The sequence below is a fragment of the Malus domestica genome, chromosome 08 (genome assembly GCF_042453785.1).
Source record: "Malus domestica chromosome 08, GDT2T_hap1".
Classification (NCBI taxonomy): Eukaryota; Viridiplantae; Streptophyta; class Magnoliopsida; order Rosales; family Rosaceae; genus Malus; species Malus domestica.
In genome coordinates, this window is record NC_091668.1 from 20,122,230 (window position 1) to 20,194,318 (window position 72,089).

General features: G+C 36.7%; 2 protein-coding genes and 1 long non-coding RNA gene across 10 annotated transcripts; 2 read left to right on the forward strand and 1 right to left on the reverse strand.

Annotated features, from left to right (window-relative positions):
• Nucleotides 1-15,911: 15,911 nt before the first annotated feature.
• Nucleotides 15,912-22,156, forward strand: LOC103421290 (biotin--protein ligase 2-like). Of its 2 annotated transcripts, XR_011583910.1 has the most exons (11): nucleotides 15,935-16,143; nucleotides 16,230-16,497; nucleotides 16,599-16,660; nucleotides 16,752-16,900; nucleotides 17,347-17,467; nucleotides 17,685-17,840; nucleotides 18,313-18,358; nucleotides 19,378-19,516; nucleotides 19,606-19,672; nucleotides 20,498-20,574; nucleotides 21,803-22,156. XR_011583910.1 is itself a non-coding variant. In XM_008359316.4 (10 exons), the coding sequence occupies exons 1-10, from the start codon at nucleotides 16,026-16,028 to the stop codon at nucleotides 21,843-21,845; spliced, it is 1,107 nt and encodes a 368-aa protein (XP_008357538.3). In that variant the 5' UTR covers nucleotides 15,912-16,025; the 3' UTR covers nucleotides 21,846-22,156. The 2 variants fall into 2 exon arrangements, 1 of the variants encoding a protein (XP_008357538.3); XM_008359316.4 differs by lacking the exon at nucleotides 19,378-19,516 and having other exon boundaries at nucleotides 15,912-16,143.
• A 9,386-nt stretch (nucleotides 22,157-31,542) lies between these two features.
• Nucleotides 31,543-38,885, forward strand: LOC103441593 (oxysterol-binding protein-related protein 1C-like). Of its 7 annotated transcripts, none has more exons than XR_011583907.1 (11): nucleotides 31,550-32,653; nucleotides 32,895-33,251; nucleotides 35,039-35,135; nucleotides 35,238-35,692; nucleotides 35,805-35,960; nucleotides 36,529-36,696; nucleotides 36,772-36,912; nucleotides 37,575-37,805; nucleotides 37,931-38,044; nucleotides 38,225-38,633; nucleotides 38,676-38,885. XR_011583907.1 is itself a non-coding variant. In XM_008380275.4 (10 exons), exons 1-10 carry the CDS (start codon nucleotides 32,117-32,119, stop codon nucleotides 38,390-38,392), a joined length of 2,424 nt encoding a protein of 807 aa, XP_008378497.1. In that variant the 5' UTR covers nucleotides 31,543-32,116; the 3' UTR covers nucleotides 38,393-38,885. The 7 variants fall into 7 exon arrangements, 4 of the variants coding, with proteins under 4 accessions (XP_008378497.1, XP_008378498.1, XP_070683294.1 ...); XR_011583908.1 differs by having other exon boundaries at nucleotides 38,225-38,606; nucleotides 38,686-38,885; XR_011583909.1 differs by having other exon boundaries at nucleotides 35,253-35,692; nucleotides 38,225-38,606; nucleotides 38,686-38,885.
• A 28,281-nt stretch (nucleotides 38,886-67,166) lies between these two features.
• LOC114826362 (uncharacterized) lies at nucleotides 67,167-67,728 on the reverse strand. The gene is made up of 2 exons (XR_003775174.2): nucleotides 67,504-67,728; nucleotides 67,167-67,398 (listed from the first exon to the last, which is right to left on the reverse strand). It is a non-coding gene; the product is annotated as an uncharacterized lncRNA (long non-coding RNA).
• Between the last annotated feature and the right edge of the window lie 4,361 nt (nucleotides 67,729-72,089).

Consider the following 72,089-nt stretch of genomic DNA (forward strand, 5'->3'; position numbering starts at 1 on the left):
TGATGTGCCCTATACTGATGGTCCATCGATGGGACTCAGTGATCAATTTTCTGGGGGTTTTTCCTTCTTCGCTGATATAACAAATAGTGACGAACCTAAAACATTTAAGAGTGCATCCACCAAACCAGAATGGCAGTGTGCAATGCAAAAGGAGTTTGATGCGTTGAAAACTCAGGGTACTTGGTTGTTGGTTTCCCCACCATCAAATCGATCTGTGATTGGTAGTAAATGGGTGTATAAGGTGAAGAAGAATCCCGATGGTACTGTCTCAAGATACAAAGCTCGGTTGGTTGCCCAAGGTTACACTCAAGAGCACGGTTTAGATTATTCCGAAACGTTTAGTCCTGTAGTAAGACATACTACAGTAAGGATAATCTTGGCTTTGGCTGCTACTTTTGGTTGGCAATTAAGGCAACTTGACATTAAGAATGCCTTTCTTCATGGAGAGTTGGAAGAAGAAGTATATATGAAACAGCCACAAGGCTTTGTGGATCCTACTTGTCCAAATCATGTGTGCAGATTAGTCAAATCGCTCTACGGCCTCAAACAGGCTCCTAGAGCTTGGAATTCCAAATTCACAAGCTATCTTCCAGCTATTGGTTTCAAATCCTCTCTTTCCGACACTAGTCTATTTGTTAAAGTGGATGGTGGTGATCTTGTGATTCTATTGCTTTACGTTGATGATATAATTCTTACTGGTTCAAATCCAGTAAAAATCCAAGCTGTGATTGATGATCTTGCTGGTGTGTTTGATCTAAAAGACATGGGAAAGTTATCATATTTTTTGGGGTTGCATATACAATATAAAGATGATGGATCTTTGTTTATAACTCAGACCAAGTATGCTAAAGATCTATTGAGGAAAGCAGGTATGGACAATTGTAAACCTACTTCAACACCATCAAAGCCTTATACTCAGATTCTTGCAGGCGAAGGGAGGTTGTTATCTGACCCTAGTCAGTATAGAAGCTTAGTTGGGGCTCTACAATATCTCACTTTTACTCGTCCTGATATTGCTCATTCAGTGAACTTGGTTTGTCAATTCATGACACAACCAACTGATTTGCATATGTTGTTGGTCAAAAGAATTTTGAGGTATATACAAGGGACTGTCGATTATGGTCTTCATTATACGCAAACCAATCATTTTGATATCACTGCCTTTTCAGACTCGGATTGGGCGGCAGATATTACAACCAGACGATCGATTACAGGTTTTGTTGTATATCTTGGTGACAATCCGATCTCATGGCAGTCTAAGAAGCAGTCTACTGTGTCTCGAAGTTCTACAGAAGCTGAGTATAAAGCATTGGCTCATTGTGCAGCTGACATCTTCTGGATTCGATCAGTATTCAAGGATTTGCATCAGTATATTTCCGATCCACCTTCCTTATACTATGACAACTTATCCACTTTGGCATTAAGTTCAAATCCTGTTTTCCACTCCAAAATCAAACATTTGGATACTGATTATCATTTCGTCCAGGAAAAAGTTCAGAAAGGTGATCTTACAGTTCATTACATTCCTACTGATGACCAAGTAGCCGATGTTTTCACTAAAGGCCTACATAGTCCGATCTTTCTCAAGCATTGTCGACGACTTGGATTAGGAATTTTGACTGCACCAAACTCAGCTTCAGCAGCTCAGCTTCGTTTGAGGGGGAAGTAATAACTGTAATAACCATATGATGACCATGTGGCAGAGTATCATTGGTTAGGAGGTTGGATAAGATTGAGTTAGTTAGCATGAAGTTGTTAGTAAGGGTATTTCAGTCTTTTGTAATAGATAGTTGTAACTATAAAAAGGGGATTGTACAATCAGTCTTCTAGTGTGGTTGTATTAGTTTTCTTCAGAAATATAAACAAAAGCTTTTCCTCTATTCTCTTCATCTTCTTTGTCGATTCATCTTTTCTGCCATTGTTCATCTCTTCAATTCTTCATAAACACATATGTTAATAGGTGAGCTATCAGATGTTCAAGATGTGGAAAACTGACAAATAATTTGTGTAATCGTAAACAGTAAAATTGGAAGTTAAACATTTGGTTGCCCACTTGATTGTAGAAGTTGAAGTGGGATTATGTCTTTCTTCATTGTGAGAATTGCTAGGTTGTCATACATTGTTGATCAATACTTACTAGCTTAAGTTTTTTGGATTGAAAGATTATGTAACTTGGTATCAAAATTTAATTCAAGGAAGTTGTGGAATCAAGCTTATAATATCCAGTTTTAACAAAAATATTATCATCACATTGGGAAACTAGTTTTTCTACCAAGACTTTTGCTCAGTAAATAGGAATTTAATTACTTAAGGTACAAGTAAAAGTTACATTATATAAGTACATAATCATATATTACATAATTAATGAAATAGGGTTTAGGGTTGGTTTCTAATTAGTTTCTTTCACTACTCTCTCTCTCCAACTAAACCATGGTTTCTACTTTAAAGTCCAAGCGTAGCAGGTCCATCTGATGCAGCAGTTGCCCCAGCAACTCTATCCCTTAAGCTGTGTCCTGATCATCTCACCAGCCTCGCACAGATGGCTGATGTATAGGCCGGAGAGGCTACAGTCCACAGAAGCATATTTCACGCTCGGAAACTTCGACTTTGCAATCATGCAAGCAAGGGCAACCAAAAAGTTTGATTCAGATCAGCATGGTATGGACAACTACATGATTGCTTACCAAATTCATGCTACCGTGTTACACAAAAAAAAACTTGATGGAATAGGGTAGTTCAGCATCTGGAAACCGATATCGCTTAGATTATCAATCGCAATATGGTGTAAAAGATATGAATTACAGAGGGAGAATGAAATTGAATAATCTGACAGCAAGGGATTTAATAAATATATAGAGATGGAATAACCTTTCTGGAGAAGTTGTATTCTTCAAGTTACAACTTTTCCCATTGAATACAAGTGTTCATATCATTTATAATTAATTAATTAACTTATTTCACTACAATCATATGTATATATTATTACACCAATGTTATGGTGTACCTTCACACATGATTACACATATTGTGAAAATCATGTTATCAAAATCATATTCCAACATATCCCACTTGATTATGATGACATAAATGGTGTCCTATTCTGATTTATTTCTCCTGAGTATTACTCATAAACAAATTCAATGTAACATCATATATGTGGCTTCCTTACCTGTGCGCACCATTCCACTTTATCTAATAACATTTTACTCTTTAGTAAAATGGCATCATATCCAAGTAACTAGGAAAAAAATCCATACCCGGTTACAAATGATGACTTAGTCCTGCACAAATTATTTCTTGAAGCTTATAACGGATTTTACTTTTTTTTATAACCTGGTTACCTTGCTAGTGTCCTCTATTTTTAACCAACCAAGTACTAAAGAACCAGATAGAGTTGCATCAACTTGTCCATATTTCAGGCGTCCCTAAAACCATACAATAATGTCCACTACACGTCTCACTCTACAACTCATCTAGATATTTTACAAACCCATTGTAGTCACATGCGCTCTGAATTTTTCTAGAGGCAATCCCTTAGTCATCATATCGGCCACCATCTTTTCGGAGGGTATGTAGTCGATTTTTACCTCTCTTCTCTCCACTATATCTTGTATATAGTGATATTTAATATCAATGTGTTTTTTTGTGGAACTATTTGCTCCACTCTTTATCAAAAAGATGGCGGACTTATTATCACAAAACACATTGACGGGCTCTTTAACACCTATGTTTAAACTGTCGATAAAGCATTTAGCCTATAATGCAGTACTTACCGTCGATATATATTCTGCTTCCATGGTAGACTTTGCAACACAACCCTGTTTCTTACTTAACCAAGAAACAACCGTTCCACCAAACAAGACAATGTTACCACTTGCTAACTTTTTGTCATCCAAGTCGCCTATGAAATCTGCATCGCAATAATTAACAAACTAAATCCAGATCATTTAATTCGAACCAAAGTTTCATACCTTGGGTGCCTTTTAGATAAGTAATAATTCTCTTTACTACCATCCAATGTTGCTTTCCAGGGATTGGATTGATATCTTACCAATCCAATTGGTCTTGTGCTGATCATAACATACATCAAACTTCCAACTGCTTGGGCAAATGGAACATTTTGCATATCAATGATGTCTTGCTTTTGTACCGGACACATTTTTTGGAAAGCATCATTCCTTTACAAATAGGTGTACTAACTGGCTTGCAATCTTGCATATTAAATCTTTTCAATATTTTATCCAGATAATTTTGTTGAACCAAACATAGCATTTTGGCATCTCTATCCCTAGTAATTTTAATTCCTAGAACATAAGGTGCTTCTCCCATATCTTTCATCTCAAATTTGGATCCCAATTATGACTTAGTCTTTTCAACTATATCTATGGAGTTACCTGCAAGTAAGATGTCATATACATATAGTGACAACATACAGAAATTATCTAGGCACTTCCAAGAGTAAACACAATGATCTAATGGATTTATGTTATAGCTCATTTCCATAATGGCTTGGTGGAACTTTAAATATCATTGTCTTGATGATTGTTTAAGGCCATACAATGACTTTCTTAACTTATAGACTTTGTTTTCATGTCCTTTGACATGATATCCTTCAGGTTGAATCATATAGATGTCTTCCTTCAAATCTCCATTTAAGAATGTTGTTTTGACTTCTAACTGATGAAGTTCTAAATCCATTCTAGGAACAATTGTCATAAGAATCCGAATGGATGTAAATTTCGCAACTGGAGAGTAAGTGTCCACAAAATCTATACCGGATTTCTGAGTATAACCCTTAGCCACAAGTCGAGCCTTAAACTTATCCAAGGTACTATCTGATTTGTACTTCTTATGAAGTACCCACTTACAACTGATGGGCTCTCTTCCATCAGGTAGATTAACCAATTCAAAGCACAAGGTCATGGCTTGTTGCCATTGGTTAGACTCAAAATATCCATTGCTTCTTTATAATTCTTTGGGTTTGGATCTCCTACTGAATAATCTACCTCCTCAAGATTGAAAACAAACTGATTTTTCAATCTTCTAAATGGTACCCTTTTTCTTTAACTCCCACTAATTTGATCATTTTTCCCACTATTTATATATTCCATGATAATACCACGATCATCCTCTATGTGTCTGTCATGATTGACATTGTCCTGATCATCCATGTCTATGTCTCCTACTTGGTCATTGTCAATGTCATGATCATGAGACAAGTGTAAATCAAGATGGAAATCTTGATCATCCGAGGATAATTTTCTTCTTCCAAAGATTCCAATTCTTGTATGGGATGAACCAAATCAGTAGTTTCAATAAAGTAACATCTCTATTTTCGATCGATCATTTCTCAAGATGATAAAACTTATGTCTAACACTATTATCAAGATATCCTATGAATTTACATTTCAATATCTTTGCTTGTAATTTATCTCTTAATCGCTTTAGAATAAGGACATGCATCTTACAACCCAAAACTTTTAAGTTTGATAAATTAGGTTTTCGCGCATGCCATAATTCATATGGAGTCAATGGCTTTGACTTTGTATGAACTCTCTTCAATATATATGTTGCAGTATACAAAGTTTTACCCTAAAAATGTAAAGGTAAATCAACATAAGACATCATAGATCGCATCATATCCATAAGAGTATAATTATGCTTTACAGCATTCTCTTTGCAAAAATCAACAAGGGCTTCAAATTCACCACCTTTATCACTATTAAGGGTCTTTTTGGATCTTCCCAATTGAATCTCTAGTTCTACCTTGAACTCTTTAAATTTTTCTAATGCATGATTTTATGCTTCAAGAAGTAGACATGTCCATAACGGGAATAGTCATCGATGAAAGTCACAAAATATTTAATTCCTCTTTATGTTTTAGTCTGCATAGGTCCACATAAATCTCTATGCACTATTTCAAGTAAATTTGTAGAAGTCCAATGCTGAGAAAATGATTTTTTAGTCATTTTTCCTTTAATACATGATTCACATGTATCAAAGTCATGTGCATTTACTTGAGGCAACATTTTATTTTTACTTATGCGTATAATTTTACTTTTATTTATGTGACTTAAACATAAATGTCATAAATATGATAAATTTTAAACAGTAGAGACAAAGGCATACCAGGAAGAAATACTTTTATTAATACAAACTGAATACATATCATCAACTCTTATTCTCCTACCGTAAATATAACATTTTTTCCCATAGTGACAGCACCATTCATGAACCTTAGCTCAAAACCTTTCTTTTCTAGGATAGAGATAGGATTTCTCCTAATATTTGGTGCAAACAAAACATTTTTAAGCACAATGGTAGATTTACTATTGTTGATCTTGCAATCTCCTTCACCCAAAACATTGACATAAGTATTATTGCCCATGTGGAGATGATGTTCTCCTAGTGTTTTGTCCTTGTAGTTGATGAAGCAACTTTTGTCCTTGCATACATGTCGAGTTGCTCCTGAGTCTATCTACCTTTGTCCTTGATCTTTAACAATGAGTGCTTCGGAGACACTCAAAATCGGTTCTTTAAGATTTTTGTTGTTCTTGCATCGTTTAGGACACAGTTGAAACATGCATTCATGTTCTGCTTGCAGTTTCCAAACTTTTTGAAGTTCCAGCGCTTGTTACTACTATGTGGCTTGTGCATGTGTTGCTTGTTTTTCTAAGAATTTTATGCTATAAAGAGGTTGGCTCTGCCTTGTCCAATTTCCTTTTTCCTATAATTTTCAAGAACTTCTTCCATTGCCAACATTGCAAGCAATGTATCCATCCTTAATTCCATTTAACCATACGTTATAGAAGTAACTACATTTTCCCAAGAATTTGGAAAGCTACCAAGAAGAACACTAACTTGCATTTATCGGAAACCGGATGGCCTACATTGGCTAAGTCTTTTTCCATTACCTCCATTTTAGTAATATGATCAACCATAGAATCAGTTTCCTCCATTTTTGTCCCATTGTATTTCTTAAACAATAACTGAATGTATGTTTGAGTTTGGGGCCATACTTCTTTTCAAGTACATCCATGATTTCTTTGGCCGAATCATATTCTTCATAGAGAGGTATTAATTATCTTCAATGTAATTAAGAATTGTGGCCTTAGCCAACTCATTACTTTCCACCCATTTATTATAAACTTGAGAGGGCCCAAGGGGTTTATCGTTCTTGATAGTGTACAAAGTTTTGTCATGGGTTAAAAGATAAGTGATACTTCTTTTCCATATTTGATAATTAACATTGTTCAACCTCTCTACGTTAAAAACTTCAGATTTGGAAGATTTAGTTGCAATAGCTCAGAAAATTACAAAACAAACACAATACTTAATACAAACTTAAGTTCAAATACAAATACAAATACTAATGTACTTTTAATTATTACAAGCCAATACTACATGTTCTTAGTAAATTAAGATTAAAAAATAAACTAAAAGATTAAAATTTATTTATTTTTAGTAGCAGATATCGCACGCACTCACATATGCTTTGTCTAATCAGTGAAAAACAAGTACTTGTTCAGGCAATCACGTCAATAAAAGGCTTGTGGAATTCTTGCTTGTCTACTTGGCCAGGCGTAATCAATTCTTCCTTTATTATCTTGCACAAAAGCAGTATTTTCTCATCTAGTGGATTCTCTTTCAATGCCATTAATGGAAATTTTTTGATGTAGTGAGTAATAGCTATGGATGTTCACTGTTCAAGAATTCTTGTTTAGGCAATTCATGCCATCCATACATAATGTTTTGATCTAAGATTTCAATTCTTCCATGTTTCAGTAGTAGTTAGTATATTGTTCCATGGAGCTAAGGTCCAAAATATGGAAGAAACAAGTGTTTCCACAACTCTACCGCCCAGTCAATTCTATTCCACTTAATCCTTGTTTCATGGCCACATATCTTTCCGGCTAAGGAATGAGAAACAATATATCGCTCCGACCTGAGTTATGCAACAATGAGATCCCCTTTGACATCTTTCTTTTTGAATGAGATCTCGATTCCAGCGACGGTTTCATTAGATATCTTATATCTAGATGCTTCTTTTTTTCAATCCAGTCCCTTTACCACTGCGAACCCCAGTTAGATATTCATGCATGATACACTTTTTAGTTATTGGGAAAACCCAAGACCTCATGATAGTCAATATGAGCCCCCACCACCCATCAATACATGGTATTCTTCGACTCATCATTACTCTAGATGGTGAAGATTTTATTGAATGTGAACCAATATAGGGTTATTTACACTAAGGAATGAAAAAAATTGTGGAAAATCAAACAATTATATAATATTTGCCTTATGTAACACGGCGATAATTGGTATCTTTATTACATTAGCTAAAACTTATTTGGTCTTGTTCATTCCTATCACAACAAGATGGACTTTACCGAGGCTAAGAATGGACCAACTATTGAATCTTGGATGGAAATTTCTTGAAGGGGCGTGGAAATGCATAAGAACTCTTGAATGGAAATGGAAAAGAGATGTAACTCCAGTTTCTTTGAAAATAATTCTTGTGGTCTAGAATAAAAATAAAAAGAGTTTGGGGCAATAAGAAGCTTGTATCCATAGAACATCTAGTGTAACATAGATAATGAATAAATAAGAGTTAATATCATTCCAATTGCCATTACAAAAGTAATTAATATTTTTGTCATTAAAAGATATTTTTGACACCCTCTGCAAAACCAAAATATCCATTGCTCTCCAGTCCTGGGATGAGGAATGGAATGTATGTTGCTACCTTTTTAGCATCCTCTCGAAAGGTAGGTTGAAAATTATCATGTCCATTTCTTTCGGGGGATGGATCTAGAATAATTCACCTATCCTAATAACAAAAAAACGTATTAAATGATCCTATGTTAAGAGCTAAATTGGTTCAGTAGTCTTGGTCCCTTTAAATTTCTTACAGTTGAAATTTATCTTTGTGCTAAATCAGGACATATAAAATCTTAACGGGTATTATATTGATCCAAATGATTGAGCACTATTACTCTCGGATTTCTAAAATTAAACCCTTGCCTCCACTTTTGATTTTTGTGACTATTTTTCAAAGTATTCCACAAATCAACCTTATGAGTGAAATTATTGGGGTAAACGTAATTAATATAACCTAAGGTTGAATTGAAGGGAGCAACCAAGGTTACATGGAAAGGTTGCAGGGTGTTTCTCGGATTGGGCCTGCTGGAGAAGAAGCCTACCTCAAAAGATTGGACTTGCTGCGCTTCTTGCAATGTAGGTCTTTTTGTCTATTCTTTGTTCACATGCACAGCTCCTTAAAAATCTTTGCTCACTGTCTCTAAAATAAAAAAACTTTTCTTCTTATTTCCTGGGAAACGATGAATGCTAGAGAACCTCACAAAACTGAGTTAGTGTATCACTTTTGTCCCTCTGAAAACAATTTGGTCCGCAACCCAGTGGACAATTACTAATGGCTGAAACAATTCTTTTTGGAGAGAATCGATGATGTCGACGTTGTGTATTTGATTTTTGCAGTGTTGGATATTTCCACAAGATCATGAGACCAAGCCTTGAGGACGAGACCACGGTGGAAGGCGAGACCACAGCAAGGTGTAGGGTGTGAATTATGGGTTCAGTCTCGAATTGGCAGCAATCAGAAAGGAACTTCGAATTAATCTCAATTGTGCAGGTAAATTTGTTAGACTTAGTGACCAAATCTCTTCAACATGGGTTAGGTTCAATAGGATGTTTTTGTGGGTTTGTATTTGCTTGTGCATAGTTGGTTTTTGCAGCCAGTAATGCCGACTACAATAGATTTTCTGAGGTTCCAATATGATGATTAAACCCTCTGGATATAATTCTTTCAAATTCTGATAATGGTAATATTTGGGTAATGAACTTAGTGAATTTGAATGATGAAATGGTTCAATGGCAGATTGAATTTTGTTCTTTGCCGAATGAAACAGTGTGGGGGATTTCAAAATTTGTTCAAATTGTTGGGTTAATACAGGCCTGGGTTCAAACGGGTTATCGGATGAGATTTCAAATAGGTTGTAGTGTTTGAATGATTCGATGCTGAATTGTTTACTTGACAAAGAGGAAATCTCAAATGCAGTTTGAGACAAAATTGGGCAAATTGTTTTTATTCATGAAAAACCTAGCACTGAGGCCAGTGATCGAATAAGGTAGTTCACAGGATTTGAAAACCGATGTCGCTTAGACTATTGATCACAATATGGTGCGAATGATATGAATTAGAGAGGGAGAATAAAATTAAATAATCTTTTTTTTTTGTCAAGAAATTAAATAATCTGACAAAAAGGGATTTGATAAATATATAGAGATGGAGGAGTTGTATTCTTCAAGGAAGTTACAACTTTACCCATTGAATACAACTATTCATATCCTTCATAATTCATTAATTAATTATATTAGTTTTTTTATTAATTAATTAACTTATTTCACTATATCATATGTATATTAGTACACCAATGTTATGGTGTACCTTTACACATGATTACACATATTGTGGAAACCATGTTATCATAATCATAATCCAACAAAACTGGTATCATGTTCTTAGCATCTAAAACCCTAGTGTTGTTGACTAAGAAATAGAAACAATACAAGAGACTGGCACTAGCCTTGCACCTCGACAAGAATGGATCAATCACTGTTGAGGGTGCTTTCAAGCATGCTAAAGAGGCCTGGGACGTTCTCTTTGATGCTGCTGAGAAAGAGGCTTACGACAAGTCTTTAAGTTGACGATTTCAAAGGGCTCATGGTTCTGATGGTGCAGAGGTAGTGGATACAAACTAGCGCAGCCGCTGAGGTCTAGTGCAAAGGTAATGGATGCAAACCAGCCCAAGGCTTCAACGAACGAGAAATACAAGAACCCCCATTAATGCAATGCAATCCCTAATTCGAAAACCCTATGACTTACCTAGCACGAGCTGCAACAATAGTATACAACTTGACAAGTCTAGCATTTTTTGAGATTACTCGATTTGAAGTAAGGGTCGCACCTAGATTCCGCCGGAGAGTTGCTCGGCAAGCATGCGTACGCTCTTGGCAAATTATCACTTCCCCTACAGTTAAAAACCTCCATCGTTGATTTTATGAAGTAGCAAAGCTAAAGAGAGGAAAGGATAGAGAGAGGACCTGGAGAGAAGTCTTTGGTGGTAAAGAGGGAACATCCTTTTTCCGGAAGGTTGCAAACCATTAAGCCACGGATTTCAAGAGCTCTATGTAGTTCTTTCATGAGTGGCCGTTCTATGTTCACTTGCTCTACACCAAATGGCAAACGTCGTCACTGGCTATGAAGTTTGATAAAGCAAATGATTATATTTTCAGGTAATTCGGATTCGCCTCTGAAACTTTTGGGGTTTTACACTTTGATGTTTGATCAACTTTTTTCCACATCAGATTTTAAGGAAAACTAATGAAAATGGCTTCAAAACTTTGAGTTTTAATAAAAAAAAACCATCATATAACTTTATTTAATGATACGGACAAGAGAAAGAAAACAAAAAACAAAAAACAAAAAAACAAAAAAACAAAAAAAAAATTAAAAAATTAAAAAAAACTAAAGGCGCATGCAAAGAGCACCCAACCAATCATTTAGTTGCATAACCCTTAAACATAATCCAAGCATATTTTATTCCTCTAAAATTAAAATTTCAAATTGAAGTGGGTTCCGTTCAATTCAGAACCACATCTAGGGTGGTATGGTTGGGAGGGAGTCGATCAGGTGTGGGTTCAAAAGGTTGGGGGTAAAGGCGGGGCAACATCATTGACAACATCGTTGGACTCATCACCCATTTTTTTAGTAATGGTATTGAGCTATTAGCCATGCATAACTTTAATGGCGTGGACGTTGATCTCTATCATATCTTTTTTTATCTTTTTATTGCATTATGGTGAAAGAACTTGAAAATCTAGGACGAGCATTTATTGTTAAGTTTCATAAACAGTGTAGTACCGTTTCATAAATAGTGTAGTAAGTTTTATAAACAGTTTGTGTGAGAGGTGAAGGAATTATTTTGAGAAACATGTTCATTTGAGCAACATCATATAGCATGCAATTAACAATTAAAGGCGGAATCATGCTTGTATGCACCCAAAAACAAAACATTACCATGAAATTCAAAGCCTAGTAGATTGGTGAACCAATAATCAACTCAAAACAAAGTGAGTTGAAATTAATACCTTTGTAGATTCCTCTTTGCATAAGCAAAGGCTAATCACCCAAAGAGATAGGGCCTTCATTCCTTGCTTCTTAGATCCATGGATTTGGATGGAAGAATAGGTTCTCCAAGTTCCCAAAATTGAGAACCTCTAAGTCTCTTCACCAAGGTTAGATTGTAGAAGAAATGAGTGACCTTGGAGTAGTAGGATTGCTAGATGTACCCTCCAAGGTGTTGGCCTCTTTAGAGAGAAAATGGAGAGACAATTCTCACCAATTTTCCCCAAAAATAAACCCTTTTAATCCTTAATTAATATTTGGCTATAAAATCATTTATATAGTCACTTCTTTAAGTGACCTAAACAACCAAAACCCTAATTCATTTCATCATGGCCGGCCATTTAGGGGATTTTGGGCTTTTGGGCTTTAATGAATCTTTATTCATTAAATTGTCATACAACTTAAGTTAATGGGCTTGACGTTCGAAGCCCATTGGGCCTTAAGGTCCAAAACTATCCCGGAGGTCTTTAACGAACTTATTCGTTTGATTAATTAACATATTAATTAATCTTTGCCATAAATAAATGATTAAACCATTTAATCATTCTTACTCATTTCCGTTTAATCTTCAATCTCTACCTTTTATGGTGTGCGATCCATTAGGTTCCTTTTAGCGAGATAGTGGGCGATTAAAACCATTTTACATCGATTGTGAATTGAAACTATTTTCAATTCTCCCTTTAGTGATTACACACGTTTAGGGCTTCCACAAACCATGGTTGATGCCTAGCAGCATGTCATGGTTACCCAAGCTAATCAGAAGAGGTTAGAGAACCTATTCAGTTCGGGATTACAAATGCAATACGGTCTTTCTCTAATCTAATACTCTTGACCACATTGTTTGGTTTGATAGTTTATTTGTTCATGTCTACTATCCAATGTGAATCTTGTGCTTATATGATTTACTTGAATGTGATTTGGAACGCATTCCCTAATCTCATTCATACTCTGACCAGAGATTCTAAATCATATCATAGAGTATTCTCCCTCAACTGTTTGAAGGTTAGAGATCCCTTGTTGCGCATTCACTTGTCTCCATAGCTAAGTCACTTGACCCCAACGATGCCGTGGACGCCCCGAGGGGGTGACTTTGACATAATCAAAGATCAAGGACTTAACCACAAGACAACTGTGATGCCTCAGGTCAAAGGACTACTTTGCATTATCCCAACCATGAGTTCTTATGTGACATGGAATATGAGAACTCTTCGTTGATCACGTTCAGTGTACTCATTCTCTATTGAGCACCTACGTACTTGTCTTGATGTCACACACACCAATGACTCGAGACTAATCACTCTCCCTAAGAGAAGACATAGTACGTACCGATCTTAACGGACTGTCAATGCCCAATTGACAATCCTATGATCAGGAACATTTAGGATGTGTCTACGAAAGAATGGTCTCATGAATCTAACTTCATTAGATTACATTCTCCCAATCACATATTCCTTGGACTTTATCGTTTAAGCATATAACATTTATATGAGACGGCTCAAACAATAATCTTTGCCCTTTATATGTAAAACTAGATTAGTTTAACATGTGAAATGTCCGTAAAGTATCATCACATGATTGGCTTTAGGGCACATTTCCAACAAGAGGCGCACAGGTTTGCGCTTCAGTTTTTTTTTAAATATTAAAATTATGTCTTTTTCATTAAAATTTAAGTTTTGTTGTTCTTTTTATTAAAATTTAAGAGTTTTTCATTAAAATTTAAGTATTTTTATTAAATAAAGTTATAACATGATTTTTTTTATTAAGATAAACTTAGTTCAAGCCCTTTTCATGAAAGCAGATTTTAGGGGTGTGATATCTACACACCCTATTTTACTTCTCACACACCCTTCTAATTTTTGGCCGTCGGATCGGATGAATTAAAGAAGATCAACGGACAGAAATTAACAAGGGGTGTGTGAGAAGTAATTTAGGGTGTGTGGATAGCACACCCCAGATTTTAAACCCAAAAGTGACTTCACGGATTGTCACGCTGCTTTAGACCTTCTGTTTCCCTTCATGCTGTGTATATTTTTACAACTTAATACAACCATGTATGTGTGTGTGTGTGTGTGTGTGTGTGATGGGCACTTCACTCTGTATATTATGATACAAAGACTCCTCAAGTTATCTTTCACTTTTTGTTAAATGAGGACAATTGTTTTTAATATAGGAGGTGTCACATCCTGGCCCGGATCCACCACATCCTGGGACTGTTCCACCACCGTAGCACGATATTGTTCGCTTTGGGCTTACCATTCCCTCACGGTTTTGTTTTGGGGAATTCACGAGCAACTTCCCAGTGGATCACCCATCATGGGAGTGCTCTGGCCTCCTTCTCGCTTAACTTCGGAGTTCCTACAAAACCCAAAACCAGTAAGCTCCCAAAAGGCCTTGTGCTAGGTAGAGATGAGAATATATATTTAAGGATCACTCCCTTGTACGATGTGAGATGTTACATGAGGGGTATCATTATACCACACTTAAGTGACAAATTAATTTCTCTTTTCTTACAATCTTGGTACCGTGGTAACATACTTTTGACTATGAATAAAATAATTTGCCAAAACAGAATCGACACCTCAAAATTTTACATTCATTAAAGTTCACAGTGGTTTTTGTTCGCTTTAAATTGCACAAACTCCTTGGGTTTTATTTTGAGGGTAAACGATAATTTCATTCATAAAACACCAACTAGAACAAACATAAACATACATGTGGACAAAATGATGGCCTTTGAAAAAAGTTTAGTGGGAAAAAGTCAGACCAAGGAAAAAAGCAAGACGAAATTTACCATTTACAGACTAGGCATGGATGGGCCCCATATCCACCCAAAACAATAGTCTTGATCATGGTCTAAAATATCCATAATATCCCGATATTTTTATTGAAAATTTCGGTGTTTTTGGACTACCGATATTTTTTTGGACTACCGATATTTCCGATATCATCGATATTTTAAACCTTGCTAAATCACTCATGTATCTTACCATGCAATGTATAAAGTGTAAAATATTGTACTAATTCATTATATATAAATTATTATGGTGTGTTTAAACTTCTTTAATTAATTACTACATATTTTCTATACTCACAATGTTTGACAGCTCGCTATATAATCAACTTAAATCAGTTATATCTATCATGCAATGCATTTCCTTCCAATTTTTTGTGATAAACTAATAGATAATTGACTAAATAAACATCCTGCAAAGTTTCAATAAAAATTTCCAAGTTTTTCTTACAATTTCTGTGGTTTTTATTTAATTTTTACCGATATCGATAATATCACGATATTTCCATCGAAATTTCCGTGTTTTTGGACTACTGATATTTCCGATATCATCGATATTTTATACCTTGGTCCTGACATTACAAACTATATCGAGCTAAACGATGAGCAATGCTATTAGCTTTCCTTGGAATGATTCACCACCACCTGATTAGTTTATAATAATGCATGTATACCATCCACAGACTCCTTCAGCATCCAAGCAGACCTCGTCCTGGTTAAGAAGTTGAAGCAGCCTAATGAGGACAGCTTAATCGTTAGTGACCAAAGTAATAGAATTACTGCTTGCTAGGTACAATTCACTTCAATGGTAAAGGATGATCAATCTGGAGCAAAAACCAAAGAAATGGTTGAGGACCAAATTGAAAACCACTAAAACTTTGGGGGGCAAACATGCAGTTAACTCATTTCATTTTTATTCCGTTAAGGTGGCGGGTTCGCAGTGACTACGTGGCATCTCCATTCTCCGTCCCAAAAGCCCAAACGTTTCACTTCCCACTGAAACTTCTGGTTCCTCCGAGTTGAATGCCCTTCGCATCCACCTCCTCGCTAGGGTTTTCCACCATAAGAAGCTCGCTGAAGAAGGCCATTTTCTCGAAGAAAGCGACTTGCAGTCTCTCTCTACCCGCCGCCTTTGCATCAGGTTTGTTCTGCTCTCTAGTCTGTTCCCTGCCTACTGTTTGGCTACCTAGAAAATCCAGGAAACTAATTTCATTTTTGAAGTTTCAGCCATGGATGGCAATTCGAACTGTAAGCTGGTTTTGTGCGGGAAATCGCCGCCGGATAATGAAATTGCTATAGCATTGAAGAGCAGCAACGCTCTGAAGCTCCCTGAGAGCACCGAGATTTCAATTTTGTTACAGTCGGAATTCGAAAAGCCGGTCAAGGAGGATGCTTTCGGAGTCGACTCGTTCATGACCTCGCTCTCTACCAGTCGGTTCGGCAGGTTCCTCCTCTGGTCTCCACGCTTGCCTTCCACACACGACGTCGTTTCCAAGTAAGTTTCGCAAAAGATTGGATTTTTAGTTTCCTGAACTCTGAAGTTAAGTGAATGATTATTTTTCGGATAGTGAATTCGAGTTTTTAGCTTGTTCTCAGCAATTTTTGTGAGCTGCCGGTGGGTGCGGTTTGTGTAGCTGATGTTCAGTACAAAGGGAGAGGTTTGAAATGCTAATTAGTGGTTGAGTTTGATTGATTGATTGTTGTATTTCAATTTTTGGAATTCAATTTGTTAGTTAATTTTTGTGGCAGGGCGGTCGAAGAATGTGTGGGAGTCTCCTCAGGGTTGCCTTCTGTTTTCCTTTACTTTGCAGATGGAGGATGGCCAAGTCGTGCCTCTCATACAGTACGTGGTTTCTCTTGCCGTCACGGAGGCAATAAAATATGTTTGTGATAAAAATGTGAGTGAATTGTTCGTAACGAGTTTGATATGGAAAGAATTAAAAAGTTAACTTTGTCAAATTTATATATATGAGTTTTGTATATGATAGCCATTAATGGTAACTGTAGCAAAGAAGCAAGCTTCATTCAAAATTCGAATTTGTTAAGCAATAAATAAGTGTTCTATTTGTTTCTAATTCAATATGTTGCCTGAGGCGTTCATCTTGACCTCAAGTAATACATAGAAGTTCGCTAGTACTTTAACTGTAGAAAGATTACGTCACTCATATTTACTATCCAACCTGTAATAGATTGCACGGAGATAACTTTTTTCGGGCTTATATTTGGCTACTTGGACCATGCACATTGCATCTGATTGTTATATTTACTAATTTGCAGTTAATTGGTTGATGCTATAGTGCAGACTTTGATACACTTTGTGTTGGGTACATCTTCTGCATTTCAGGGCTTACCATATATTGATGTTAAAATAAAATGGCCAAATGATCTTTATTTAAATGGCCTCAAAGTGGGAGGTATTTTATGCACCTCAACGTATAAGTCAAAGCAGTTCAATGTCTCTGCTGGTAATTAGTCTTATCCTCTGGTTGCTGATTAGCAGGTCTGATTGCAAATAAGCATGCTTTGAAATACCTAACTTCTTACATTCGGTGGACTCTGTTCCTTTCAAGTACTATATGAATGCCACCATCAACAACACGCACATGTGCATGATTGGATAATGGATATTCAACAATAACTTTTATGTTGATGACAGAGATACTCCTGTTTTTGTGTTTGCAGGTGTAGGTTTGAACATTGATAATGAGAAACCAACCACATGTTTGAATGCATTTCTTAGAGAATTGTGTGTTACAACATACCGATTTAGAAGAGAAGATGTTCTTGCCACCTTCTTTAACAAATTTGAGATGTTATATGAAGTTTTTATAAATCAAGGTAAAAACTCATCATGTCAATTATCGAAAATGTCATCTGATATATCAATTATACCATTCCTTCATTTTGATTTTAGTGCTTAATCTTACAGTTTTACCTCAACTATGCATGTTGGTGCCGTTCTTTCTAAACTTTTTCATTTATGTTTCAAGCCAGCTTGAATATTCTGTGAATCAACATTTAATTTCTGCTTGATACCAAAAGTTGAATCCCTTGGTTGTACTGTCTCAGTTATGAGATAGCTGTTTTTCCCCGCTGTCTAACAACCTAGTTTCCTTGCCGCAAAGAAATATGGATAAGTAGTGGGCGGATACAATTATTTCATGTTCTGCACAATTATCTAATTGATCTTGTTTCTGCAGTTTCTATTTCAGCTGTAAAATTCTACTTTGATCAGTAAGAATGATAGAATATCCATCAAGTACGTAGGTTATGAAAATTAACGCTGGCTCTTTTGGTTCATGTCATGCAGGATTCCAATCTCTTGAGGAGCTATACTATAGGACATGGTTACACAGGTAACACACTAACATGTAGATTAGATTCTCTTGTGGATCGTTATGGTTGAACTCAAGTTAGTAATTTTTCAGATGGTCTTTTCTAGATATAAAAAGCAAAGAAGCCTTGTGAAATGTCACACCAAATATTCTGTGAATTTTGTCTTGGTACAAAATAACAATTCTACTCGATCTGCAGAAGCTGTTTTCCAACCATTAATCTGGCCTCCTGATTTTCTTCTGATAAAGTACTGAATTTGTTCTTGTCATTCATCCCCCTAATAGTATATTCCCACATAGTCTGGTTGCCTCTGGGATGCGTGGTATATAAATATGTGGGAAGCCTTTCTTTTGCAAGCTGGTTTTCAAGGATAAGTTCTATCCATGGGTTTAACATGGTATCAACTATCGAGCAAGTTATCTCAGGAATGGGTTGGGTTGTATCTTCATCTTACGTATAAGGGGAGAGCCAAGTGTCTTATCCCCTTTCGCTAGGGGAGTTTTGCTGGGGTACTGTTGGGATGCAGGGGACTCCTTCCTTGTACGCTAGCCTTCAAGAAGCAGTTCTAGTCGTGAGATTGACAGTAACACACCTTCTTCCACAGTACCCATTCATTAGTATTCAATTTGGAATTAGTATTCTACTCATGAGATTGACAATAACACACTTTGGGCTGGTTGGTATTGCTGTGCTTTGAAAAAAAATTGCTTCTGCTGTGCTGTGAGAATAAGCTCATTTTTGCTGCTTCACGTTTTCAGTTTTTTTTCACCCAAAATTGTGAAAATAAGCTGTTTTTAAGTGTTTACCAAACACCTTTTTGAGCTTAGCTTTTTTTTATACCCACTTTTTATAAGAGCACCTCAGTACCAAACCAGTACCTTCTTCCACAATACCCATGTCCTTAGTATTCTACTTGGAATTTGTAAGCTATGGTTTTTACATGGACCAGGTGGTCTATGTTTCACCTATACTGTTATATCGTTGTGCTACCGCCATACCTTAAACAATCAAATTAATTTTTGTTGTCTTGCATTTTCAGCTTTCTTGACATCTTAATTTTCTTACCATCATAAAAACTTGGGCTAGGTGAAGGAGCAAGAATGCTTGTAATCTTGAAGCCTTTGCGTCTTTTCCTTTCTCTTTGTCGATATAATATCATAATTAAGAAAGATGAACAGGTATCCATGCTTAAATTAATATCAATCAAGAGAAATATGCTCCAGCACGTAGATCCACTTTGAACATAATTTTTTTTTGGTATCTGCAGTGGACAGAGAGTTATTGTGCAAGAAAAAACTGAGGATCAAGTGGTGGAAAATGTGGTCACTATTCAGGTGTGGCAAACTAGACAGCTTCTCAATGAGGCACTGCCTCAAATTTTGGATATGCATGCCTATGTAAATGAAATAGCGTATACCCTTTCTTATGATAAACCGAAACAAAAACTACTATTTCATCCTTTCTGGCTCAGACAAATTCAATCGTTAACTTTATGGATATATTTCCTTTTGTTTCAACCAAAGTTTGTTCATTTCCCTTGATTACAAAATTTAAAGTACTTATTGGTTAAAAATGTTTGTGAATCCTTGATTTGAATGATCTGCAAAAAGATCTAGCCTCAAAATCAAAAGATAGGGGGAAAAACTACAATTACACCTTCTATGGCTAGCCCTATTTACATGGATAACCCTGTAATTTACTGTCTTACTCTTAGACCCCTTATGGTTGCCTATCTTGACTGTCCACTTTAAAATCTCCAAACTTATGCACAAATTCCATAAAATAGCCATGCAAATACCCCACGACCACTATGAGCCAAGATATTTGCACGCACCATGTCAAGCATTGATATGCCTCTCATCACAGCCAACATGTGGCCATTGCTGGACACCCTTGGATACGGGTGTAACTCTATCTTTGTAAAACTATGCATGATTGCAATCATAGAATAGAGTGGCTTGAACAGGGGAAGAGGATAAGAATAAAATAGCCATTTACATGATTATTAACAGCATCCCTTAAGTAGACAAATTAGGAAACAAGATATACCCGTGTAAATAGGGTCGACCGTAAGGGTGTTATATGGTTTGAGGTATGATTGTTGCAATATTCTATATTTGGTACTAGGGTTCTCAGGACTAAAAATCTTCAATTTGCAGGGTTTGACCTCATCAGGATATTTGTTGGCTATTGGTGATGACAATCAAATGTGTGAACTTCATCCTGATGGCAATAGGTACGTTTGCTCAAAAGATTTTTTTTCTTTTTGGCGTGATATAGTGTTGCTTAATTTAACTATGAAACTTACTTAAGCAGTACGTGCAAAGTGTTTTTTGTTTTTTTTTAATAGTCTAATGTATGCTTTTGAAAGCTCCATTATAACTACTGGATGAACATATGGCGAGCAAGCTCTTAAGGGTAAAAATAAACAGTAATTTCCTTTCACTTAGCTAGCTCAATTTTCAATTTTTATTTTTCTGGGCAAGTGTGTTAGCACAATTTAGAGCCATCAACATTTCAACTTCAACCAAAGGGAACACTCTTGTCAAGATTGCCTTAAGCCATTTCTGTCATTCGGAATGGATACCTGGTAATAAGGTTCGAATTTTTTGATACACGTTACTGGGGAGATCTGTTTGATTTGATGTGGTTTTTGTAACTTTTGAAAGTTAGTATATGAAAGAAAGTATCTATAAATTGGTAGTTATTGGAAGTAGTAGAAATTCGTGGTATTATGCCTGAAGGTAGTTGCATTGTTTTGTTGACATATTAATGGTTTATTTTACTATTAGTTAAAATCCTGTCCTGGTTTGGACCAAATACCGCATCATATAAGCTTTTTGTTTGAGACATCAAATGGTGAAGATTTGGTAGTTGAAATCTCACACCCTTATTGTATATCTGTTGATTTGAAACTGTACCTCTGCTTTACTAGGTGACAATAATCATGTCAGGTTGCTTGGTCAAAAGGACAGTAACTTGGCGTCATGCCCTTTTGTAATTTTGTTTGACCATCCACAGATATAATACCGTTGCTGCTCATGTTTCCTTTACTGTTCATTTCTGTCCAAATACAGTCATCGTGATAATTTCGCATGCGTTTACCATCTTTGATGTGACTCTGATTTGATTTTCTATGGTACTCCGGAGCATTATAGAATTTTTGGACTCTGATTTTATTTAGTAATGGCCTCTTAATCCTTGCCTTTGTATTTATGTAATTAGTTAGTGAATGCATTCCTGTTAGTTGGGGCAGAATCGGTACTGGACATGTCTTTCTGGTCGAACATTTCATGCCTGTATTTGCCCCTTTTTCTGATGAACTACCGTATCTATCAAGCATTTTGGCAATTTCATGGAGTGGTTTTACATTCATATGCTATAATTTCAGAAGTAGGTCAGGACATGAGCCTGGCTATTTTTAACTTAAGTAATGATTATATTGTCTCTGTTTGTCCATATAGTTTTGACTTCTTCAAAGGATTAGTCAGGCGAAAAATGGACTGAAGAAGATTCCTTGGCACCACCTTGCATCAGTGGCTTCAAAATTGCTGCATCACGCGCACTACTGAGAATGTTCTCTCCTTTTATCTTTTTCATACGTCCCGATGCTTGAATCATTTTTATTAACTTAATTGTATTGGGATAGATCTCGGTCAAACGTAGATCTGCATATCTTGCTTAATAATGTCAGGACCCATGGAATTGACAACCATGCTTTCCTGTGTTTACTTGCTAACAAGATAGAGATAGGGATTATGTTGTGTTGTGTCACGAATCATTTGATCCGTCCAAGTAATCAATCATTTGCAGGAAAATCAGGTCTCCATGCCCGCTTCGAGGTAGGTCCGTTTGAATACCTAGTTTCTTTGTTGTTTGTTGAGGAATTCTATGATTGTATTTTTCCGTGGCCAAACAAGAATTTAGACGGAAAGATAACGCTCACGAGGCCATATTTGAATGGTTTTGTTTTTTGGGAACTTTAATGAAAATTTTCTGGTACTGTTTACTTTAACGAAAAACCATGTTTTTACACTAAAAAGTCAATCCTAGTACTATTCACTTTACCTTTTATTTTGTCTTTTTCGTTAAAACTCTGTTTTCAAGTTATTTTCATTAGTTTTCCTTTATTTTTTAGGCCATATTTGAAAGGTTTGACTTTTTAGGGTTCCTTATTGGTTAGATTATATGCTGAAGTTTTTGAATTTAAACATCTTAACATGGTATGTGTTAGGTCGAATATGCGGATTAGGCAGATTAACTAGGACAATGTGTATGTCCCCTTGCACTCTGGAACCCTCACCCCTCTCCATGTAGTTTAGAGTAAGTAGGGATAGCAATTTAACCTGTCAAATCTAATCCCCGCAAGTAACCGATCCAAACGGTTCGGTTTCGGGCATTAAATTTTGGGTATTTTACAGTTATAGGAAACGTTCGGGCATTAAATTGAAATCATATTTACTCAAGAGTAAATTAGGCTGTCGCTTTGTCAAAAGAAAGTGATACGTGTATTGGTCTTCAAGGCATCAAATGTTTTGCTTTTGGTACAAATTTTGGCACCCGATTCGATTTTAGATGTGTACAACAATTTACAAGTTAAAAAGAAAAGAAAAATATCCTTATTAAGTGTTGGCCAATAGGCTTGACTCGTAAATCAAATTTGCTGTACTGAATGAAAAACTCCAAATTGAAATCTTATCACAAGTCATAAGTGGAGGCTAACTCTCGTCCTCCTAGCGAAAGTGGCAAAAGACAACATGGGTTCATTGGCTGCTTATGACTCTAATTGCTTCACAACCCAATGTATATTTATATGTATATTGGTATATGACTCATATGCAACTGCGACAAACTGAAATGATGAGTAAAAAACAATAAATTACAACGCTATTTTTTTGAGCAATTCTATGTATGGTTATTGGTGGATTTTGTTCTCTTTCTTTTGTCTTTTTTCTCATATTTCTTGCGTGCGACCCTATGGTTCGCAAAAAGTGTTCGATAAAATCTTGGCAGGAATCTAATCGACATTACACAGCATAAGGTGAACTCCAACCAAGAATAACTTGCCTACAGATTAGAGAGAATAGATGAATTCCCCTTGGTCATTAATCCTTTGCATAAACATTAGTTATGCCAAATAAAGAAAAATCCATCCTCGAGAATAAAAGTATTGTATGCCATCTAAAAGAGTGAAAGGATAGCATGAGTAGAGACGAAGAAATGAACAAAGGTTCTGATGCTAATTAATTACACTTGTATCATGTCCTTGATATTTTCAATCCTTCTTCCATTTTTTTTCTTTCTCCTTTTAGGTTATAATAAAAAGAATTGAACCGGATTGAACCTTCTTTTTGTTTTTTTCTAACAAGGGATATACGCTTATCCATCCATTTCGGAGATCGGAAAGACTCACAAAGGCATTTCAGCCTCCCCTTGGCCACAAGTCTGGCTTCCACACCAGCAGCGCGTTTCGAACCCAAAACCTCCAGTTTTTAATTTGAAGGAAGCCTCACAATCCGTCATTTACCACTAGGCCATCAGCTCGTGGTTGATTGAACCTTTGGGTTTAAGGTGTTGTGTTTCCACTCACACTTCCCGGATTCAACTAACATGAATGATGATAAATGAGTTCGAATTCTATGAGTTTAACTTCTAGTTGTGGTTAGAATCGTCATCATGAAAAAAACGGAACTTTATCCTATTTAAATTCTAACTCATTATCTCATATTTATTGGCCGCTTGAACTAATAATCATGAAGATAGCAAGAAAAATAGTATTGAAGATGCTCTAGCTATGAGCCTACAACTTACTTTCTGATAATCTTTCCCTCGCATGATTCTCCTTGTTAATCAATATCCTATAGTGGACAAAGAATTGCATTGCTTTTTAATTGGTAAAAAATAAAGGGTTTTCAAGAGGAAATTTGGGGAAGCATGAAGGGATCGGGAAGATCAGTCAAAAGATCCATTGGATTATCGCAAAGCATTTTGGCAAAGTGGTGGACCAAGTTGGTCAAGAAAACCAGTGAGAGGGGTCTGTCTTTCTTAGTTACTTGTTAAGGTTAAAAACTGCAGACTTTGAGATGCTAGCTAGCTGTACATGTCTATAGGGCTGCAAATTTTTTCCGAAAATCCCAAACCAAATAAAAAAAATTTCGATCTCATACCGAAAAATTTTCAAACCGATAATATCCAAAATTTCAGAATCCATACTAAACTGATCCCAAACCTTTTGGTACAGGAATCGGGATTACATATTCAATGGTTCGGGAATCCCGAACTGAACTGAAAAAATATATATATTTACTTTGGTTGCATGCATGTTGAATGTTGAATTTAATTAATTTGATAGTAGACTATATTAGAAATATAAGTATGAAATTAAATAGTTTGGAACTTTGGAACATCAATTTGACTTGGTATGAATGAATTGGCATTTTCAATTGGTATGAAATTTCAAATTAAAATGAGGTAAAAACCTAAATTTTAATTTATATGAAATTAGAAAATAAGATTTTAGGCCAAAAGTCAAAATTTTAGCCCACATCCAAATAAATCTCAAATTTCAAACCCAAAAACCCAAAATTCAATCATGATGCATCCTAAAATACTGAAAACAATTCAGGAATCCTGAAAATTTGGAATACAGAAATTTTGGTTTGGAACGAAAATTTTTGGTTTGGGATTCAGGATCCCTTTTTCGGTTTGGGATCTCATACTGATCCACCCCTACATGTATATGGTGGAGAGAAGCATATGGAAAGCTAGAGTGCAATCAAAACCATCTAGAATTACATCCGTAATATTGATAGCAAACATAGTATTAGGGTCACTCACGTACACGTGTGTTAGTTGAGTATGGCTGAATAGTATCAAGGGTTAGAATAAACCTAAACGCACATGGACACTTGACCATAACATCTTTCTTTTTATGACGTATATAAATTTTTAAATAGAATTTGTCCTACAACCGAAGATATATTATTGGTGACACAATTTCTCTAGTTTTTGAGGTAACATACTTAATATTCATTCAAAAATTTTGAGGGGTCTACTTCTCAATTGAGAAAAATGAACTGCAGCCGTCTTTATCAAATGAATATGATTAGATTAGATTAGATTAAAGAACAAAGGAGAACAGAAGATAGCCTCATGTTGATGTTGTTCGGCTGGATATGTTCCTCACACAACTCTTCCCGAGTGAATGGTGAACTCTAGTGTAAAAATTTGGATAGTGCCTTAGTAGAGCCTTTGTTAAGTTTTTAAGCTTTTTTACAAAGTTTTTAAAGTGTCGGGCGAGCCACTGTTGGCGAAGATCAGTCAAAGATCTATTGGATTATCACAAAGCATTTTGGCAAAGTGGAGGACCAAGTTAGTTAAGAAAATTAGTGAGAGGGGTCTGTCTTTCCTAGTTGTTAGGTTAAAAACTGCAGACTTTGAGATGCTAACTAGCTGTACATGTATGTATATGGTGGAGCGAAGCATATGGAAAGCTGGAGTGTAATCCGAAGCATTTAGAATTAGATACGTAATATTTATAGCAAACGTAGTGTTAGGGTCACTCACGTACGCGTATATAAGTTAATTATGGCTGGATAGTATCAACAGTTACAATAAATCTAAAGTTTTTCATGTAAATTAAATCAAACCATGTTTTAGAACCAGAATGTTCTAACTTTAGACTGGAGGATGAGACTCATGTAACCAATTAAATGATGCCAGGCGGATTAAATTCTTTTTTTTTTTAAGGAGATAGTTGCTGATTTTTCCTGAACTCGTAGAGAGCTACCAATATACCTTGAACTTTAACTTTAGGTGCTTACCCCTTGGATTTTATAATTGTCAAGTTCCCTTTGTACTTTATTTTAGCTGATTACCCCTTGAACTTTTATAATTCGTCAACTTCCTTCAGAACTTTACTTTTAGCTGATCACCACCCTTAATGTTTATAATTGGCTAGTTTCTAGTAATAAATTTTTGAGATGAGTAATTACTTTCTTATTCGAATTTGGGCCCTTAATTAAAATTGTTGAACCGAGACGGTTTTGTGAATCAAGTCACAAGGAAGGCTAATGAAATGGTATCACAATCCGAACATGTTGTTGAAAAAGCAAGATCATGGAGAAGATTCATAGTTGTCCACATTAGAGATAAAATTCAAACAAAAAGTGTATGGAGTGACCTAGTGGAAGAGAATAAGATAGAAAAAAAAAATATGTTGGCGACATTAGGGATAAAATTACATTTTTGTCTTTAGAAAATTGTCATGTGTCTTGCACATGACCAAAATGGATGGAAAATTAGATGAAAAAAATTCAATATCTAATGCCAAAAGGAAAATTGACCAATTATAAAAAATCGAGTGAGGGGATAATTGGCTAAAAATAAAGTTTATAGGGAAATTGGTCAATTGAAAAAGTTTAGAGAATGTATTGGCTAAAATTAAAGTTATGGGAAAAATTGAAAGCATCTTGCAAGTTCAGGGTAAATATACCTATTTATTAAAATAGTTTAAAGAAAAAGACACTGAAAAATATGATTATTTGTAATTAATTTACACGACATCATTTAATTGGCTTTGCGTATTTCACGTGAGTGACACGTTAACACATTAATAAACTTTTAATGGGGTTGGACGACAATAACAAAATTGAAGACGTAAAAGATGAGTAACGAAATTAATGAGCTCGAAACATAAAAATTTAAAATGACGTGTTGAAAAAACATAAAAAAAAAAAAAATAGTGTGTAAGAAAATCCCAAATTAAAAAAATAAAAGGAAAAAATGGTAAAGAGGTGAGTGCTGTGCCGCTGGCAGCCAAACAGAGAGAAACACAAGGTTGTCCTTTGTCTTCTGGAACCACTGTATGTTCCCGACACACAAGTACATCATATGTTCAGTTGAAGATTACTTCTCTGTTCACAAGCACGACCTCCGCGTGTCATCGACGTCAGCCTCTCCCCCCGTGACTGGATTTTACGGTCAAACCAAATACTCTTCTTTTCCGTGATCCTCTGCGTTTCGGTACACGCTATTGACGCGCACGCCACCCCACCCCCCTCTTTCTCTCTCTCCCTCTCCCGTTTTATATCTTTCCTTTCTTTTGGCATATCCAAGTTAATTGGGGCCCACAGGCGTTCCATGCGGCCCCTCCAATATTACTTCGATGCGAAATATTTTTTTTAATAAATGATATTATTTATACTAAAAAATAAATAATAAGTTTGATTTTACAACAGTATATCAATAAAGTGCTTTAAATTTGTATTTTTCGAGAATCAAATTTAAGACCGCTTAGTTAAGAAGAATATCACTGGACTGTATATTAGGTGGCAGATATTTTTATCATAGTTCTATATTTTTCATGTAGATCTTTGTCAATTTTTTTTTGTTTTTTGACAAGCGATATTATCTACACTAAAGGGGAGGGGGGAGCTTAACCTCACAATGAGTTAGCAATAATATGATTCAAATATATGTTTGTGTAAGAATTGAATTTAAAATCTCTCACTTACAAATATAAAAAAATACCACTATCACTGAACCAATTACTAAGCGGCAAATCTTTGTCAAATTCGATTACTAATAGAGAGAGAGCACTGGCTAAAATTTTAATTAGAAAAGTGAATAGGGACGTTCGGATATCGAAATGTGATTTGAAATTCTCCCTGTCGTTGATTCCAACTTCCAACTCAAATATTTGTCATTAGTTATATATTGGTATATTCCATTAGTGCGATCCGAATTTGGGCATTGATGTGGAATCTTACTCACGATTACCCGCAGCACAAATCATTTGTTGAATTGCCTGAATTTAAAGTTCCTTAATCAACGTTGATATGTTGCTGAAATTGTCAATTTTATCAACACAACCTATCAACTTGTAGCGTTTTTATTTATTTGTGAGTAAACAATTTCAGGTTCGACTCATAGGGCTAGCACTCGTATATTATATTTGTGTAGAATTCGATACTAAGTTAGTGGCTAACCCATTGTATGACCTATCAAACTCAATTCTCCCTCCTTTATAGTAAAACATTTCATTCTCGTTAGGGTAGAATATTGTTATATTAAAAGAAAAGCTTGAATCTTACAAGTTCCTGCATGAAGTCGATCCCCGTTGCTTGCAGTTCTCATTGATGTGCGTTTTGTAAATTCCTACGTAAATCCATATTAGTGACAGCTTGTAGTTAAGTGTCATTCGTAAATACTTTGATTTGAGGTAGTGGGTATGCCTTGTAGAGGTAGCGTTGGAGATGTGAAAAAGGTGTAGTGGCACATGGCTCAAAATTTTTCATCCTCCTATATCTTACATTTGAGTATAAATTTTCTAGATAAAAAAATTTTGATTGAAAAGAAAATTCATCATGGTATGATTTTATCTATATTACAGTTGATTAAACTTGTGCATTACCTTCTTCCACAAACACAATTGTATTTTCGTATCTCTCTTTTAGTCGTGCTTCCTGTTTTTATGGATGTACCTTAAATCATAATTTCATGACAAATGGGGATTATTCAATTAATAAGAGTGAGATGCTGATTTCAATTAAGTTTGAATATTGATTTTTTTTTGTCGAAGGGTAGAAATTTATTAATCAAATCAGAGTCTAATTGAATTATGTATGAATATATTGTCAAAAAAAAAAAACAAAGAGGGCTTTTTGTTAAATCCACACAAGACTCTCAAAATGTCTAATAACTAATGCTCCTGATATTGGAGATGAAAGTAACTAATCTTTCCCTAATTTTTTTTTAATCAAAAAGAAAGAGTTAAAAGTAATGATGGAATACAATAATCATATATATATATATATATAAGTCTAAGATCTATCAAGGTAAAAATTTCTCATGGATCTTTACACGCCTTTTTAGGGTGTAAATTTGACTTCAAAGTCTTGAATTCATATGAGTTCGGGTAGGGACAACCGAAGGGTTGTACCAATTTACATACCCAGTGGGCCAAAAGGATTGAAGTCAAAAGATTAGACTAATCAAATAATTTAATGGGCAATCAAGAGTGACAAGACAATCATAATTAGGGAATTATGATCTAATAATTAGGTTTAGGAATGAAATATATTATTCTTTTCTTTGGATATGGAAGTTTAATTTGCCTCTTTTATCTGCCTACCTACCTTGCAACTCTTGATCAATCCCTTGTGGTCGCATGCATGTTTTTACCATGGCATCGAATCTGCACGCACGATCTATCCTTCATGTTGTTAATAGTGTTAAATTTTCTGTGTCGTTTATTTATTTATTTATTTTTTTATCATTATGTCGTTTCTCTTAATTGTTAGGTTTTGGTCAACAAAGTTTCAGATTTAAAATTTTTCGGAGATAATAAGGAAGGCATTCTAGCTATTTGCCAAAAAATATTGATTTCCATGCAAGCGATATTAATCTAGAGGAGGGTGGAATCAAACACATGAAGGGCTGGTTTGGTATTGCTGTGCTTTGAAAAAAAACTGCTATGAGAATAAGCGGCTGTGCTGTGAGAATAAGCGGCTGTGTTGTGAGAATAAGCGGCTGTGAAATAAATCAGCAGAGTGTTTGGTAAACTTTTTTGTAAAAGTGCTTTTGGAAAAAAAAAACAGTCTGATAGTGGGTCTTTTCATTAAATGAGCATTGTAGCTCCGTGTGCTTTGAAAAAAAGCCAATTTTCCAAAACTGCAAATAGCAGCTTCGGCTTTTTCCTTTGATTTCAACTTATTCTCACAGCAGCTTCCAAAATAAGCCTTTTTTTTTTAGTTTACCAAACACTTAAAACCCTCACAGCTTTTTTTCATGAGTGCTTTTTTTTAAGCACCTCACTCCCAAACCACCCCGAATTTTGATATCAAACTAATTAGTTGTAAAGATTAGAATTGTATCTTTACAGTTAATTTGTAGTGAAGTAACTTAATCTGTGAAAAACTAGTAACTAAATTAAAGTTATATTTAATAGAGAATTATTTATGTTCATTTATAAAAACTTTTATGACCTTATATGATTTGAGTTTTACTTAGTCACCTCGTGCAAATTTTTTTATCGCATTCCCTTACATGATATGTGACCAAGTAAAACTCACATTGTATGATATGGTTGTAAAGAATATTAAAAAAGTGGTTGTATTTTGGTTTCAGGTTATGAACAGAGAGAATAATATGTCTAGTTTTTTTTTTTAATTTCTTGTTGGTTGGTCTTGCTACAATACAATGTACAACCAACCAATTATTTGGATTGGGCTAGATAATTGTGATTGAATAGGCATTACAACGGATACACCCACCTTAAATTCTCAAAATAGAATTTAACTAAATGACAAATTACAGCGTAAAAGTATGTCAATGAACTCTATTTCAAGCGATTACTAAATTATCTAACAAAAAGCAAAATCGGCCAATAGATTTAAGGCATTAGTCAGATTGGATTAGCTGTTGGATTTGACACACAATTGGTTGGGTTTGACTAAAGGAGTGCCCTAGATTCGAGATTAGCATCTGTTTTTAGAGTAACCCTTTTTCACAAGAAGCAAATTGCAATTAGATTTAGATTGAAAAGTAACAACATGGTAGGTTAAAAAACAGAAAAAGAAAAGAAGCTTCCCCACATGCGAGAAAAGTACCCAAAGAAACTACCCCACCACCCAAAGAGAAAAGTCCAGCGGGGAGAATATTTTTGCTCATTACTAGTGATAGTGATGTTAAACACTATATTTATTATTGTTAGATGAATTTAAATTTTGATACGTAGTGGATAGACATAAATTTTAAAATTTATATGCATCTAAAATCATAAATAGGGTTGTAATAGATAGGTGGTGAATATTAACATCATTTGAGCGTAGCATAAATTAAAAAGTAATGTTATTTGCACACTTATTTTTACTTTTAACATTATTTTTTGTTCATTTACTTATTCAATTCACTCGATCCGATAACTGAAAATTGAGAGGGATATGTGAGAGGTAAAACTAAGTGTGTGGATACCACTTAAAACTACGATATAGTAGTATTCATTTTCATTTGTAAGTGACAGATCTTAGGTTCAATTATTGACAAAGACGAATTTGAATTACATTATTACTAACTTTTTGTGAAACTAACTCACATCCTGAACATAAATAATATTATTTATTAAAAAAAAAATTGTGAATAACACCGCCGAAATGATATACACTCTTGACTCTCCCGCTATAAAAAGACGTGAAAGCCATCAACATTGCGGCCAAACACCAAACAGCCCTAAACCACCGTTATTCAAAAAGCGCGTCCCAACTCGACTCCTCCACGTGTCGCTCTCTCAGAAGCTGCCGGTGGCCGTCCCCACCTTAAGCCCTGCGTCCTCCCCGCACCCAAATACAACTCATCCGAAACAGAGAAAAGGCCGCAGAGAGAGAGAGAGAGGCACAACTCATCACAGACACGGTGGTCAACCGCATCATGTATATAAAAGCTTTTGGCATTTTAGAGAGAGAAAGAGAGAGGAGAGAGGAGAGAGGAGAGAGAGTTGATTGTATTGACCGCTCCGTCACCGTCGCTTCCTCCGAAACCCCAACTCTTCCTCCTTATAATCGTTTCTCCCACTTTCACGCCAACCTCGCTCTATCCGTCTCCCTCTCTCCGCAAAATCCCATTTCCCAACACACTAACACAAAAACTAATACAAAATTATCAACAAAAATATCCAAATGAAACCCCCAACCATAACCGCCGCCCTACTCCGCCGCCACGTCAGCATCCCCACCCCCTCCCAATCCCGATATCCCCCAACTCTTTCCCTCTAGTTCCATATGCATCCCTTCTGCTGCGTCTCCACGCTCTCCGATCGCTCCCCGGACCTCCACATGACCTCCTTCGGCTCCAGATCCGACTCCCACGCCCGCACCGCTAAAATCGATCCGAACGGCGTCCACAATCATAGCTACACCCACGCCCATTCCAGCGCCGACTACGGACGACTCAGTCAGCGCACCACGGCGGCTGCGGCTGCTGCCGCCGTGGCAGCCGCGGAGGTTGTGGCTCGGCCGCCCTCGGGAAGGGAGCAGCCGGTCGACGTCAAGATAAACGACATCGTTGGGAATGGCGTGTCGGGAATTCTGTATAAGTGGGTGAATTACGGCAAGGGGTGGCGGCCGAGGTGGTTCGTTCTGCAGGACGGAGTTTTGTCGTATTATAAGATTCACGGCCCCGATAGGATCGTAGTTACGGTTGAGACCGAGAAAGGATCAAAAGTCATCGGCGAGGAATCGGTGCGGCGAATTTCGAGTCATAAGAACGGCATCCCTCACCAGCTCCGCCGCAAGCCCTTCGGCGAAGTCCATCTCAAGGTTCTCGGTCTCTCTCGATTTTCATTTCTATACGTTTAAATCAATTTTTATCAATTCCAGTGTCAATTCAAATTCTAATCCGATCAGCATTTTCTTTGTTGATCGACGAGCGTTTTTATTTTTTATTTATTTTGATTTTGTAATTGATTAGATACAGTCTTTAATTTGATCAAATTCTGCTGAATTGAATTATATTTGATTTGTGGTTGATTATAATCCAATTTGATGAATTGATTATCAGGTTTCGAGCATCCGCGAAAGCAGATCAGATGATAAGAGGTTTTCGATCTTCACAGGCACAAAGAGGTTGCATTTGAGGGCAGAGACCCGAGAAGATCGATACGAATGGGTGGAAGCATTGCAGGCTGTGAAAGACATGTTCCCGCGGATCTCTAACAGCGAGTTGATGGCTCCAGTGGACAATGTCACCGTTTCCACAGAGAAGGTGAGGCAGCGGCTTGTGGAAGAAGGTGTTAGGGAGGCAGCCATTCAGGACACGGAGCAGATAATGAGGACTGAGTTCGCCGCGATGCAGAACCAGCTCCTGCTGCTCAAGCAGAAGCAGTGGCTTCTAATGGATACACTGCGACAGTTAGAGGTATGGAGACCTTATGCCTGTTGAAATTTGGAGTATTATTCTTTGGTTAACTTCAATGCAGAAATTCTAATTTTCTTAAACCCACCAAGTAATTTGCTAGGGGGATTGTGTGTGTTCAGCTTGTGCGAGATGAGGCTCTTTTTTCTTCCTCTAACTTTTGTAAATTATAATTCCGAACATAATCAATTTTGTTAATTGTGTTCGTCTGATCCTTTAGCTTGAGTGAGTTGAGTGTTAGATTGTTAGTTAATGGAAGGAAACTATAAGGGATCATGCAATATCACTTGAGTAAAAGATGACATTAATCATGCACAAACCAGACTATTTATGTTTAGTTTTCCATACTCTTATGGAATGGTAAGAAAACTATCGAAATGACTCAAAGTTGGTTGATTCTAATTCTATATTTTCTAGATTGTGTCAGAAAATTGATGTGGGCTGGGCGTTTTCTGCATAAGGCCTCAGGTTTTTTCCTTGAGGATTTTCTTGGGGTATGGTTAATGTGATGTATTGAAGGACTGATGGAATTTTTTTTAAAACAGGTCGTAGTAGTATCATTCCAAAATTACAGTGATAATAGGGTATATATGGGTTTGTGGAGGCTAAATATGCAGTATTTAGGATGCTACGGCCACCTTAATGTGGGTGTTCTTTCTTATTGCTGAAAGCACCAACTTTAGTGATTGTCGAAGACTAATTTTATTTAGGGTAACCAGAATGTTAATTGGCATTCGCGTTTTCTTGTTTTGCTCTGTGATATCTTGTCCATAAAAATATAATTATGTTTTTATGATCTGAGGTGATGCCATAACTCTTAAATGGGTTTGTGTGTGGTATGGAATGGAATAAGCTGATTTCATGGGGAAATGGGAATTCATGAGCTGCATTTGCGTGTGGATCATATAAAATTGGTGTGTTGAAAGACTACACCTTTGTGCAACCAAAAAGAAAAGAAAAAAGACTACGCCTTTCTTTGTGGGGTTTCTACTAGAACACATTGTGATCTTACCTCCACGTTCCACCTCTCTTTTATGAAATCTGGAAGGTCAAACTATTTTAAGGAATTAGGTTATCCGGGATGGTTTAAATTCTCTAATGTCTGCAGATCTGATTTTCTTCCAGGTGGAAATAAGTACCTTGAAGGGTAGTCTGTGAATGCTAGTCCCCATTTCTGTCGATCCTTAGGTCATGACTGACTAATGTTTCTGATTGAGTTGTGAGGCTTGACTTCCTTCGGTTTTAGCAACAAAATGTTAGAGAACTAAAAAGTGCTTTCACATTCAGAATGCCTTATAGATTAACCCGCTTCCCCATACCCCATTTTCATAATGTTAGCACCAGCAAAACTACCCCATGTACTCCTTAAAAAGGGCATATGTCTGTGTAGGCCCTCACTCAACTAACTACTCATGCTACAATTTTTTTTTTCCTTTTTGTCTATTAAAAAAGGGAGAAATTGAATTGAATGAGGAATTTATTATTATTACCTAAAGGAAAGAGTGGTGGACTGATGGCATACTATACACCAAAAGAAGGATGCAACCTAATTGTACAGTGCTGACCATTTCGCTAATGTTTACAACAACAACAACAACAAAGCCTTTTCCCATTAAGTGGGGTCGGCTATTTCGCTAATGTTTATTAAGCAATATTTTATATGAGGTATCTTGTGTTCGTACAAAAGGTTGTTTCCGTAAGAGTTTTAACTTTTGGTGCAAGGATTTTGGCTCATCATTTACTTAATTGTGTCTTGCTAATAAACTGATATTGGTACTGTTTTTTTGTAGACAGAAAAGGTAGATTTGGAGAATACAGTGGTAGATGAGAGCCGACAATTGAAAGATTCCGGGGCTTCCTCTAGATCAAGGCAAGACAAATTCAGTGGTATGCATTTAGTAGAAGGTTAACATCATGTATTTCTGTTAGGTGTGTATGTGAAACGGTGTATTCCATCATGATACTTTTTGCTAATTTAGTCCTGCATAGATATTACCATTTCAGAAGGGAGTGCAAGTGAATCGGATGAGGATAATGAAAGAGTTGAGGAAGAAACAGATGAAGAGGACAATGCTTTCTTTGATACTCGCGATTTCCTATCGTCAAGTTCTTTTAAAAGTAGTGGGTCTGAGTATCGGATATCATCTGTGTCTTCAGACGATGAAAGGATAAATGCCATTGAACCAGAAGATGGTCTTGATCCATCCATGAGATCTGTTGGAACTAACTTTCCTCTTGTCAAGCGCCGTAAGAAGTTGCCTGACCCTGTTGAAAAAGAGAAGAGTGTTAGTCTTTGGTCAATGATTAAGGATAACATTGGGAAGGATCTCACAAAAATATGTCTTCCTGTATACTTTAACGAGCCTCTATCTACTCTACAAAAGGGTTTTGAGGATTTGGAATACTCGTATCTCCTTGATCGAGCATATGAATGGGGTAAAAGGGTAAGACCTCAAAGCCAACCTCCTTGCAATGCTGTTAAGAGTCTCTTCCTTAAATGAGTTATATCATCTCAGTGCTGTCATGACTTATTTGAGTTTCCTTTAAGCCCTGCAGGGTAATAGCCTTATGAGGATACTTAATGTGGCTGCTTTTGCTGTGTCTGGATATGCATCAACTGAAGGAAGAAATTGCAAGCCATTCAACCCATTATTAGGGGAAACATACGAGGCTGACTATCCAGACAAAGGCCTCCAGTTCTTCTCAGAGAAGGTGTGAAAATTTCTTCAGACCTGAATCCATTGCATACACTATTCTCGTGTAGACCTTCTGTTCTGCATTTGACTAATAATTAAATTCTGAGAATTGCAAGATTTATCTCTTCAAATTGAGTGGTGCATTTATCAAGTAGCTCAAATGGTTTTTACGTGTGCAATGAAAACATTGAATCTTAAATTCAATGCCACTGTTTGCTCATAGTTGAGCAATGCATTTTGAACCTTCAATCCAATTTGCGGGTAGAGTAGTATAGTCATGCAACGAAGCTTGTGATAAAAAGGTTTTAATTGGATGTTTCATAAAATATGATTTAATATCTATAAAATATTTGTTTGAAATGAATCTAAACATCTAGTCATTGAGTTTTGGAAGTTTGAATCTCCCCGGGCAGGCCGATTTCTCAATAGGTAACTAAAGTAACTATAAAAAAACATAGGGAAGCAGTTAAGTACATGGCTTCTTTCATTATGGTGTATATTTATCGACTTAAAACGCTGACAATATTGTTATTGGTCTTTTTCTACTATGTGTCACAGTAAAAATTCTTATTTTTGGGTGTCAGGTTAGTCATCACCCAATGATTATTGCTTGCCACTGCGAGGGTCAAGGATGGAAATTCTGGGGAGACAGCAATTTGAAGAGCAAATTCTGGGGTCGCTCGATTCAGCTTGACCCTGTTGGTGTCCTGACCTTGGAATTTGATGATGGGGAAGTTCTTCAATGGAGTAAAGTATGAACCTGCCCCACTCAGCTATTGTTCATTATTTTCTGAAGTCATGTCTAAAAATGAACTCTTTCTGGCCAGGTTACAACGTCCATTTACAACCTTATCTTGGGAAAGCTTTACTGTGATCACTATGGGACAATGCGAATACAGGGGAAGCATGAATATTCATGTAAGCTGAAATTTAAGGAGCAGTCTATCATTGACCGAAATCCTCACCAGGTACTATTTTCTTTTTTCAAATTTTATTTCATTTAAGTTGCTGGTCTCTGCACTTAACACTTTTTTATTGATGTTGAGAAAACAGTGTTGCTTCTAGCTCATGCTATTTCAACCAACTATTGAATCTCCATAGAAAACATGATTTCCAAATGGTTTTCATGTATAATAACTTTCTTAGTAGAAAGTTTTGTGTTGACTATTGAGTTAGCTTGTTTACATCATGAATGGGGTTTTAGAAGGCAGTAATTTTTTTGTTTTTTATCAAAATGGAGGAGAATGGTGTGTGATGTTATGATTTTATGCTGGGAAGGAAAAAAATTAATAGAAACACCGTCGGAAATTTTTGGAAGAGAACCCGGATTTCACAATTGCCATATTTGGTAGGTGAGAACCACGCTATTTAGAAAGGAGAAACGATTAATATTTGCCTTCTTATTATTAGTTGTCAGACAGTCCTGTTCTTTATTTTTGATTATTAAGTGGGGAAAGATATGTAGACATTTTGCAATTCATGCCATTTTTATCGCATTTCTTCACACCGAAATACTTGGCACGCTTTCTTATAAAATGTTGAAAGTCAAGAATAAAATCTGTTTAGGAGTAGCTATTTGTTAGTTAATAGTATCTTTTAGTTACTTTTCTTTTTTTCTTTTTTCCGTTAGGTACATGGTATAGTTCAAGATAAGAATGGGAAAACGGCTGCAACATTGGTTGGCAAATGGGATGAGAGCATGCACTATATTTTAGGAGACTGTTCAGGGAAGGGAAAAGGTTCCGACTCTTTATCTGACGCCCGCCTGCTCTGGAGGAGGAACAAGCCACCCAAATTTCCAACTAGATATAATTTAACACGCTTTGCCATCACGATGAATGAACTCACACCTGGACTGAAGGTGATTATTTGATAGTTTATTCCTTGGTTTGATCCATCTTATCTAGATATTACTGGTATGAAAATTACTGTTTGAAACGATGAACCGCTAGCAGATTCTGATTTTTCAAGTGTAATCTTGTGCAGGAGAAGTTGCCCCCCACAGATTCAAGGCTGAGACCCGATCAAAGGTATTTGGAAAATGGGGAGTATGAAATGGCAAATGCAGAGAAGTTGAGGCTAGAACAGAGACAGCGGCAGGTAATATTGCATTCTCTATGAGAAAAGGCACGTAAATAAACCGTATAAGTTTCTTGCAACAATGGCATTCTTAGGCAAACCGGTCGGACCTTTCTGTAGCTTCAGTTAGGGTTTCCTTTCTTCAAACGTATTTATTGGTCTATTGTAATTGATGGGATGCTGCTTTGATTTCGAATTCAGGCTCGAAAGATGCAAGAGCAGGGTTGGAAACCGCAGTGGTTCGCAAAGGATAAAGGAAGCGACACATACCGCTACGTCGGTGGATATTGGGAGGCAAGGGAACAAGGGAGATGGGATTCATGTCCTGACATTTTTGGGCAAGTCCCTTGTGAACCGCAACTTGAGTAAAGTTCTTTGTTTCTGGTTTATCAATTCGTATTCATTTTTTTTCTCAAAAGGGGTGGGGTGGTGGTGGATGCTGCTGATTTCGAGTTACAGGGTCCTCCCTTGATTTGCATATAAAGTAAAAGTTGGATGAAAGGTCTTTGGCAGGCAACAAATATCCATTGTTTTTTTTTTTTTTCACACCTCTGTGTTATGCAATGATTCGAGTCTTGGAGGGGTCAAATCTGACGGTGAAGGATTCAAGGCTGTTGAAGGGGTCAAAAAATCTGACGGTGAAGGATTCAAGGCTGTTGAAGGGGTCAAATCTGACGGTGATGGGTGAATTGGTCAATTTTGAAAAGTTAATATCCTTATTTCACCCAAAAAATAGTTGGGTCAATGTCAACTGCCATTTTAGTTCAGGAGGTCAAAATGCGGTTACTTATTTTCATATTACCACAAGAACTTTTGGTACTGGTCCTTGGTTTATCAAAATCCGATATTGAAATCTTGTTAATTTGAATACTTTGATTGAAGGACACAACGATACAACAAAAGTAACTTCATCCCTAAAATCATGCAAAGATGAATGCCAAAAAGCAAATTTTATTTTATTTTTCCTCAAATTTTGATGTGTGAAAAAGGGAACATTTTATTATAAAATATGGTACATTATATCTAAAAAATAGTAAATAGATTTTACATTAACAAAATGGAAAAATTACGCATAAAGTATACTTTTAATACTTAATTGTATATTGAGACAACATTTTTTAAACATTACAAGAAGAGACAAAATGTGAAATATGACATCAATGCCTTTTTTTTCCTCTAAAGTGTAAGTTATAAAATTATCTTTTATAGTAAAAAAGTCTTTTTCACACTTTTATCTCTTCCTTTATTGCTCCATTCTCTCTCTTCTTTTAAGAAATATTGGTTCCAATTCATTCGGCTCACTAGCAAACCTAGAATTCCACCACCTATAAATTGACACTGTCATTTTCCACACAACCCACCGTTTAAGAATTGTAAAATAAAACATATTAGGGTTCGCCCCACCATCTCTCCTCCCTCTCTCCTTTCTCTAGGAAACTATAAGGGTAAAAATCATCACTGCATCCAAACGGCAACCGTCAACCAAGCAATCTCCAACCAAAAACATCACCACCACCTGCATCCAAACATCTGCCACTGCCACTTCGCAGACCACCCACTTGATATTGATGCCCTCTACTCGACAACCACATCACGCACACCACCATGAACACCCACCCGAAACTCTGGTCTTCATATTGAAATATGAATTTGGTATCTTGTGCTTCTTTTTCTCTAGCCATGTATGCCCAACTGAAATATGATTTGAAAGAGACGGCATAATTCTAAAATCAAATAGATTTTGAATAATGTAAATGCAAAAAACTTTCTTGTTATTTTAGTTTCCCAGAGAAGGAAAGGAAGGAGAGGAAGGAGAGACTAGTGAGCCGCAAACCCCAAAATGCTTTTTTTTTTCCTTCTTTAAGCAGTGGGTTGGTGTTAAAAATGAACAGGTGTTAAGTTCTGGTTGGTGGACTCTAGGTTAGCTAATGAGCCCGAACCTAGAATAATTTCTCTTCGTTTGGGTCACTATTCAGGCAATATGCATTGTCAAGAGATTCAATAAATGGTGTGGTTTTATAGTCACAATCTAAAAGAAACTTCTTTGATAATTTGATTCCTCTGTGGTTGATACTTGTGATCAAAATGGTTGAAATTTTTTTAACTTTTCAAGATAATATTGGTGTTTTGTTATTATTTTCTTATGTATTAGTCTGTCCAATGTCGAATTGAATCCCAAATTCACAACTCACTAGCTATAAAATTAAAATAAAAAAGTAACCAACTTTATTAAATTACTAATATTAAGAACAATACTAGGCTGAGTAAGTTTGAAAACTATAGCTGGTGTATAGGTGAGTTTTTAAATGGATGACAACAAATGTCCACACATAGGCGTGGTGACATATGATTCTACCAAAAAAGCATTACAAAACTGATTCTACATGTATTTGAAACTAATTCTACATAAATAATTGAAGACGGGTTGAACTGATTTTGCAAAAATGATTGTGTACGGGTTGAACTGATTCTACAAAAATGGTCAAGGACGGGATAAATTGATTTCATAAAAATGGTCGATGACAGGATGAATTGATTCTGCAAAAATGGTGAATGACGGGTTAATTGGTTCTACAAAAATGGTCAAAGACAGGTTGAACTGACAATGTGTTAAACTGATTCTGCAAAGAAAATGGTCAAGGAAGAGATGAACTGATTCTGCAAAAATGGTCGACGACGGGATGAACTAATTCTATAAAAATGATGGAGGACGGGTTGAACTAATTCTACAAAAATGGTTGAAGACAGGTTAAACTGATTCTGCAAAAATAGTTAACGATGGGTTGAACTGATTTTGCAAAAATGGTCAATGACGGGTTGAGCTGATTATAGAAAATTGGTAAAAAACGGGTTGAATTGATTATGCAAAAGTGGTCGATGACTGGTTGAACTGATTCTGCAAAAATAATCGAAGATGGTTTGAATTGATTCTACATAAATGGTCGAAGATGGATTGAGCTGATTATGTAAAAATGGTCGAGGATGAGTTGAACTGATTTTGCAAAAATAGTCGATGACGGGTTGAACTGATTTTAGTAATAAATAATACAAAACTAATTATGCATATAGTTTCAAAATTGATACTGCAGAAATAGCTGAGGATGAGTTGAGTTTTTGGCAGATATTAATTTTGTTTGGAGTTGCGAGGAATGGTTTCCTTGAAATATAGTAGAATTTTTTGTCTCTATATATAAAGCTCCCTTACATTATAAATATATAAATGGGTACGTAGTAAATAAATTATTGGTACAATTAAAAGAATTTTTTTTATATATAAATATGAATAAAAGTTTAGGTATATTTATGGGCAAATGCAGAACATGAAGTTTATAATATTCAAGGGAGGACTGTAATGCTAAAAGGAAATATTTGGAAATGATTAAATAACTTTTAAATATATTGATATGTAAATTATTTATTATTGAAATCATGTAGATAAAAACCAAATGATCTTGTTGAGAGACTTTTAGGTCGAGATGGATTTGGGCTTTGCAAGTATCCTATTGCCTTCCTTGGTTCGATTTCGTACCAAATCTCGGAATATCTCAAAAGAATTAGCATTTCTTAGGAAATATCTCGGTTAGATCAATGACTCAAATATATCATGATTAAGCAAATACTAGCTTGCTCAAGTGAGGCATGGTGTGGAAACTAGAAGTTTATCAGTTTAGCATAAGAGAGAGTTTGTATGGTTGCACGGAGTTCTAGGTTGGGTAACCTAGATTTCCTAGGGTTCTAAGAAGGCTTTTGCTAACTCAAAGGATTGAGGGAAGGTTAGGGAAAGCTCTAAGGTTGCAGGAAGATGGTTCTCCCAAAGGTCCAATACTGTTTGCACTTAGGAAGTGATTTCCCTAACTTGGTGCAGTACAACCTTAAATCTCTTCTCACGTTCTTTATGTTCTATTATTCTCTCTCCCTTGTCATAATGATCCCCTCTGTATCATCTGTTCTCCACCTTTTGTAGGTGAATGATGTCTTTCCAGGCTTCCTAGATAATCTCTAATTATGGCTACGTCTTCCTTCCTCTTTCTCATGACAGAACTGTGACCTTCCTTACTAATATAATATAGATGAGCGTTACTATGATGCCTCATTTACCCCTAAACTTAAATACCAGCATTTCGTGGCATCCGTGACACTTTCGAATGTAAAAGCAATAGATCGCAGAAGTACCCCACATTTGATGATATATGAACATTTCCACTGTAACTTATACACGTGATTGCTGTGTTGTAGGAATGACCCCAAATTGGCAAAGAAACATTTGGCTGACCAAACCATCAGCCTACAAGGAAGAATGGCCGCGTAGCAAAATAGAGAGGTATAATATCCCATCCCCGCTTATGTATTACAGATGTTGTTGATGTTGATGTAGATCTGCTACTGGATGCATGATTCCGTCTAAAATAATCTCTCTGTGCATTAATTCTTGTTTTTCTTGTTTGTTGGCTGCATAAAAATTAGGTGTTGAAATCAGAGATAAAATGTAGAAGATACTATCGGTAAACTAAAATAAAATAAGTAAAAGCAAATATTTTTGTTTTGTTTTGTCTTTTTTTTTTTGTTTTTTTGTCCATTTTGTCGATTTGAGCTGATACATGTAGAGAACCTGCTGATAACTTAAAAATACCCCTTTTTGTGAATGTTCTGCTACCCATTGTTGAGATTATGTTGCCATCATATCAAACAGTTCAAACACCTCTCTTGCAAATTTATTTGATAACGATCCTCCGGCTGAAGCATTAACATGCCTTTTTGATGTAGGATTAAGCCCATCAAAGAAATATTCATTTGTGTATCTGAATCAATATTTGCATGTGGACACTTTATGTACATCTCTGTATATCTCTCCCAACCTTCATGGAACTCTTCATTAGGCTTTTGAGTGAATGTCATAATTTCCCTCTTGTAATTCAATGTCTTGGATGCTGGATAATATTTGTTTAGGAATTTTGTATGTAATTGTTGTCAAGTAGTAATTGTAGACATCGAAATTTCGGTAAATAAATGTTGACCGATAAATTAAAGTTTCAGCGCTCATGTATTACATAAATTTTACACGTAGCATGTGTCTAAACAAAAAATTGAGAATCATCGGAAAAGTCATCAAACAGGACACGTGTCAACACCTGGCAGAAATGACTTATTTCATCTGGAATATTATATTCAAAATTAGGCATTGGAAATTTCTATAAATAGAAGGCTAATTCATTCATTTCAGGGGACCAAAAAATCATTAGACAAAATTCTTGAAGCTCTGAAGCTCTGAAACTCCGAAGCTCTCAAGCATCCAGGTTCCCGAAGAATCAAGAAAGCTCTCCTTGTTCTTCGTTCTTCGTTCATCGTTATTCCAAGATCAAGCCCCGACGGCCATTGGATCAACAATCATCCACCAATTCAAGATCAAGCCCCGACGGCCCTTGAAGAAAGTGTTCTTCGTTCTTCGTTCATCGTTCTTCCAAGATCAAGCCCCAACGGCCCTTTGGATCAACAGTCATCCACCAATTCAAGATCAAGCCCCGACGGCCCTTGAAAGAAAGCACCATCGTTCATCATCCGTTCATCCAAGATCAAGCCCCAACGGCCCTTTGGATCAACAACGTCGACAAATCCACACATCCAACCGTTCTTCAAGATCAAGCCCAAAAGCCCTTGAAGATCCGTTCATCACCGTTATTTAAGATCAAGCCTTAACGGCCCTTGAAGAAACACTCATCCTCAAGATTAAGCCCCAACGGCTCCTTGAAGATCCGCTCAAATCTACCTTCAAAGATCAAGCCCACGGCCCCTTGAAGAAACTTCCAACGGTTCATCCAAGATCAAGCCTCGACGACCCTTGGATCAACGAAACATCCACAAATCAATACCTTACGGAGATCGAATCAAATGATCACAATAGAGAGAGATTGTAACCCAAAATCATCAAATACAAATATTTGTTTGTGCACGTTATTCTTGTCTCTTTCGTTTCAGGAATTTTCCGTGTTCACAGTAATGCTATTCGCCGGTAGAGTGAATAACCAAGTTTCCGCTTTATCCTTCAAAGTAAAAAGAAAAAGATGTAACTTAATAGCCTCAGCTAAAAAACCCCTTATCAAAATATTTTTGCAACCCACAATAAACTTTGCAATATGTAAGTTTGCATCCTCGTTGGGCAGCCCACAAAACGTTGGTAAAATTTCAAGCATGTGGTGCTTGATCTCAAAAACATCTCCCTCTTCCTAGGCTGGATAGACAATACAGTTAGGAACATCGTTTGCACGGGCAGCCAACGACTCTCTGATTGGTTTGCCTGCTATAGGTATCGCTAATGCCATTTTAACCTCGATGTCCACTAAATTAGCAAACAAATTTGCAGAAAAGTGTCCTGCAATACACAGTCCCACATTGATTTAATTTCTCGTCGCTGTCTGTGCAGTGTGCGTTCTAGTTCTGGATCAAACTGTGCAATCTGGGCAGTTCTTGATTTGGTATGGATCATGTACTGTGCAGATTCTGCAGTCAAAACAAAAATAGTAAAATAACTAATTTTTTTTTTGACGAAAAATAAGATATCAGAAAAAGTTTAAACAAAAATTATCTAAAATAATCCCCAGCAACAGTGCCAAATTTCTTGATATGATTTACTGTACAGATTCTGCAGTCAAAACAAAAATAGTAAAATAACTGATTTTTTTTTTGACGAAAAATAAGAAATCAGAAAAAGTTTAAACAAAAATTATCTAAAATAATCCCCGGCAACGGCGCCAAATTTCTTGATATGATTTTTAACGTTTATGCAAATAGGGTCAAAATCACATGAAATACTTGCAAGAATACAATGATGTTGTAGTATAGATGCTCATGCAAGGTCGTTCTCCTCAAGGACTATTTGGATAATTTATGTAGAAACAATTCCTGATTAAATACTTAGAATTAAAAATTGATAAAAGAGATTTTGAAATTGGGTAATATTAAAAATGAATTTTAATTAAAAACTAATATGACAAAAGAAAAAAGTTTTAAATACCAATTTATAAACGACTAGGGCTCCACCATCACCTAGCAATTCTATGTATTTTTACCAATTATTTATGATCTACACATACCACTTTGAAGGTTAGGTTTTCCTAATTTATATTCTACTTTGAACCTCCAACATAGAATGTATATCTACCATGCAACCCGTTCGGACGTTCGGATCAAATCTGAACATGAAAGACTCATTATGCTTTATGAAAACCCTTTGAAAAGCCATGCAACCCTTAAGACGTGGTGTTCATCTTAAGTGAAATTACAATTATTAATCATAAGAAGCCAGCGTCAATTTCAGGAAATCTTCCGACCAAAATTGCATCAAATTACTTTTCTAAAGATCCTAATGGTGATCAAGCATTAAGACAATTACATAGTTTTAATCACGATGATCAATAATTCAAAGTATGCATGCAATCAATCATAAGCAATTAAATAAAAATCACATATTCATGCTAAGACTTAAGGCCTCACCCTAGTAAAACGGATTAGTTACGCATATTTATAACTCCGCTAAAAATTGGGTGTCACAAATCAATGTAGTCATTCCGTCACAACTTCATTAAAAATTCTGTTATGTGCTGATGTGGTACATAATTGGATTCCACAATATAATAAAATATTGCCATGTGGATTAAAAGTATTTAAATAATAATTAAAAAACTATTTTATATAATTAAAAAAAAACAAAAAAAAGAAGAAGAAGAAGATGACTGTTCATCATCTTCTTCCTCTCCTACCCAGCGACCCACCATTCTCCTCCCCTTGAAACGGCACCGTCGCACCCCTTTCCCGCAGTCCTCATATTCGCCGGTGACTGTAATTCGAAATGAAACTTCCTCGATATTGCTCGACCTGGAGGTGCAGGCCGTAAGTAGTCGAACTCAAGTAGTCAATTGTAGGAGCAACAAAACCAAGGTAACTTACACTTGATAAATCCTGTAGATATATAGTCTTCGTGCATTTACGGAAGTATTTGAATATGGTAAACAATAGTTAAGTTTATTTTCTTGTTGTTATGTTTTTGCAGGGACCTTCCCGTACCAGGGCGAGAGCTGTCAGGAGTACATTTTGCTATAGAATTTCTTCATGCAAACACCAAAAGCTTACTAGATAGCAATCTTGAGGATGGTAACTACATCTCTGCCAAGGGCGAGAAAGTTGTGGTAATTGGTGGAGGTGACACTGGCACTGATTGCATTGGAACATTTGTTCGCCATGGCTGCACTAACATCATAAATTTGGAGCTTCTTCCTGAGCCACCACGAAAAAAGGCTCCAGGAAACCGTTGGCCACAGGTTGGATTACTGTAATATCTTGCCTGTCTGTTCTTACATCGCTCTTGCTTGGATCGCTAATTAACCAGGTTTTGTGACATTGAGTGTATTCTTACGTCTTTTGTATTTATTTTCTTTACTTTGGATTTGCAGTGGCCTCGTGTCTTCCGTGTGGATTATGGGCACCAAGAAGTTGCACAATCTTAGGTTGTTGTTAACTTATTTATAGACAAACTCAAGTAGTCAATTGTAGTTGGTGTATAAGGCTATCTCCAATCTCAAAACTAAAATCTAAAAGTTATGAATTCGTACTCAGCCTAAAATGTGGTAGTGCATCTATGGCCATCATCTTTTCACGAATTCTCAGCCCCACTCCCTACGGCCTGCACCTCTAGGTTGAGCAATATCGAGGAAGTTTCATTTTGAATTACTGTCACCGGCAAACACGAGGACTGCGGGAAAGAGGTGCGACGGTGCCATTTCAAGGGGAAGAGAATGGTGGGTCTCTGGGTAGGATGGGAAGAAGATGATGAACAGTCATCTTCTTCTTCTTTTTCTCTTTTTTTTTTGTTTTTAATTATATAAAATAGTTTTTTTAATTATTATTTAAATACTTTTAATCCACATGGTAATATTTTATTATATTATGGAACCCAATTATGTGTCACATTAGCACATAACAGAATTTTTAACAGAGTTGTGACAGAATGACTACATTGATTTGTGACATCCAATTTCAGGGACTACATTGATTGATTTTCAATTTCAGGGACCATCTTGATTGGGTGGGTCAATTTCAGGGACCATTTGTGATAAAAACCCTAAAAGAAATCATACAAAATATTATTAAAAAGAAAAGGAATGAAAACACCTTAAAGTATAAAATCTCCAAGAACCCTAGCAAAGTTCTGTCTTTGAAGTTGAATAATAATAAGCGTAAAAAAACCTAAAGAACGGCAAATCAATATATTTGCTAAGCCATCGCACAAACCCTAAAACATAGGTCTCTTACTTCCAACTAGGAAACTAAATAAGAATAAAATATCTTAGAAAATAAAGTCTTAATTATGCTAGGAGAATCTGCCAGGTAACTGTACAGCCACGTTTTAGCCTCAGATATCCTCCAAATCTGGCCCATGATAGCTTGTTTTGAAGATTGGGACGTTCTGAACACATCTCCAGAAGGCCATGAACCCATTTGAGGTCATTTTGGACTCCAAAAATATAATTCAGCCCAAAACGTGACCATTCCATCACCGCACATCGCTAATTTATTTTATTTCCAGAAAATAACCGCTTGGTGGAAAAATATGATATTTTGATACAATCAAGCCAAGTGACTCACGAACTTCCTCCAACTAGAATTACTCCAAAATTCGTCCATTTGACCACGTTTTTCTCCAGATGAAGTCAAAAGTCCTATATTGAAAATACAATTCAAAGTATCAAAATTTTTCCAAAATATACTAAGAATAGGGTTAATTATATAATATAAAATCTACTCATCAGCTTTCACGTGAACTTAAGACTTAGGGTTTGGTTCCTTCCTAACTAGATTGGTTGGCTTGCTAGGGAAAGAAGGAAACTAGGTTTGTTATCTCTCAAACTCACCCACGTGAATTTTGAAGATTATGGGCTTGGATCTTTGGGGCCCCAAGCAACCCAAAGTCTTCCATAATCTTGACTCATCCTATGCCCGATAAACTTCTGTAATCATTCACACCATAATTCACTTGGCAAGCCCCAAGCATATGATTTGAGCTTATTTTAGAGTGAATTGTAGTTAGTGTAATAAGGCATGGAGTGACGAATATGCATGGACTTGCATGAGCATGGGATGATTTATGCAAATGTCTGTTTTACCGTCATGTGGCATTACTGTGTAAACCTTCCTTTCTAAATTCCGCACCTTTGCATGTGTTTAGACATGGTTTGGGGCTTGTATGACAATTAGGCTTTGAAACTTAATTGGGTTTGCATGTAACATGTTTGGGCCCCAACATGCCTTATAAAAAATTTTAAAAAAAATGTTTCAATCAATGAACAGGAATATAAGGGATGAAAACATAATTTTTCCAAAAATACATATTGAAGCAATTGGGTAAACAAAGTTGAAGTGTTAACGCATAGGTCAAGTGAAGGAACCAAATAATTCTTGTTCTTCTTTTTGTTTGTTTCCTGAAAGTAAGATACCTCTTCATTTGTTTGGGCGTGGCATGACAGCCCTCAGACCTTTGTTTTTAGGAGGCCCAAGTGATTAATTGGTGGACTCGGGCTTAGGGATTTGTATGGACTACCAGGATATTTAGCATGGTATATGGTTTTCGTGATCAAATGGAACTCGATTATGAATAATCAAGAACATATATAAATTATGCATGTTAAAAGTGAATCTCAGAGTAAACTTTGTCCTGCAAAACTCATATGTTATATCTCAAGAACAAAAATAAAAAGTTACACATGTCAAAATGAACACCAAAGTATATCTATATCCAACAAAGGAGAAAATCATTTGAAAGGATTAAACCTTGCAAGCCAGTGAATTATATCACATGGACCACCACAAGGAAAAGATTCTGATAATCTTACAGTCGTTGAAAGAGAAGCATCGTTATTAGGCACTTTATGTATGTCTTGGTTTTTCTCCTCATAGTCTTGCCAATTATACAAGAATAACAATCGTTGCTTTAAGGTTTGGAGTTGAGCAGTAATCCATGACCACTACAGAAAAGCTTTCCTCAACAGAGCAAGAGAGTGACAACAACCATGAAGGCTCTCCCCTCAACATAGCCAAAAAGAGCAACCACAATTAGGAGGTGGAGATGGTTAGAAGATTGAAGTAACTAGAGGGGAAGAAAGATTGTCACCGATGGCGTCAAGGCCAAAGGCAAGAGTCTGTTTTGATTTTATCCTTGTTTTTCTCTCTATCAGTTAATATTTTTTTCTCTATATTGTATATCATTTTAATCATGTTGTTTGCGTTTTTATTTTAATTGCTCTTCCATTAATATCAGTGGAGACTAATATTTGATATCTTTTCTAAGACGATCTCCAACCCTTGGAAATAAAGCTTAAAAATTTAAGCCAGAAAATTTTAAGCCATAATTCAAAAACTGCTTTTCTCTTCCAATTGTTATGGCTTAAAATTTTAGTCTGAGATTATTAAATATCATTTTAGTCTAATTTTTTTAGTTAAATTTTTTGAAAATAAAATTTATGTAGATTACCAAATTTATTTTTATGAATATTTTGACCCGAAAATATTTAAATCCCGATAAGTAATTAAAAATCAAACAAATACATAGGTATTTTAAAGTTTTAAGTGAAATTTGATATAAATAAGTTTTTTAAATTATTTTAGACGTTAGATTTAATTTTGCGCCGTCAAATTTTTATTTTTTTTACTGTTAGTTTTGATTTCATTTGATCACAGCCGTTGGATTATAAGTAAAGGACAAAAGAAATTTTAAAAATACGACTGTTTGATGAGTTCAGAATAATTTAAGCCAAGCTCAATTTCTTGGGGGGAGAATCTAGCTCAAAGTTATATTTTCTCCTCAAGGCTTATTTTAGCCCAATAGTTGGAGATGGTTTGGAGGAGAGTTTAAAACTTATAAATATTAAATTTTATCTTATGAGTTGAAGATGATCTAACATTGGAAAGAGTAATAACACTGGACCATAAATAAATAAGTTGATTGTACATTGAATATTGGCCAGTGAACGTCACTATAAGCCATGCCTACTCTCCAAAGTAGCCGAAAAGTTACTTATGTGTTGTGCTTTTGTAGTTTGCTGTTTCGAGGGGTTCGCCACTTCACCTTGTTCTCTACTACTTGGGTTTATAAACTTTATATTCAGCTCACGTTTAGACAGTAGACTTGATCCGAATGTGTATTATTTAAGTACTTAATTTTTGTCTACAAATCAGTTCATTTACTTAAATAAATACACAATCAAATGTCCTTAGATATATGGTCGGCATCTCTTAAATCTACTTTCTGAGCATCCTTCCCCTCAAAATACCAACTACCATTGATATTACAAAATCATCAAATCTAATCTTGTATATAGTTTCTTTGACCACTTGCGTTTTCCTATTGTATTATCATACATCCACGGTAAAGTTAGAGCAACGAGTATTTTACTAATAAGATTTTAATGTATGCTACGGTCAGTTGTTTATGCACGTGATGATAGTAATTCTGATTGTTGCCAAAAGACTTAAAGCGCATTAACGACTAGAATTTGCTTACAAATTGCACAATGCATCAATATGCATTTCGGCGGTTGCCATGAGCCACACATCTTCTATTATTAACAATTGAATATGATATGGTCAATTGTTGATGCAAGTTAATTATTTTTTTGAAGCTAATGTATTAACAAGTCAAATTTGCCTACGAATCGGACAATGTATCAACAGCTAAGATCTATCATCGATCGTTTGGGGATTCCGGTAACAAAATCGTACCACCTGTAATCTGACAGTGGGAAGATACTCTCACCTTATGCGTGGAACCCTCTGATGTGCTTCTCATTTCTGGAATTCATTCGTGATGGATGGATGTGTGACCCATCGTACCAAAGCCAAAACCCTACACATTCAGCATTCTTACTCACTTAACAGTCTAATCAATCCTAACCGTTCAAAATTTTCATATGGTATAGAGTTGTTCGATAGACAAGGACCCCATCTGAACCAACCTGTCACCAGCCCAACAACAAACAAAAACCCTAGTCTCATCCAATCCCACAGTTTTTTCCTTCTTTTTTGTTTGCTGTGAAGACAGACATATCAGCATGAAACTGGTGTCTAAATTTAAAAAACCGAATGTGCTTTGGACTGATCCAGTCCCACAGTTTCTTCTTTCTTTTTTGGTTGCTGTGAAGACAGACATATCAGCATGAAACTGGTGTCTAAATTTAAAAAACCAAAAGTGCTTTGGACTGATCAGTAATGGCGATTCATTTCCTTCATAGTTTTCAAAACCCCCGGCCGAATCTCGGGCTGGCTTTTATTAACTATGCATACAGTTTCAGTTTGTGTGTGTGTATTATATATATTGCATACTGAAATCTCTGTTCAGGCATATGAGCAAACGAGGTCGTTTTCATGTCATGTCATGTCATATTTTGTATCATCAAATTATTTTTCAAGACGTTACTTATTTGACATGAGATTGATGAACTGCTCCTGCTTCTACTGCAGATGCTTTTCTTGTAAGTTGTGATGACAACTGGAGAGGGAGAGGAGAGCTTCTACTTATTTGATTCGATTACCATTTGGTCTGCTGGTTTTTCGACATCTGCTTTGACCCAATTTTTGAGTTCCCCGCCAAATATTATTGGCAGCATAACCATATAAACTACCTTGGAAATGAAAAGGATCATCGCCAGATCATTTTTTTGAGAATCCTAGGAATTTCGTGATCGTGACTGTTCATCGTACATCATGCGATCATAAATTATTTTAAAATTTAAAATTAAATATAAATAGTACGTAACGAAAACTGACCGTATGATGTACGATGGACTATTCCGATCACGGGTTTCCTAAGATCCCCAAGAAAATGATCCGTTCCCTAGTCTCATTGCCACAGTGTTTTTTATATATCACGTATCTTACACGATATAAAATTGTCTCATAAAAGATTTTGTCATGCATAAAATGTGTTACGTATACATGTAAATTATTTATATTGTGAATCAAAATCACGTACTCAAAAAAAAAATTTAAATAAGAGAAATGTTAGAGAGATCATGTTTTTTTTTTTTTTTTTTTTTTGAACATAAGAGAGATCATGTTTTTAGACCATATATTATAAACTACGTGACGTGTCAGTTGATGTAAATAGTCTCTCTAGCATCATCATTTGTATAATATATTAGTCAAGTTAATAACTTCCAAAAAACATACATGTACGAGCACTCGCAATCTAAACTATAGTTAAAAAAAATAAAAAACTTAATTTGTGTCAAAAACACAGTTTTTTTTATTTGGAGTGTATTTTTACTGTTTTAAGCAGTCATGGGATAAAAAGAGAGTGCATTTGACACGCTTTGAAACTTAAGCAAATTAACATATATAATACGCTACTAAGACATTAAAAATGAGTACTCAAAATATCAAAAGCTTATTTGGTGTTAAAATAAAAGTACACAATTTTTCTTTGCACTGTTTTAAGCATTCATAGGATATAAAACGAGTGTGCATTTGACACCGTTTGGAACTTACACTACTACGAAACCATTTATTAGTGTCGCTATGATAATTGACAAGAAACATATATTACTGTCGGATATTAAGCAAAATCCAACAGAAAATGGATGCAGTGGCGGATATATAAGTGACAGAATTGCTAGCATCAGAAAATACTCTAAAACTGACAAAAATTGTGTCGGATATAACCGACAGAGAATATATTAATAATGAATAAATAAGAGCATTATCTGTCAGATAAAAACGACAGAAAATACCCTCAAACCGATAGAAATTGTGTCGGATATAACCGACAGAGAATTTTTTTAATAATAAATAAATAAGAGCATTCTCTGTCGGATAAAACTGACAGAAAATATATTAATAAAAAAAATGTATATAAACCACTTTCAAATCCAGTCATTGTAGTTAGATTCCAGGTTGATAGAACAAGTTGTTTGAGGCTTGGGTTCTGCAAAGAAGCGAAAATCAGTACTAGTCACGAATATTAGCATTATCAGAAAAATTATGTTTCAAAACAAAATGTTTGTGATGAATACAGAGGAATGGAAAACCAATACCTTTAGGCTGCATAGATCAAGTGGTCATTGTTTATTGATAAAAAGAAACGGAAAACCAAGGAGGATAAATTTCCACAATTGAAAAGTAAAGCGCACTCCAATATTCCCCTCGGTCTTTTGCTTGATTCATCATGGAACCAAGTAGTCAATCTTCGAGGAGCATTATAGAAGTTAAACTTGAGCACAGTCAGGTCAAGCTTTATTCAATGAATTTTTTTTTAGCATTCATCTATTCACACTCAGTATGCATTCAACTATCAATTCATCACAGCTTTGCATTCAACATCAACATTACGGTGCAAAAATTTGAAAGGAAAGCCAACTGGAGTTTGAGAAACTTTGTAGTGGGTTTGCAAAGAAGACTCTATACTACTTGGAACCACTCCATGTTGGAAGTATGCCCACAAAGCCACTCATTTGATGTAATAGCTTTTGGAATACTTATTGTATTAAACTTTTATATGTTTAATGAAGGGCAAAGCTTATTGTTAATCACTATTTATTGTATCATGTGTTTAAGCAATAAGGGAATCCAAGGAATGTATTTGATCTAAGAGATAAGTGATTTAAGTAAGTTAGATTATCGAGACCTTTCTCTTATGTTCATTCCTAAAACGTTCCTAGCCATAGGATTGCCAATTGGGCATTGACAATCCGCTAAGGTTAGTATGTGTTATGTCGACTCAAGCGTGAGTATGACTAGTCTCATGTCATTTAGTGTTGGACACTAAGGCAAACACATAGGTGCTCGAAAGAGTGATCGAGTACACTGAACAACGATCAAAAGAGAGTTCGAACATACATGTCATGTAAGAACTCGAAAGTTACAATATGCAAAGTAGTCCTTTGACCTGAGGCATCATTGATGTCTAATGGTTAGGTCCTTGATCTTTGATCATGTCAAAGGCATTCCATTGGAGTGTCCACGGCATTGTTGTGGTCAAGCTACCTAGTCATGTAGGCATATGAATGCACAACAAGGAATCTCTAACCTTCCATGGTGGAAGGAGAATACTCTAAGATATGATTCGAGAGTCTTTGGCCAAAGCATATGAATATGACTTAGGAAGTTTGTTCCAAATCATATTCAATTGAATCATATAGATAAGTATCACATTGGATAGTAGACATGAAACAAACTATCACCTGAAACAATGTGATTAAGAGTATTGTATTATAGAATGACCGTATTGCATTGTAGTTGTAACTAGATAGGTTCTCCAACCACTTCTACTTAGCTTGGGTAACCATGACATACTGCTAGGTGTCACTCATGGTTTGTGGAAGCCCTGAAGTTCAGCAAACACTAATCAAAGGGAGAATTGAAATAGTTTCAATTCACAATCGATCGTTAAGAGTAACAATCGCCCACTACCTCGCTAAATGGAACCTAATGGATCGTACACCGAGTAAGGATGAAAGTGAAGAAATTAAATGAAATGGATATGCAATTAAATGGTTTAATTGAAAAATGGTCAAGGTTAATTAATTAGTTAATTAATTATACGAAATGTTCGTATTGGGCTTTTAAGTTGGTTTTGGGCTTCGGGGCCCAAAAGTGTTTTGGTCCACAAGGCCCATTATGTTTAAGTTGTATGACAACTAAAACAAAATGGGCAATTAGCCCAATAACAAAGGTAAGGCCGGCCATAAGGGTGATGGTTGCAAACTTGGATTAATTACAAGTTTGCCACTCACTTGAAATGAAGTATAAAATCAACTTTATAGCTTTATTTCTCATTAGGGTTTTTCTTGGTGAAATGAGGTGAAACATTTTCTCTCATTTTCTCAAAAGAGGCCGGCCACCTAGGGAAGGAATAGCTAGCAATCTCTTCTTCCCTAAGTCATCCATTTCATCTTCACATCACATCCCTGGTGAAGAGACTTAGAGACATCAAGCTTTTGATGTTTTGGAGAACAAATCCTCAAATCCTCAAAGAAGTAAAGGAGCACTAAAAGGAGGAAAATCACAAGGAAGATCCAAGAAGCAAGGAGGTGACTTGAAGGCCCTCCACTTGGGTGAATCCCTTGTGTAATCAAGGATGAGCTTCAAGGGTAAAGAAACTCTAAATCTTTCATTCTCTTTAATGTTGTTAAAGAGTTTAATGGTTCACCATATACTAGGCTTTGAAAGTCATGGGTTTTATGAATTGTTTTTGAATGCATGCCTACTTTAATGTGTTAATAGTTTGCATATGTATTCAAATGTTCTTACTTGTTCTTAGATAGGACAAAATTTTTCCTTCACTCCACTCATTCGCTCTCGCTCTCATTTCAATTAAATATATATATATATACACACACACACTACAATACAAGTTTGGGGGTGGACTGAGTAGCACAAAGGAGAACAGTACTTAAGCTAAGTTTAGATCCTGATTTTTGCACGAATTTTCCTTGGCATTCATCATCAGGAGACATGCACAACGCAAAAGTAAATATTCATGAGCATGCATGTATTATGGTAAAGCCATGGAGACTAACACGAAGAAGTTTGAGGGTTTTACCTTTGCAATCTCTAGTTTGCCCTAGGGGTGGTTTCAAAAAACCGAAAACCGAAAAAAACCGAAAACCAAACCGAACCGAAACCGAAAAAACCGAACCGAACGAAAAAAAAGAACCGAATTGAAAAAACCGAACCGAACCGAACTCTTTTGGTTCGGTTCAGTTTTGGTGGTCTAGAAACCGAACCAAACCGAACCGAACCGAAATAATTAAATTAATATTTTTTAAATTTTATTTATTTAATTATTTGATTTTATTATATTAGAATATGATACTTCGGACTGCTGCTTTGGTAAGACTTGTTTGCTTTCCAATTCAAATTGTCTTCTCAGCTTCTCCATCTACAACAAAAATTAGAACTTATACCATTACATGCAATATTTCTAGTTTATATCATTAAGTGCAACACATATATAAGAACACATATCTCAACTGCACTACAGTTGATTAGGGAAAGCAAACAGCGTATAAAAGTCTCATGAGTTTATTAAACACTACGAGATCAAAAACAAAATTCAAACTTTCTCACCTATGGCCAAGTATAGTAGCTTCCTTGGCCTAACAATTTTGAAAAGTATATCAATATATTCAAAAATATTGATGAACACCTCTTCAAAATTTGCTGGTGGTAGAAGCTGAACACAGAATGTAGAAATTATATTATGTAACCACATATATGGATAAAAAAAATTCGGACCATAAAGATAAAGAAAATATAAAAAATTGTTACCTAGACAATAACCAAAATAAATAGTATATTATAGAATGTTTATGTTATTGCTAGTGAAGAATCCATGTATATATATATATAGAGAGAGAGAGAGAGAGAAAGAGAAATTGAGAGAAAGAGAGGAATGAATAAGGTCGTACTCCATCATCATTGTCTAAAAAGAAATCTATTTACAGTTAAACTTTAAACCCAAAATATTTAAAAAAACCTTTATGTTATAATTCTAGTTGAACTTTAAATGTTTATTTTCATTATCTTTAAGTCTAGTCGGAATATTTATGTTCTGATTGTGTTGGATATGTTAAAATTTAAGATTTCAAATTTTTTCATTTTTTGAAAAAAAACCAAAACCGAACAAAAAAAAAACCAAACCGAAAAAAACCGAAAAAAATTGAACCAAACCGAAATTTCAGTTCGGTTTCGGTTTTGGCAAAAAACCGAACCGATTTGAACTGAACCCACCCCTAGTTTGCCCATTCGATAGGAGTAAGGGCCTGCAACCCCTTTTGTAGGCATGGCGAATTTCGTTGTGTGTGAGGTTTTAGAGAGATAGGCATCTCTCACATTTTGCAGCCACGCAGGTTTCAGTCTCTGATTTTTGACAAAGAGAGATGAAGGATTTGATGGAGATGCAACTAGGGTTTCAGTTATTTGAGAAATGAAGACATCTCTCACGACTCTGGGCTCGAGATGGTTAAGACTTAGGTCTCAGAAATGCTTATTCAATGGATTGGATTGCAGCAAGCTGCATTCCAAGATCTACAAACAAAAGAGACATATCAAAACCAGAAAATTTAAGGTCATAAATTCCTCGCAAGAAGGAGAAGGGGAAGGGAGAAGGAGAAGGGGAGAAGAGAAGGAGAAGGAAATGAGGAGAGGAGAAAAGGGGGAAGGAATGGGGAAAGGAGAAGGCACCGGCGCAAGGAAGAAATGAAGGGGTTTTATTTTGGAAAATTTTCATTACTATCGGTTAAAACTGACAGAAACATTTTTTAAAATAAAAACCGATAGAAAATTTTCATTACTATTGGTTATAACTGACAGAAAAAAAATGGCGGAAAAAATCCCCCCACAATTCCCTCCCAAAATTTTAAACTCCCCAAAATTTTGTTACGATTTAAAAAAATAAAATAATAATTGTTTGGTTTAATAAATAAATAAATAATATGTATTTAAATAGAATACATTTTTAAAAATTAAATAAATAATTGTTTGATTTAATAAATAGTAATCCATACAAAATAAGCGATAACGAAACAAAAAAATAATTGTACAATGAAAATGTCATCACACAAGCTAAGTATTGTCTAATCAATACTTGAAAAATATAAATAAAAATTTAGCACAAATTACTTTTCCTGCTTCAAAATTTAGGCAAATTTAACAGAGATATGCATTCTACAAAACTAGTTTCAATGATCTAACCGTCAAACTTGTTTGTAGATACTACAAGATTGCATACGTACAAAATCGCAAAAAAAAAAAAAAAAAAAAACCATTCAGATATTAGGTAATGGAACAAAAGTTTTCGACAGTTATAAACGAAAAATCACAATTTAACGGTTATTTTAGCTCCGGTTTTGATAATTTTTTTACGGCTACACTCCTCGACCCTATAATAATGCAATGAACGAATTCGATCTTCAATTTAAAATATTTACACTAGTTGATACCGCAAAATCTTATTTTATACTTAATGGAAGTATAATATTAACTCTAAGTGTCTGTTTAATATACCGTTTTTGACTCGATATGCATTCTACGAAACTTTTTAAAATAGTCAATATAACATTTAAAAAAAATAAAATAGTCAATTTATGTTGGTTATAACTGCCAGCATACTAAAATAATAACCGCCAAAAACTAAGATAATAAAACAATCAATTTCTGTCGGTTATAATCGTCACAATTAACTTAAAAACCGTCAGAATATGTTAAAAATATTTATAAAAAAAATTCAAAAATACTGGCGGTTATAATAATTTTATGGCAGTAGCATCCGACACTAAATATCCGTTAGGAATTTATATCAGATATAATCAATAGAATTTTATTGTTATCCTACACTAATTGAATGATGTGTCATATATCTTTTATCTGACATAATGACTTATCAAACCGCCATCATCATCACATGTCGATATCTTCATAAAGTAGGCAGACATAACAGGACTCAAACTATAACCAAGAAATGCCTTGATGCTTTTAGTTCGGAATTATATCAATAGGGTCGAGCAATACTATGCATGATAGGTAATTAGTCGACACAAACTGTCTTATAAAATCAATTATATTATGTTGATGATTATCAGAATAATTGAAAAGGGTCGAGCAATACTATGCATGATAGGTAATTAATCGAAACAAACTGTCTTATAAAATCAATTATATTATCAGAAGATGCCAACAGGATCCTCTCCCGATCATTTTTGTGAGCATTTTGAAGATTCGTAAATCGTGTTCGTTTATTATATTTCGTGCGATCAATTTTTTCAACTACTGTTTATGTTTATTTTTAAATAAAAATATTTAAAATAATTTCTGATTATACGATATATGATAAATATACACGATTCACGAATTCCTGAAACACTAACAAAAAAGATCGGTGAGGATCCGGAGTCCAGAAGATGATCAAGATTCAGACGTCTGTATTGTCAATGTCAACTACATATGAATTAAAGAAATAAGAAACAAAATATCTATTGGTGATAATGTCTGGTTATGGAAATCCCAAAGCACGCTTACACAATAATTTCATTTTGTTTTCACATACATAATTGGGCTTTCTTTTATCAAACCCCACAAAAGCGTACAACGCAAGTGAAATAAAGGGTGAATGTTTGGGATCATTGAGCTAAAGAAAATTATACCACAAACCCAGATAGAGATTACACCCTCTTTAGAAAAATGGTAAATTATAAAAAAGTACAAAATGGAGAGTAACAAAGGATAAAAACTTATATATCATTGACATGTAATGACATAACATGAGTATACATGTTCGCATAAGTCATTCTCCATAAAAGGCGTATAGAATAACTTCCGAGTAAGCAATGAGTTGTTTCCATAGTTTTACCCCAATAATGTACCATTGATTTGGTTAGAAGAGAATATGTTCCAACTGAGGAGAGGTTGATTTAGTTACTACTTTTCCATTAGATAATGGTGACAATTTCATTTCATCAACTCAACTTTCTCTTTGAAGCTAAAACCGACAAGTTGCTTGCTTCTGCAGAATGGCCAATGTGCATTGTCTAGTCTGGCTGATGTGTAATTCTAAACTAGGAACAAGTTCCAGCTAAAGCTAGTTTGGAACAAGTTCCAGCTAAAGCTAGTTTGGGCGGACATTTTGGGAAGGAGACTGGATTACTTTTCCCCCAAGATTTGAGTTTTAGCTTTTTGGAGCATGACCTTGCCCATGCACAACATTCTTCTTCTTCCCCCCCTGGTTATTGAAAAAAAAATAATGAGAAAATTGAGGAAAGGGGTCCCTTGTTCATAATATATGATGATGCATGGGAAATTTCAGTCTTTTTACAGATAGTCCTAGGTAGTATATGATAGTTTTGAATAATCATGAAGAAGATATAGGATCTAATGACCAAAGGGACATATAAGATAGAAGCTATGAAGAATAACATGTGAACACTAGCATCTGATAGTTTCTTTAGACTCTCGTATGAAAAAAATATAAGGAGACTCTCAAAATAAGACTTTTTATGGATTATTTGTCACTCGTTTAACGTCAATTTTTGTGTCAACATTATAAAATATTGTGCAAAAAACATTAAATAACAGAGAGTCCCATTATTTTTAGAGAGTTCTCTTAGCATTTCTCCTCTCATATAGGTGAACTTGGTTTGCAATTATTTTCTGTCATTAGTTCATTTTGACCTTTCAAATTGTTGGACATATTCAGAATTCTGTAATATTTTTCTTAAAAAATTTAAATATCTCAAAAAAAGAAAATGTAAGTTCCCGAATTAATTCAAAAACTGTGGGTTTTCGAATTTTAATAGATGCTGAAATTCCAAAGTTTTTGCGTTTTGGTAGAAATTTTTGGATTGAAATTAGAACCATGAGGTGTTACAACAATAAAATTATTTGTTTTATCCTATACAAAACAAAAAGAAAAGATTGATTTTTTTTGTTGAATTCTTGGTCCGACGACTAATGATTTCACTTATTTGATATGTCCGTCACAAACATATCATGAGTGACTCCCACTGACACAACGACTAGACGGACATTGCAATTGAATCTGCTATTTTGCTAATTATTATGAGTTTGCATTTTATCCTATAATGTTTTGGCATCCTAACACAAAATTTTCAAAGTACGTTGGTTGATACATATGTTGGTGGAAGGGAAAGTCACTGATGCAATTGATATCCTGTGTTATTTTGTTCTTCTCTCAATCGTAATTGCTTCTTTTGTGTTTTGTAATTGTGGTCGAATTTGACGGTTGAATGTTTGTTTTGTACTCTTGCTTCTTATGTAAACAATTCAATTCGATCGGCTTGAACCAATCTTTATTGGGGCAAGAAATTTGAGGGATGCAACAATTGGTGAATTCCAACATTCGTTATCTTGGCGATTTCTTCCTTTGTTGCAGCCCCTTATGTAACTCTTTTTATCCTTTTCAGTACTTTTCAGTACTATTGAGTAAATTGATGGTGGTATTATTTAGCTGCATCCAAAGTCTTCTTAATTTACAATAGGACTGTTGATTGACTTGTAATTTGAAATGGTTTATTCATTTTATTTACAAATACTTCACACATCACATTCATATCTATTTGGTTTAAACATTTTAATTCTTGTTCATTTCAAGATTCTTTTATCTTTTTATTAAAAAAAAACCATATATAGATGTGAAACATACGTGCTTACATGAGCAACTCAATGTCACAATCCTTAAAAACAAAACTTTGAAGATATGTTATGTGTTTATATATAATATACATAAATATGTGTGTGTGTGTACATCCCACAGATAGGAGAAGATTCTATAATTCTGCATTATTGGTGGATGTATCCTTGATTCCTAGACGAATGGTTGAAGAGAATGACACCGTTGTTCTACTAATTATTTTTCCATATTATTCGTCAATTAACTCGTTGTTGGCGGACATAATTTCGAATTAAATTAGTGAGTGGCCAATCAAACTCATCAAAGTGTCTTTCTGGTGTTCGAAGTTGAGATTCTAAAAGTAGATCATTACCAAACACTAACTAGACTTTATTTTTAATCCATGCTTATTTAAAATATACATTAAAAGATTTAGTTAGGCATCATTGTGTAGAAAGTCGTCTACGTAGTGTCCACAGCTAGGGTTTCTTTTACAAATGTGAGCTATAATATGGTGCTTTTTCCCGTCCTGTTTTTATGAGTTGATGAAAGGGAAGGGAAAAAAATGTTTTGTTATATGGTTTGGTACAAGCCATCTGTTACGGATATAGATAAATAAAATTTCACATCAGAGAAGTATCATAATAAACTAATAATATCTCAGACTTTGGATAAAATTCAAATATGAATACGTTCATTGAGCTTGACCTTACTTAAATTATTAGACCTATGTGATTAAATTGGAGATAACACTAAGATTGCTGTCGAATTTATAATAGGACTCATGTTGATCTGGTGCACAACAAAGAAACTAATACAGTAAACTACGATCGGTGAAATAAATCCAATAAAATGGTAATTCAAATCGTGAAGAACACAAAGCAATAGTAAATTGTTAGCTTAAAAGAAAGAAATCCCTCATTAGAAACTTCATATATGTAAATCTCGATCCCACGAACAACAAAAATATCCTTGATTGAGTTCTGCATTATTAGTTGATGTATACATAATGTTGACCAAATGATGGAAGATTGAGGATTATAAGTTGTTTAATTAGTGTGAATTAATTAATTTGCCGAGCATCGAAATGGATTCAACTACATAATTGCAAATCAATATCCTCAAAGTGTCTGTCTTGCATCATTTCAAAGTTGAATATATATTGAGTAGATGATAATAAAAACATTACTGGATTTTATTTTTTAATGTTGCATTGTCATTGAAAGATATAGGTAATGTATAAATTATGATGAACGTGGTCACGGCATTGTCCATGATAATGGTGTTTAATTTATGAAGATGGGCTGGAAATTTAATCAAAATATAGTTGTAATGCATGTTTGGAAACAGAAATTAAAGGGCCTAATATATTCTATAAGTGCTTGTTCAATCCACTGCGTTCCTCGGCTCATTTTTTTTTTTTTTTAAATTCTAGATTAGTGTAGCATATCGTTAGTAAGAAAACCGAATTTGATACCAAGTTAGTACGGCTAGTCTATTGTATATTAATCCAAATCTTACATAATTAATTTAGTATAGGTATATCGTTGTATCGGAAACAACATTTATTAGTATAATTGAACTTATTCGTCATGTTAAAGGTTTTGTACTTTCCTCATTTAAACAAATTTATCAATGAGGCTCTTCCATCTGTTCAATTAGGGTTTTCCTTAATGCGTAATTTGATTATTCCATCTTTGCTAATCGGCAAAACTTGCTCGAGTCTCCTTTTCCATATGTGAGGACAGAGGATTTTTCTTCAAGGTGGCAAGTGCCAACCCTACACTATAAATTCTTGTACGAACACATTAGTTGAGAAATATATATATATATATATATTTTTTTTTTCATAATATTGTATTTCAATTTTGGACCCAATTAATTAACAAAATAGTTAGGGGATGAGTCATGATGCTAAAAGTGATGTTAAGCAGTTTTTTTTTTTTTTTTAAAGAAATTATAATAAACTAAAACGCAATGACTACGAACCAAGATTGGTGATATCAAGAGTTCGACTCTCGCCGTTCCTTGAAATTGGGGTGCATTCTTGCTCACCACCTTTAAGTAGTGTTATTGCTTATCACCCTACTTATTACTATTATATGAGTTTATAATTTGAAATTTGTGTCTATCCACAACATAAATTTCAAAATTTAAATTGATCCAGTGACGATAAATTAGGTAGTAAGTGTGGATGCAAATTTTTTCCTCTTCGATCTTGGACGATTTTGCACCTACAAAACAACTAGCACCTTAGGTTAAGGCCAAGAGCCTCACGCGCCCACGATGAATGGGGGGGGCTTTGGCCGAAGAACCTCCGATGCCAAAGTTAGAAATTTAGAGAGAAATAGTGTTTAGAGTGTTTTGGAATTTTTGCAAGAGGTTTGGCCTGAATGTTTGGTAAAAATGGGTGACTATTTATAGGACCAAATTGGTCCACATCTTCAAGAAATGGCCGGCCCTTTTCATGTGCTTTGGGATGAATTTTGTGGTTTTATTAGCCACTTTATTGGCTAATAAAATATAATAGAAATAAATGGGAAGTTACCCAATTGAATGACTAGCATTATTTGGCTAATATAGTGGAAGAAATTTGAAAAGGTGTGGAGCAAAGAGAGGGAATGCGGCCGGTCTACTAGGTGGGATTTTAGGGTTTATTTTAGGTTTAATTAGCCAATTAATTGGCTAATTAAATATGAAAGGAAATGTTTTTGTGCTTTATGGTGTTAATTGGCTAATAAAAGGGAAGAGATGATGGAAAAGGTAGAAAAAAGGTGATGTATTAGGTTTTGAATGGGGTAGCCGGCCCTATTCTATTTTTTAGGTTTGAATGGATGTTTCAAATTGACAATTAAGGGATTGATTAGGTAATTAATCCCTTAATTAGTCAATTATTATGATTTTATGAAATATGAAAGGAATAAGTATATTATTTAGCTAATTGATTAGCTAAATAATGAAATGGGAAATATATGAATAAATTAGGTTTTAAGTTGATACCTATTTTGGGCACTTTTGACTTGGTTGAAAAAATGATTCTCTACTGCTCGCGTGTAGGAAACCCGGTATGCCTCGAGGGTATTTTTGTCCTCTTTTGTCCAAAAGTCCACGTGTCGCCTAGTGAATATTTTTGGCTCCACAAATGCCCCCACACCTGTTGGGCTGCTCGCAAAAAAGGGCAGCAGGTGTAGAGATCTTCTTGCTTTAGGAAACTTAAGGCTGCTTCCTATTTTGATGTTGATTCTCTCTTTAATAGGAAATTAGATCCTTCTAGGAAAGGGAAATAAATTTCTCTCAAAGCCTATTTAAGTCCACTTTAAGTGGGTTATTAAATCAACTTTGGAGAGCGATTTATTCTACCCTACAAGAGAGAGATAGCTTAGAGGATATTTGTTCCCCCTCCTCCTCTAGCAATCTTCTACATCTTGCCCGTGCAAAGGACCGTCTTTCGTTGCTTTCTTCGTCTTCTTCGTGCCGCACCGATGTAAGAAAAATTTAATTTTTCTTACCTTATTCTTGGATAGTGCTATTGCGGGGCAGTCGTCGGGGTGGTGCGGCACATCGGCTGGCAGGGGCCAGGAGTTGGCTCGGCATGGGCCGAGGAGATGTTGTGGCAGGGACCACTGCTTGGGCAGCTTGGCTTGGCTTGAGCCAAAAGGCAGCTTGTGCAACTAGGGTCGCGGATTGTGGCGCTGGGGCGCAGTGCTAGGCGAGCCGCATGGCTCATGTCCTTTGGGCTCTTGGACCTGACTCGGGCCAGGCTGGTGATTGAGAGAAATAAGGAGATTGCGGGTCTCATGGGCTGCTGGAATGTTGGGCATGCAGGCCTCCTGCCTGTTGGAATGCTGGGTTGAGCTCCCCTGCTGAGTACCATGAATGTCATTGGCTGCTTAGTCCTCTTTGCCGAAAGAAAGGTGGGCTGCTCCAGAAAGAGGAAGTAAAGAGGATCAAGGCGGATGCATTGGCTCGTCTGATCGCTGTCGTGAAGCTTACTATGAATGAAGATGGAAAGAAGAGATCTTCCCCGCCTGCTCATGAGATGCCAGTTAAGAAAAAACTGAAGACTTCTTCTGCTGCTCATGAGGGTCCGCTTGCTACCGAGAGGTATGTGATTGACATGATTTTCCAATGGGAAGAAATGTAAGGCTGCTAGATTTGAGCATGTGGCGTCTTCCATGTTGAGAATGGCTAGTACAATTGTGGATAAGATTACTCAGCGTAAAGGTTTTATCATGCCCCCAGTGCCGAAGTCTGTACCAGGACGTTCTTTGGGAGCCAAGTCCGGTTCACCTTTGTAGAGACTTGCTATTATGAAGAGTGGTAAGATGGACTCTGCTGCTAAAGTGGCGCCAAAGCCTGCTCCCTTTGCTGCTGAGATTGATTTGCCTCAGATTCAAGATCTTAAGCTTGCAATTTCTGAGCTTCGTTTCGCTACTTATGCTAAGAAGAGAGTGGATAAGCTGCAGCGTGTCCGTGTTAGTCTGCTTAAGAAGAATAAGCAACTGAAGGGTGAAAAGGATGTGCTTGAGGTTTTAAGACATTCTCTAATTCTCTGGAAGACTTGCTTGCTTTTACTTTTAAGGCTTCCATTGGTGAAGTAGTTGGAGAAGTTAGTGCCCAGACTGGGGCAGCCAGGGGTGAAGCGTCGGATGATGCCGCTGCTAAGAGCGTTACGGCTGTTGAAGGTGTGGCGACCAAGTAGTCGTAGGATGTCCAAGCTGTTGTAGTGTAGTATTTTAGGTAGCCTTTAGGATTTTCTTTGTTTTTCCTTGTAGCTTTGTTTTGCTTGAACTCCTTCGGCCTTTGCTAGTTGTTTATAAACATGTTTTCCTTCGTTTTTCTTCATCTTCACTTCTTTTGTTCATGCCCTAACCTTTAGACTTGATAGACCAGTGGCAGGCATGCTACTTTTTTATAAGCAGACAAACTCGCGTAGCCTATGCAACCGTAGGTGTTGGTGTAGAACTTTGCAAAGTTGTTAGCCATAGGGTTGGCAGCCGGATGCCTTACTTACAGAAGCAGACAAGTCCGCGTAACCACTAGGCTGTTAACCTTGACTTTCTTCAATTCCGTAGGTTGCGTAGCAAGTATCACAACACTTTAGGACTTGGTGTAGGTTGTTCCGCGCTTGGCTGAGGTGAAGCTTATCGACTACGTAGCATGTCGGCAGTGGATAAAACTTCGTATATGCGCGCTAGCTTGTTTAACCTTTCATAAGAATGTGCGGTTGTATAAGTCTAGTGCGGCTTCACTGCTCGAAGGGCAAGCCGTAGGCAGTCTTCTAGAATCCGTAGGCTACCTTAGTGCACTCGGTAGCAGCTTTAGGATTCCAGGGCAGCCGTCCATTGGATGTACTGCGTAATGTGCCCTCTCCGTCTCTAGGGCCCGGTTCCCCACGGATTAGGCCAAGAGACCCAAAATCCTTCAGTTAGCTAAGCCTTGAAAAAGACCATTGCGGCTACTTCTAGGAATCCCGGCGCAAGCCATCGTGCATCTAGTTATACTAGGGCAGCCAGGCTCATCCACGTCTGGATATTCGGAGTGTAAAGTTTATCCTCCCGTCTTGGAGAGCTGACCCATATGGGTGTCGGAGAATTGGTTTACCCTCTCGCACTGGAGAGCATGGTTGGTCCCTCGGGGGGCGCAATTCCTGCGATGAGTCCCTAAGAAGGGCGCAGTCTTCTTTTGAAGTGCATGAGTGATTAGTTGTTGTAAGCATGCAGCCAAGCCAAGTTGTGATTACTTCTAAATTCCTCATTGAAAAACGAGTGAAACGAACGAGAACTTTAGCTATAAGGTAGGAACTGCATAACAACTGGATAGTCCTCAGTAGGGCTGGGTTCGGTTATTATCGGTTCGGTTTTTTGCCAAAACCGAAACCAAACCGAAATTTCGGTTCGGTTCGGTTCGGCCCAAATTTTTTTCGATTTTTTTCGGTTCGGTTTCGGTTTTTTTCGGTTTTTTTTTTCCTCCAAAAAATGCAAAACAAGCACAACATAATATAGAAATAGAAAATATGACATGTTTCCAACGCCGCCTCCTCCTCCTCGACCGTACGGCTCTGCTTCTTCTTCACCTCATCCGAATTCTTCTCCAACGCCGCCTGCTCCTCCTTTTCCAGATCCTTCTCCTCCAGATCCGCCAATCGGCGGGCCTCGGACAAATAAATTCACAAAGCCAACAAATAAATTCACAAAGCATATTCAACAAACTAAAGAAATAAAAACTATTAATCAATAAATAAAAAAACTACCATTTTCAGCACTCAAAGAATTAAACAAGAAAATGAAAAAAAAGGAAGAAATTGAATACTTACTGTTAAAGAAATCCGGAGGAAGGAGAGCTAAAGATCCATGTTACAACCATGGACTTGGCACGTTGGAAAGAGGAAGAGAGGAAGGAGAGTTGAAGAGAGGAAGAGAGGAAGAGAGGAAGAGAGGAAGGAGGGAGAGAGAGACTGAGGAATGAGGGAGAGAGAGCAGCGGATGAGGGAGAGAGAGACTGAGGAAGGAGCGAGAGTGTTTGAGAATGAAAACTCAAAAATGAGTGACGGCTGCTAGGGTTTGTAAACTTAACAAATTTTATAAAGCACTAGCGATTAGAATACCTATAAATCATATACCGGTACAGATATAGCAACAACAAGCCTACAGTCAAGTTGGCTTGAAGGAATTATCCCCCCTGGACGGAAGGGGTTCGATTCTTCACAGCAGCAGGTTTTAAGTATTTATATTTAATTTTAAGTTAAAAGGTTTGTTGATTGCTAAAAAAAACTAAAAAGCTTTTCTGAAACCCTGGAGGCAGGAGGATTCGAACCCATGCGCAGGGGCTTGAAAAGTTAAAAGGTTATGTCTTGTTATGATTGTATCACTAAATTAATTTATAATATTGAAAACAAATTAAATATATATATCTGTTCGGTTCGGTTCGGTTTGGTTCGGTTTCCGAACCTTAAAACCGAAACCGAACCAGCCAGATTCGGTTCGGTTCGGTTTGGCAGTTTCGGTTCGGTTTTTTTTCGGTTTGGTTTTTTTCGGCCTCGGTTCGGTTTGGTTTTCGGTTTTTTTCGGTTTTCGGTTATTTGAACCCACCCCTAGTCCTCAGCTTGTGAGGTGGTGCCCGTTGAGCTTCTTGAGTCTTCGGGTTTTGATGTAGCGGGAGGTCACACATGGTACTTCTTCAGATTGTAGGCCATCCATTTCTTTTCAATCTTTTTGCCGCTTCATGGTGGTGAGGGTGTAATTACTCTTGCCCCCTACTCTGCTGATCTTGTACGGACCTTCCCAGATGGGATCCATCTTTTTGGAGCCTTCTCTGCCGGCAGTGATGAAGGCTTTTCTGCGTCGTCGACATGTAAATGCCAGAAGTCTCCATCGGGTGGAGTAGGCGCAGCTAGAGTGTGCTCGGCTACTTTTGAGGCATCGTTGGGCCGCTCTGTTGCGTCACCTAGGCTCAGCGTGAAGACGCAGTAGGGAGCTGTGGAGATGGGGCCATGTCATACGCAACAGGAGATGCTCAACTGCCGGTATTGGGCCACTCTAGAGTTGAATCATTGAGCAAGGGTCGGCTAGGGCCGTGTGATGCGCAGCAAGAAATGGTACTCAACTGACGGTACATGTTGCTCCTATGTAGAATCTTTTAGGGTGACGTGGACAAAACTTGCTTTCGAGTGTGTCCTTCCAGTGTTGCGTTCGTTAGAAAACTTTACATCCGCCAGGGTCTACGCCTTTATCGTCGCGCGTCTGGATTGGGCAGAATAGTAGGTCATTAGGATGATTGCATGCGTTTGAAAGTAAAACTTGTGCTTCTGGGTTGCAACAACTACCGCCAAAGTTAGCTTTTGAATTTTTAATAACATCGAGGAGAGCTTTTGAACTGTAGAATACAGGTAACTGTGGAATACAGGTAGTCGGGCCCCCATCTCTTCTCGCATGATGGTAGAGCTTATTGCTACTTTAGATAACGTCAAACATGTGAATAAGTCCTCCGCTGCTTCTAGGGAGGTGATGTCGGGTACTTCTTCAAGTCCTTGAATGTGCATTGGCGAGCCTCATCCCAAAGTGCATACTTCTCTGCCAAAGCAAAAGAGTCTGCCAGAGTTAGATCTTCTTTCATGATCAATTTTCCGAATAGCGGGTGGTCTGCTGGAAGTCCTTTTTGGAAGGCTGCTCTAGCTATCGAGTCGTTGCATCCGACTATTTTTGCCTTCTCTACTTTGAACCTCCTCACATAGTCGCGAAGTGACTCCTTTGGGTTCTTCTTGACGTTGAACAAATGATCAGATTTCTTTTTGATCGAGCGATAGGATGAATATTCTTTGGTGAAAACCAAAGAAAGTTCGTAGAAATTCCGGATGGATTGTGGCGGCAGGGTGTAGAACCAATCTTGCGCCTCGCCTTGTAGAGTGGTGGCGAATATCTTGCACATAAGCTCATCGTTGTTTCGATAAAGGATCATTGCACTTCGGTAGCGCTTTAAGTGTCTCTCCGGGTCTTCATCCCCTTTGAAAGATGTGAAATGTGACATGCTGAACTCTCGTGGAGGCTCTGCCTGCTCGATCTCGTCCGTGAAGGGTGACCTGCTTATGTTGGTCATGTTCCATCGTAGTGCCTCGTCGGTGACCTCGTTGCGTTGGAAATCATGCAATCGCTTGGTCAAGAGTCTCTCTACTTCTTCCTGAATTTGCCTTTGTTGGGGTAGCGGAGCTCTCGGCTGCCCCCATCCATGACTTGCTGGTCTAGGCTGCTTTTCCATGTGTTTGGCTTGTCTACGCCGCAGATGCAGTGCATGTGGTGCGTTTCTAGCAGGCGAGCGAGTTATTCGCAGGCTGCTGGTTGAACTTGAGCTGGATTGAGTGACTGCTTCTCTCCGTCCGTCGTGCTGCCTACTCTGATGTGAGGTGGATGATGCTCCTTGTGGGCTTAGCCGGGAATGAACACTTTGTCTGGAAGGTTGCTCATGTTGACTATCGGAGTGTGACCCCAACCATGAATGTATGCTCATCCGTGGGCCTAATCGAGAGTACACGCTCCTCCGCGCGCTAAGACGGGAGTATACGCTATCTCGGGGGCCCAATCGGGAATGTACACTGCCTGAACGTTCGGCTCGTGGCTGGTCGAATGGCTGCTTGCCGGGACGCTGCTGGAAAGGTTCGTCTGCCCTTGTCCTACTTCGGGATACCTCGTCCGGGGCACGTTGGATCCCGATGCGTTGCAAAAGTTGATTCACCAAAGTTGCCTGTTGTGTAAGGGCGCTCGTCAACTCTATGACTTGTCGAGACAAGTGTTGTTCGCCATTTGGATTGGAAGAGCTTGGAAGGAATGCGCCTCCTTGGGCAGTGGAAAGGTGGTAGACTCCGGGCGCGAGATTTGAGTTGGGAAATGTCAAATCCGCGAAAAAATATGGTGAGAATACCCCCGACTCGATGGTAGGTCCGGATGGTTGAGATAGTCTTGGGCCGACTTGGGCTGCTTGGAAAGCCACGGGAGCAGGCTGGGCCGTGAGAGTGGGCTGCTCGAAAGAAGCAGGCTGGACCACGGGAGTGGGTTGCTCGTCGGGAGCAGGCTGGGTCACGAGAGCAGGCTGCTTGGCAGGAGCAGGCTGGGCCACGGGAGTGGGCTGCTTGGCAGGAGCAGGTTGCTTGGCGGGAGCAGGCTGGGCCACGGAAGTAGGCTGCTTGGCAGGAGCAGGCTGGGCCACGGGAGTGGGCTGCTTGGCAGGAGCAGGCTGGGCCACGGGAGTGGGTTGCTCGACGGGAGCAGGCTGGATCACGGGAGCAGGCTGCTCAATGCGCGGTGCATGTGAATGCGAGGCTTGGGCTTGGGTCCACGTGAACTTGGATGGCACGGCTTGGATCGTGGTCTTGGTACCGTGAGCCTTGGATGGCACGGCTCGGGCCGTGGTGAAGGCTCCATGGACCTCGCCACGAGTGGCTATCGAAGTAGCCATCGTGGTGGTTCCCATGGTGGCCGTGGTGAAGGCATCATGGACCTCGCCGTGGGTGGCTACCGAGGTAGCCACCACGGTGGTTCCCATGGTGGAAGCTCGTGGTGATGATGCCGCTCCCCTTATTGTCGCATTTTGCCTTACGGATCTCCGGGTCGTGGTGAAGGCTCCATGGACCTCGCCACGAGTGGCTACCGAAGTAGCCACCGCGGTGGTTCCCATGGTGGCCGTGGTGAAGGCACCATGGACCTCGCCGCGGGTAGCTACCGAAGTAGCCACCACGGTGGTTCCCATGGTGGAAGCTCGTGATGATGATGCCGCTCCCCTTATTGTCGCATTTAGCCTCACGGATCTCTGCAATCCCATTTCTTGAACATTAGAATTTTCACTTGTGGAATTTTCTAAATTTCTAGCCATTATATTTTGCTTATACGTTTTATCAAAGAACCTTTGCAAGTAAAAAATTCTAATAATAAGAACGTATGAAAAATATTCAAATGGACTAGAAAATAAAGAAAAAACCTTTTTTGTGCGAGAGTCTTCTACGAGTATGGATTTCAACTCTCAATGAAAGCACCAATTTGTGGATGCAAATTTTCTCCTCTTCGATCTTGGACGATTTTGCACCTACAAAACAACTAGCACCTTAGGTTAAGGCCAAGAGCCTCACGCGCCCACGATGAATGGGGGGGGCTTTGGCCGAAGAACCTCCGATGCCAAAGTTAGAAATTTAGAGAGAAATAGTGTTTAGAGTGTTTTGGAATTTTTGCAAGAGGTTTGGCCTGAATGTTTGGTAAAAATGGGTGACTATTTATAGGACCAAATTGGTCCACATCTTCAAGAAATGGCCGGCCCTTTTCATGTGCTTTGGGATGAATTTTGTGGTTTTATTAGCCACTTTATTGGCTAATAAAATATAATAGAAATAAATGGGAAGTTACCCAATTGAATGACTAG

Excerpts from the sequence above, each read along its gene's own strand:
- LOC103421290 (XM_008359316.4), top strand. The coding sequence starts at position 16,026 with ATGCCCTTCGCATCCACCTCCTCGCTAGGGTTTTCCACCATAAGAAGC. Across the intron at positions 16,144-16,229 it reads ACCCGCCGCCTTTGCATCAG|CCATGGATGGCAATTCGAAC; the intron begins GTTTGTTCTGCT and ends TTGAAGTTTCAG. Across the intron at positions 18,359-19,605 it reads TATAGGACATGGTTACACAG|TGGACAGAGAGTTATTGTGC; the intron begins GTAACACACTAA and ends TGGTATCTGCAG.
- LOC103441593 (XM_008380275.4), top strand. The coding sequence starts at position 32,117 with ATGCATCCCTTCTGCTGCGTCTCCACGCTCTCCGATCGCTCCCCGGAC. Across the intron at positions 33,252-35,038 it reads ATACACTGCGACAGTTAGAG|ACAGAAAAGGTAGATTTGGA; the intron begins GTATGGAGACCT and ends GTTTTTTTGTAG. Across the intron at positions 35,693-35,804 it reads CATATGAATGGGGTAAAAGG|GGTAATAGCCTTATGAGGAT; the intron begins GTAAGACCTCAA and ends TAAGCCCTGCAG.